At 41.3% G+C, this 72,089-nt stretch overlaps 1 long non-coding RNA gene across 1 annotated transcript; it reads right to left on the reverse strand.

The window, feature by feature from the left end:
- Positions 1-15,273: 15,273 nt before the first annotated feature.
- Positions 15,274-43,310, reverse strand: LOC129625288 (uncharacterized). The gene is made up of 4 exons (XR_008701311.1): positions 43,172-43,310; positions 24,530-24,590; positions 20,195-20,305; positions 15,274-16,194 (listed from the first exon to the last, which is right to left on the reverse strand). It is a non-coding gene; the product is annotated as an uncharacterized LOC129625288 (long non-coding RNA).
- Between the last annotated feature and the right edge of the window lie 28,779 nt (positions 43,311-72,089).

A 72,089-nucleotide genomic window follows, 5' to 3' on the forward strand; every position in this document is an offset into this window, starting at 1 on the left:
CACTGGAGAAGGCAATGGCAAACCACTTTGGTATTCTTGCCTTGAGAACCCCATAAACAGCATGAAAAGTCAAACATATGACACTGAAAGATGAACATCTCAGGTTAGTAGGTGCACAATTTGCCACCAGAGAAGAATGGAGAAATAACACCAGAAAGAATGAAGAGATGGAGCCAAAGTGAAAACAATGCCCAGTTGTGGATGTGACTGGTGATGGAAGTACAGTCTGGTGCTGCAAAGAGCAATATTGCATAGGAACCTGGAATGTTAGATCCATGAATCACGGTAAATAGGAAGTGGTCAAATAGGAGAAGGCAAGACTGAACATTGACATTTTAGGAATCAGTGAACTAAAATGGACTGGTATTTAATTCAGATGACCATTATATCTACTACTGTGGGCAAGAACACCTTGGAAGAGATGGAGTGGCCATCATAGTCAAAAAATGAGTACGAACCACAGTATACTTGGGTGCAATCTCAAACATGACAATCATCTCTGTTTATTTCCAAGGCAAACCATTCAATACCACAGTAATCCAAGTCAATGCCCCAACCAGTTATCCTGAAGAGGATGAAGTTGAACAGTTCTATGAATAACTACAAGACCCTCTAGAACTAACACACACACACACACAAAAGATATCTTTTTCATTAAATGAGTTGTAATGCAAAAGTAGGAAGTCAAGAGACACCTGGAGTAACAGGCAAGTTTGGCCTTGGAGTACAAAACGAAGCAGGGCTAAGGCTCACAGAGTTTTGCAAGAGAATGTACTGGCCATAGCAAACACTCTCTTTCAACAACACAAGAGAAGACCCTACACATGGACACCACCAGATGGTCAATACTGAAATCAGACTTATTATACTCTTTGCAGCCAAATATGGAGAAGCTCTATACAGTCATCAGAGAAACAAGACCAGAAGCTGACTGTGGCTCAGACCATAAACTTTTTATTGACAAATTCAGATTTAAATTGAAGAAAGAAGGGAAAACCACTAGACCATTCAGGTATGACTGAAATTAAATCCCTTATGATTATACAGTGGAAGTGACAAATAGATTCAAGGGATTAGATCTGATAGAGTACCTGAAGAACTATGGATGGAGGTTTGTGACATTGTACAGGAGGCAGTGATCAAGATCATCCCTAAGAAAAATAAATGCAAAAAGGCAAAATGGTTGTCTGAGGAGGCCTTACAAATAGTTGAGGAAAGAAGAGAAGCTAAAGGCAAAGGAGAAATGGAAAAATATATGGATCTGAATGCAGAGTTCCAAAGAATAGCAAGGAAAGATAAGAAAGCCTTCCTTGGTGATCAGTGAAAATAAGTAGAGGAAAAAAATAGAATGGGAAAGATTAGAGATCTCTTCAAGAAAATTAGAGATACTAAGGGAAGATGTCATGTAAAGATAGACACAATAAAGGACAGAAATGGTAGGGACCTAACAGAAGCAGAAGAGATTAAGAAGAGGTGGCAAGAACACATAGAAGAACTATACAAAAAAGATCTTCATGACCCAGATAACCATGATGGTATGATCACCCACTACAGCGAGACACCTGGAATGCAAAGTCAAGTGGGCCTTAGGAAGCATCACTATGAACAAAGCTAGTGGAGGTGATGAATTCCAGCTGAGCTATTTCAAATCCTAAATTTGGAGAAGTCAGCCATGCCCACAGGACTGGAAAAGGTAAGTTTTCATTCCAATCTCAAAGAAAGGCAATGCCAAAGAATGTTCAAACTACTGCACAATTGCACTCATCTCATACGCTAGCAAAGTAAAGCTCAAAATTCTCCAAGAGAGACTTCAACAGTACATGAACCATGAGCTTCCAGATGTTCAAGCTGGATTTAGAAAAGGCAGAAGAACCAGAGATCAAATTGTCAACATTTGTTGGATCATCAAAAATGCAAGAGAGTTCCAGAAAAAACTTGTGCTTTATTGACTATGCGAAAGCCTTTGACTGTGTGGATCACAACAAACTGTGGGAAATTCTTCAAGAGATGGAAATACCACCTTACCTGTCTCCTGAGAAATCTGTATGCAGGTCAAGAAGCAATGGTTAGAATCAGACATGGAACAAGACCGGTTCCAAATCAGGAAAGGAGTATGTCAAGGCTGTATATTGTCACCATTCTTATTTAACTTATATGCAGAGGACATCATGAGAAATGCCAGGCTGGGTGAAGCACAAGCTGGAATCAAGATTTCCAGGAGAAATATTAATAACCTCAGATATGCAGATGACACCACCCTTATGGCAGAAAGCATAAGAGAACTAAAGAGCCTCATCTGGTCTCATCACTTCATGGCAAATAGATGGGGAACAATGGAAACAGTGACAGACTTATTTTTTCAGTCTCCAAAATCACTGCAGATGGTGATTGCAGCCAAGAAATTAAAAGACGCTTGCTCCTTGGAGAATCCCACAGAGGGAGGAGCCTGGTAGGCTACAGTCCATGGGGTCACAAAGAGTCAGACACGACCGAGTGACTTCACTTTCACTTTGCTCCTTGGAAGAAAAATGGTGACCAACCTAAATAGCATATTAAAAAGCAGAGACACTACTTTGCCAACTAAGGTCTGTCTAGTCAAAGCTATGGTTTTTCCAGTGGTCATGTATGGATGTGAGAGTTGGACCATAAAGAAATCTGAGTGCCAAAGAATTGATGCTTTTGAACTGTAGTGTTGGAGAAGACTCTTGACGGTCCCTTGGACCACAAGGAAATCAAACCAGTCTATCCTCAAGGAAATCAGTCCTTAATATTCATTGAAAGCTCTGATGCTGAAGCTGAAGCTCCAATACTTTGACCACATGATGCGAAGAACTGACTGATTGGAAAAGACTCTGATGCCGGGAAAAAGACTGAGGGCAGGAGGAGAAGGGGACGACAGAGAATGAGATAGTTGGATTGCATCACCATCAAAGGACATGGATATGAGTAAGCTCCGGGAGTTGGTGATGGACAGGGAGGCCTGGTGTGCTGCAGTCCATGGGGTCGCAAAGGGTCAGACATGACTGAGCAACTGAACTGAATGGAGCATGCACCCGCCCATCAGAGGAAGACCCAGTTTCCCCCACACAGTGAGTCTTTCCCATCAGGAACCTTCTTTCCTTATCCCTCAGAGGGCAGAGAGAATGAAAACCGCAATCTCAGAAAACTAGTCAAACTGATCACATGGACCACAGCCTTGTCTAACTCAATGAAACTATGAGCCATGCTGTGCAGGGCCACCCAAGATGGATGGGTCATGGTAGATAATTCTGACAAAATATGGCCCATTGAGAAGGGGATGGCAAACCACTGCAGTATTCTTGCCTTGAGAACCCCATGAACAGTATGAAAAGTCAAAAAGATATGACACTGAAATGTGAACTCCTCACGTTGGTAGGTGCCCAATATGTTACTGGAGGTCAGTGGAGAAATAGCTCCAGAAAGAATGAAGAGACAGAGCCATAGTGAAAACGACACGCAGTTGTGGATGTGACTGGCAATGGAAGTAAAGTCTGGTGCTGCAAAGAGCAATATTGCACAGGAACCTGGAATATTAGGTATACGAATCAAGGTAAATTGGAAGTGGTCAAACAGGAGATGGCAAGACTGAACATTGACAGTTTAAGAATCAGTGAACTAAAATGAACTGGAATGGCCAAATTAATTCAGATGACCATTATATCTACTACTGAGGGCAAGAATCCCTTAGAATAAATGGAGTAGCCCTCATAGCCAATAAAAGAGTCTGCTCTGTTCATTTCCAAGGCAAACCATTCAGTATCACAGTAATCCAAGTCTATGCCCCAACCAGTAATGCTGAAGAAGCTGAAGTTGAACGGTTCTATGAACACCTACAAGACCTTCTAGAACTAACACCCAAAAAAGATATCCTTTTCGTAACAACGGACCGGAATGCAAAAGTAGGAAGTCAGAGTTTTGGCCTTTACCAGTTTTAAGTGTCTAGACCTATCATTTATATTTGTAAGTGCTATCATAATATTTCAAGTGAGGGTAATAAAATTGCCCTTAAAACCAGAAATGAATCACCACAAAATAATGAAAAAGCAAAAAGATATGTGTTGATAGAATATAGAGCTGAGCAGGACAAGAGGAAATGACACACTGTCCTATGTGACTGGCAGTGGGATTTTCAGACAAGGGGTCACACTGATGACAGTGAAAAAACCTTGTACTGAAAACTCTCATGAGTCTCCAAGAGACAACAGAGCACACAGATAGTCATTAGGCATCTGCCTCCACCTTTTAAGGCAGAAAATTGCCCATGTGCTTATGGTGTTTTAGGCAATGACATTTTTCTATTTTTTGTTTAACACTTCTCAAGTTACAATGCCATACTGAAAGCAAATACAGAGTCTAAAATTAAGATTTCAGCCTTTTTCAGCATAAGAACCACACAGCTCTATATAAAAAAAAATATATGGAAGCAACATTTAGACATGAAGATTAAAACACACTATAAGTAAATTTACATTTTAAAAATAAAATACACTATAGTATCATCCAAAGTGGTAACAAATGTGAATGAGGGGAAGACAGGATCAAACAGCAATATCACACTGCAGGTACCTTTACCTGAATATAACAGGGAGTGTCCAGGGTTTGTCCTATACATCCCATCAATGGACTTGTGACCATTTTAGATATAATTTAAGTGAACACAAAAATGACTAATCTGGTGAACATATCAGATTTCTTTTTGATAAGTGTTTCTGTAGATGAACATCAGGAAGACTGACTCTGGAAAATACTGGACATCCCGGTGGGGGGATGTACTGTTCATTGCTGACACCTGCTGTCAACTTGCCATCATATGCATTTCAACACTTCTACAATTGAACACATACACAATTCAACACTTTTAGGTCAGACTGTGCTGCTGGTACAAATGCAGTGTCACCAATGATGGCTGGAGAGGAAGTTCTCAACTAAATGCCACTGAAAATTCAGGTGAGCACTGACTTTTGATGCCAATATCTATCAGGAGTGCTGAATGACAGGTAGCACCATTGTTATTTTTATGACACGTTGCCTTCCAATTAGATTTTTGTGAGTTATCTGAAACAACACAAATGATGATATCCAAAACTATTATCATTATTTGAAGATGTTCATAGGCAGCTCTAAGATGAGGAGTTCTTAAGGTTCTATCGGTTGAAATATACACCCAATATGTCTTTATCCATGAAGCATGAATAAAGGATGAGAAGGCAATGCCTTGTGCACGCACACAGCTGCTCTGTTCCTTGGGAAAGGTTTATTTGGATGACCTATTACATAAAATGGGGTTCCCCTGATAGTTCAGTTAGTAAAGAAGCTGTCTGCAATGCAGGACACCCTGGTTCGATTCCTGGGTCAGGAAGATCCCCTGGAGAAGGGAAAGACTACCCACTCCAGTATTCTGCCAGGAGAATTTGATGGACTGTGTATAGTCCATGGGGTCGCAAAAATTTGGATACGACTTGCGACTCTCACTCTCACTTCACTTTTACTACTTAAAAAAGCAGAATAAAGCAGGGCAAAGGTTAATAGACTTCTGCCAAGAGAATGCAATGGTCATAGCAAACACCCTCTTCCAACAATACAAAAGAAGACTCTACACATGGACATCATCAGATGGTCAACACCGAAATCAGATTGATTATATTCTTTGCAGCCGAAGATGGAGAAGCTCTATATAGTCAGCAAAAACAAGACCGGGAGCTGACAGTGACTCAGATTATAAACTCCTTATTGCCAAATTCAGCTTGAAATTGAAGAAAGTGGAGAAAACCACTAGACCATTCAGGTATTACCTAATCAAATCCCTTATGACTATACAGTGGAAGTGATAAATAGATGTAAGGGACTAGATCTGATAGAAAGAGTGCCTGATGAACTATGGATGGAGGTTCATGACATTGTACAGGAGGCAGTGATCAAGACCATCCCCAAGAAAAAGAAATGCAAAAAAAGCAAAATGGCTGTCTGAGGCGGCCTTACAAATATCTGTGAAAAGAAAGGAAGTGAAAAGCAAAGGAGAAAAGGAAAGATATGCCCATTTGAATGTAGAGTTCCAAAGAATAGCAAGGAGAGACAAGAAAGCTTTCCTCAGCAATCAATGCAAAGAAATGGAGGAAAACAATAGAATGGGAAAGACTAGAGATCTCTTCAAGAAAATTAGAGATACCAAGGGAACATTTTATGCAAAGATGGGCTCAATAAAGGACAGAAATGGTAGGGATCTAAAAGAAGCAGAAGATATTAAGAAGAGATGGCAAGAATACACAGAAGAACTGTACAAAAAAGATCTTCATGACCCAAATAATCACGATGGTGTGATCACTCACCTAGAGCCAGACATCCTGGAATGTGAAGTCAAGTGGGCCTTAGGAAGCATCACTACGAACAAAGCTAGTGGAGGTGATGGAATTCCAGTTGAGCTATTTCAAATCCTGAAAGATGATGCTGTGAAAGTGCTGCACTCAATATGCCAGAAAATTTGGAAAACTCAGCAGTGGCCACAGGACTGGAAAAGGTCAGTTTGCATTCCAATCTCAAAGAAAGGCAATGCCAAAGAATGCTCAAACTACTGCACAATTGCACTCATCTCACATGCTAGTAAAGTAATGCTCAAAATTCTCCAAGCCAGGCTTCAGCAATATGTGAACCGTGAACTTCCAGATGTTCAAGCTGGCTTTAGAAAAGGCAGAGAAACCGGAGATCAATTGCCAACATCCGCTGGATCATTGAAAAAGCAAGAGAGTTCCAGGAAAACATCTATTTCTGCTTTATTGACTATGCCAAAGCCTTTGACTGTGTGGATCGCAATAAACTGTGGAAAATTCTTCAAGAGATGGGAAAACCAGACCACCTGACCTGACTCTTGAGAAATCTGTACGCAGATTTCTGGAAGCAACAGTTAGAAGTGGACATGGAACAACAGACTGATTCCAAATAGGAAAAGGAGTACGTCAAGGCTGTATATTGTCACCCTGCTTATTTAACGTATATGAAGAGTACATCGTGAGAAATGCTGGGGTGGAGGAAGCACAAGCTAGAATCAAGATTGCCAGGAGAAATATCAATAACCTCAGATATGCAGATGACACCACCCTTATGGCAGAAAGTGAAGAAGAACTAAAGGGCCTCAATGAAAGTGTAAGAATAGAGTGGAAAAGTTGGCTTAAAGCTCAACATTCAGAAAACAAAGATCATGGCATCTGGTCCCATCACTTCATGGCAAATAGATGGGGAAACAGTAGCTGATTTTATTTTTCTGGGCTCCAAAATCACTGCTGATGGTGATAGCAGCCATGAAATTAAAAGACGCTTACTCCTTGGAAGTAAAGTTATGACCAACCTAGACAGCATATTAAAAAGCAGAGACATTACTTTGTCAAGAAAGGTCCATCTAGTCAAGGCTATGGTTTTTCCAGTAGTCATGTATGGATGTGAGAGCTGGACTATAAAGAAAGCTGAGCGCAGTAGAATTGATGCTTTTGAACTGTGGTGTTGGAGAAGACTCTTGAGAGTCCCTTGGATTGCAAGGAGATCCAACCAGTCCATCCTAAAGGAGATCAGTCCTGGATGTTCATTGGAAGGACTGATGTTGAAGCTGAAACTTCAATACTTTGGCCACCTGATGTGAAGAGCTGACTCACTGGAAAAGACCCTGATGCTAGGAAAGATTGAGGGCAGGAGGAGAAGGGGACGACAGAGGATGAAATGGTTGGATGGCATCACTGACTCAATGCACACGGGTTTCGGTGGACCTGGGAGTTGGTGATGGACAGGGAGGCCTGGCATGCTGCAGTTCATGGGGTCACAAAGAGTCAGACGTAATTGAGGGACTGAACTGAACTGAAGCCAGCTGAGGTGGAGCTTCACAGGACCAAAATTTAATGGATGTGGATGAAAAGAGAGGTGCCTGAGGAGAGGTTGGAGGTGATGAAGTCCTTGACAAGATGAAAAGACTGGATTCTAGGGTCCACAGAAACCAGGTTCTCCCATCTCTTGTTTCTTCCTCAGTCGATGGAGCTAGGCTTGGCTGACCCAGCTGGAAAGATACTGTAAGAAGGAGAAAAACGAAAGCAACTCCTTTGAATATGTCCAATGCACTTGACTCCACGTTGATAGTCAGAGATCAGTTGGATAGGGTAAAAAATTTCTAACTCTGTTAGCTAAACACTCCTCAGAAGTAACTTGGATCCCCAATCTTGCACCTTGCACAACTCATTGGCGTCTTTTCCCTGAGTTGAATTAGCTCAGTCTGGTTTACAGAAAATCATGTGGCATATGAAATGTTTCTTAGAATGTCGGAAAAAGGGGGAAAAAATGGCTTTTCTGAAATTTTGCACACACTGCTGAAGAGATGAGCACCAAGAATTTCTTTAAATGAGATTGCTGAATATCTTATACTACCAAGGATGTCTGGAAAAAATTTTCTTTTGCTCCCAAATAAATGTTTATCAAAATTTGATATTTAAAATGATTAGGTAAGAATTTAAAATAATCCTATTTTGAAACAAAATGTTTTATTTCATTTTCAAATTTGCAGACAAGTTTGTTTGAAGTGTATTTTGATATGCTAAGGTGAATTGTTACAAAGTTGCTGCCATTTGCCACAACTTATTTGTTTAAATTGAAAATTTAAAAAAGAATACTCCACGTGCAAAAAAATGTTAGAAAATGAGAAAAATCACATGATAAGTTTTCTATCATGCTCCAAATGCCACCAGTAAGCCCTGATTTTGTATCTGTGTTCAGGCAACATCCTTAATAATCTTCCTATTGAATTTATAATAAGTAAATCTAATAAATTGAAAATTGCAAATAAATACGTTTTTAAAAAATTACTGCTTTTATCTATCTATATGAGACTTTGTTAGGGTCTTGCTATAAAGAGAATTTGAAAACCACAGCGCTGAGGCAGGAAGAATTTGATAGGAAGATGAGGTCACAAAGCATGGAGTTGGGGTCCAGGTGAGGCTGGGCAGGGCTGAGGGGTGATGTGGAAGAAAAGAATCCCAGAGAGAAGTAAGGATCAAGAGAGTACTGCAGAGGAGCACAAAGAAGATGGCAACTTAGTTGTCCTGCCAACTTCTGCCACACAGGATCTCTGCCCAGGAGACACAGACTGCTAGCATATTTAAATTTCAGAACAAGTGCCAACTGGGGGGTTGTCAATGTAAGATTTTTTTTTTTTTCATTCAGGGATCATACATGATTGGAGACCTTTCCCCCCGCCTTTGGCTGTACTAGGCCTTAGTTGTGGCATGCATGATCTTTTAGCTATGACATGTTGGATCCAGTTCCTGACCAGGAATCAAACCCAGGCCCCTTGCACTGGAAGCACAGAACCTCAGTCACTGGATGACCAGGGAAGTTCCCTGACTGGAGACTTTTCCATGGCTACAATTATCCATGAAACTTACATCCTAGTCTATATCACTCTGAGCCAAAGAGAAAACAATGCCCAGTTATGGATGTGACTGGTGATGGAAGTAAAGTCCAATGCTGTAAAGAACAATATTGCATAAGAACCTGGAATGTTAGGTCCATGATACAAGGCAAATTGGAAGTGGTCAAACAGGAGATGGCAAGACTGAACATCAACAGTTTAGGAATCAGTGAACTAAAATAGACTAGAATGGCCAAATTTAATTCAGATGACCATTATATGTCTACTACCGCAGGCAAGAATCCCTTAGAAGAGATGGAGTGGCCGTATCATAGTTAACAAAACAGTCCAAAATGCAGTACTTGTGTGCAATCTCAAAAATGGCAGAATGACCTCTGTTTGTTTCCAAGGCAAACCATTCAGTATTACAGTAATCCAAGTCTATGCCCCAGCCACTAATGCCGAAGAAGCTGAAGTTGAAGGGGTCTATGAAGACCTACAAGACCTTCTAGAACTAATACCAAAAGAAGATGTTCTTTTCATCAGAAGGGACTGAAATGCAAAAGTAGAAAATCAAGAGACCTGGAGTAACAGGCAAGTTTGGCATTGGAGTACAGAAAGAAGCAGGGCAAAGGCGCATAGAGTTTTGCCAAGAGAACACCCTGGTCATAGCAAACACCCTCTTTCAACAACACAAGAGAAGACTCTACACATGGACATCACCAGTGGTCAATGCCGAAATCAGATTGATTATATTCTTTGCAGGCAAAGATGGAGAAGCTCTCTATAATCAGCAGAAAAACAAGACCAGAAGTTTACTGTGGCTCAGATCATGAACACCTTATTGCCAAATTCATACTTAAATTGAAGAAAGTAGGGAAACTACTAGTCCATTCAGGTATGACCTAAATCAAATCCCTTATGATCATACAGTGGAAGTGACAAACAGATTCAAGGGACTGGATCTGATAAAGAGAGTGCCTGAAGAACTATGGACTGAAGTTTGTAACACTGTACAGGAGGTGGTGATCAAAACCATCTCCAAGAAGAAGAAATGTAAAAAGGCAAAATAGTTGTCTGAGGAGGCCTTACAAATAGCTGAGAATGGAAGAGAAGGAAAGGCAAAGGAGAAAAAGAAAGATATATCCATCTAAATACAGAGATATGGAAAATAGCAAGGAGAGATAAGAAAGTCTTCTTCAGTAATCAATGCAAAGAAATAGAGGAAAACAATAGAATGGGAAAGACTAGAGATCTCTTCAAGAAAAGTGGAGATACCAAGGGAATATTTCATTAAGAGATGGACACAATAAAGGACAGGAATATTATGGACCTAACAGAAGCAGAAAATATTAAGACGTGGCAAGAATATATAGAAGAACTAAACAAAAAAGATTTTCATGACCCAGATAACCACAACAGTGTGATCACTCACCTAGAGCCAGACATCCTGGAATGTGAAGTCAAGTGGTCCTTAGGAAGCATCACTATGAACAAAGCTAGTGGAGGTGATGGAATTCCAGCTGAGCCATTTCTGATCCTAAATGTGATGCTGTGAAAGTGCTGCACTCAATGCCACCAAATTTGGAAAACTCAGCAGTGGCTACAGGACTGGAAAAGGTCAGTTTTCATTCCAACCCCAAAGAAAGGCAATTCCAAAGTGTTCAAACTATCGCACAATTGCACTCATCTCAGATGCTAGCACAGTTATGCTCAAAATTATCCAACGGTACGTGAAATGAGAACTTACAGATGTTCACATTGGATTTAGAAAAGTCAAAGGAACAAGAGACCAAATTGCCAACATCCACTGGATCAAAGAAAAAGCAAGAGAATTCCAGAAAAAATAACCACTTTTGCTTCATAGACCGTGCTAAAGACTTTGACTGTATGGATCACAACAAACTGGGAAATTCTTCAAGAGGTAGACATACCAGACCACTTACCTGCCTCCTGAGAAATCTGTATACAGGTCAGGAAGCAATAGTTAGAATCAGAAATGGAACAGTGGACTGGTTCCAAAATGGGAAAGAAGTACTTCAAGGTTGTATATTGTCACCCTACTTATTTAACTTCTATGCAGAGTACATCATGCAAAGTGTGGGCTAGATGAAGCACAAGCTGGAAACAAGATTGCCTGGAGAAATATCAATAACCTCAGACATGCAGATGGCCCCACCCTTATGGCAGAAAGTAAAGAGGAATTCAAGAGCCTCTTGATGAAAGTGAAAACGGAGAGTGAAAAAGCCAGCTTAAAAGTCAACATTCAAAAATCGAAGATCATATCATCTGGTCCCATCACTTCACAGCAAATAGATGAGGAAAGTGGAAACAGAGACAGACTATTTTTCTTGGGCTCCAAAATCACTGCAGGTGACAATTGCAGCAATGAAATTAAAAGACGCTTGTTCCTTGGAAGAAAAGCTATGACCAACTTAGACAGCGTATTAAAAAGCAGAGACATTACTTTGCCAACAAAGGTCCATCTAGTCAAAGCTATGGTTTTTCCAGTAGTCATGTATGGATGTGAGAGTTGGACTATAAAGAAAGCTGAGCACAGATGAATTGATGCTTTTGAACTGTGGTGTTGGAGAAGACTCTTGAGAGTCCCTTAGTCTGCAAGGCGATCCAACTTGTCAATCCTAAAGGAAATCAGTCCTGAATATGCTTTGGAAGGACATGCTGAAGCTGAAACTCCCATACTTTGGCCACCTGATGCGAAGAACTGACTCATTGGAAAAGATCCTGATGCTAGGAAAGATTGAAGGCAGGAGGAGAAGGGGACAACAGAAGATGAAATGGTTGGATGGCATCACTGACTCAATGGATATGAGTTTGAGCAAGCTCCAGTAGTCAGTGATAAACAGGGAAGCCTGATGTGCTGCAGTCCATGGGCTTGCAATCACTCAGACATGACTGAGCGATTGAACTGAACTACATCACTCCATAGAGTGGAGAAAATCTGACTCCTGGGAAGCACATGCATAAATTTTCCAAACAGGAGAGGAAATTAAAATGGGTAATAATTTTCACGCACTAAAAACTTCTTTAACAAAACCTCAGTGTCTTTCTCTCAGTACAGTTTTTTAAAGATTTTTTAAAAGATGGAAAGTTCCAATTGAGGAGGATTCAAATTAAAATGAGAAGAATGTACAGTACCCAGTAAGAAGACATAAAAACTAGTTGTAACTTCATTAGCAACTCAGTGAAAGTAGAAAATGAACTTCGGGCTCAGTCATTCAGGTGGAAACCCAGACACATTGGGTTTTGAACACAACTTGTGGTCTCAGGAAAATACAGCAATTTATTATCTAGGCCAGATCTGAAGAGGTGGCCTGAGGGGTCAAAGAGCTTGCTTCAGCATTACCAACTCATGGGGCATTTAGTTCATAAATGTCTGTCATGATTCCAGTGCTAGGAGGAGCACTTCAGATGATTCAACTGTAAAACAATGTACAGTGATTAAATAAAATTAGTTGCAAGCCAGGATCATTAAGCGAAATTGTTTTCTGGCCTGGAGGAATAGGTCGACACCTTGTTGATTGCTGTTTGACAATGAGGCAGTGACATATATATGAAGAATCATAGGTTGATATGACTTTGCTTAGCTTCTGAGTAAAATCATACTTTTAGTCTCAGCCTACCAGAGTAAAAATGATTTATGCCCCAGTGGGTGTTGGGATGTATAAGTCTTCAAATTTAGATGATAGTTTCGAACTTTGATTGACCATGAACCACCACTGAAGGGGATAAAGAGTGCATGTATTAGTTTGCCACTGCTTAATAACTACCCCCAAAACTTAGCAGCTGGACACAACCATATGTATATATTATCTTACATGGCTTCTATGAATCAAGGATTCAAAAGTGATTTAGGGCCGCGGTCCTTGGAAGGCTTGACGGGGCGGAGGTTCCATCTCTCAGGAGCCAGGTGTTGGTGAGAGGACTTGTTTACTCTCCTTGTCTTTGAGGGCCTCTCCAGTGGCCCGTTTGAGCATCCTCACAACATTGTAGCTGGCTTCCCTCAGAATGACGGATCCAAGAAAGCAAGGCTGAACACAGTATTTTTTCTGACTTATTCTCCAAAGCCAGATACTACCACTCCTGCACCATCTCCCTGGGCGTCTCTGCTCATGTGGGAGGGAATTACCAAGGGCCTAATTAATAGAGAGTCGAAGGCATCAGGGGTCATCTTGCAAGCTGGTTACCACATTCCTCCAAAATAAATTTTTGTGGAAAATGTAATCCTCTCCTACTCTTCTTCTATTTTGAGACTAAAAACTCCCTAACACCCTCATGTTTAGACTGCTAACCAGATAGGGCCCATGAGCCACTCCTAGTAGAAAAACCAAAGAGACTGCTGATGGGTAACAGAATTTTAGGCTTGTACTAGCTTTAGATTCAAGAAGTGCTGAAACCAAAGGGATGCCCAAGAGAATCTGTCAGGAAACCCATCAGTACCTAGGTTGACCACAAAGAGACAAGGAAGAAACCTGGTAAGGGAGGGCCCCATTTCAGAGTAAATTTAGTAAAGAGCACAGACCAGCATAACAAGGAAAAACACCATGGAGACAGAACTTAGATATCATTGTGGCCACAAGAGAAAGATTTTCTATTAAAAATTTAAAAACTACTGTTTTGAGTGTTTTCAGATGTGCTTGGGGATTTCAATTTGGTTTCCTTTGCCTTTGATTAAAGAGTCTTGATTCTTTGTATCATGCTAAAGGGTGTGAGATATCTGGCTTAGAACCAGTGTTGTGCTGGTTAATACTTAACACCTGGATCTCAGGGGAAAAAATCTGCAGAATTTGCCAATTTCCATAGTTAAAATATTTCCATCATGGGTGACTTCAAGCAACCAACATGATATCACATGCAGAGCTGGAAAGAGACAAGCACAACTGGCTCCCCCAAACCACAGCTTCTAACACTTACTTAATACATAAGAGATGTGAGATAGATTTGTTTCCTTCTAGCTTTTGTCCACTGGAGAAGGCAATGGCACCCCACTCCAGTACTCTTGCCTGGAAAATCCCATGGACAGGGGAGCCTGGTGGGCTGCAGTCCATGGGGTTGCTAAGAGTCAGACACGACTGAGTGACTCCACTTTCACTTTTCACTTTCATGCATTGGAGAAGGAAATGTCAACCCACTCCAGTGATCTTGCCTGGAGAATCCCAGGGACAGGGGAGCCTGGTGGGCTGCCGTCTCTGGGGTCACACAGAGTCAGACACAACTAAAGTGACTTAGCAGCAGCAGCAGCAGCTTTTGTCCATGGAGAAGGCATGGCAACCCACTCCAGTACTCTTGCCTGGCAAATCTCATGGACAGGGGAGCCTGGTAGGCTGTAGTCCATGGGGTCCCTAAGAGTCGGACACGACTAAGCGACTTCACTTTCACTTTCATGCATTGGAGAAGGAAATGGCAACCCACTCCGGTATTCTTGCCTGGAGAATCCCAGGGACGGGGGAGCCTGGTAGGCTGCCGTCTATGGGGTTGCACAGAGTCGACACGACTGAAGCAACATAGCAGCAGCAGCAGCAGCAACAGCTTTTGTCCAACTCACCTTGGCTAATGTCTTAGGTGGATATCCACAAACTTTTACCTAAAAAGCTAAGTTCCTAAAAGTTCCTTTAGTTCCTTAAAAAGTTAAGTATTTTAGGCTTTGTGAATTACACGATCTCTGTTGCAACTATTTAGGTCTGCTGCTGCTGCTGCTGCTAAGTCACTTCAGTCGTGTCCAACTCTGTGTGACCCCAGAGATGGCAGCCCACCAGGCTCCCCCGTCCCTGGGATTCTCCAGCCAAGAACACTGGAGTGGGTTGCCATTTCCCCAATGCATGAAAGTGAAAGTGAAGTCTCTCAGTCGTGTCCGACTCTTAGCGACCCCATGGACTGCAGCCTATCAGGCTCCTCCATCTTGCCTGGGATTTTCCAGGCAAGAGTACTGGAGTGGGTTGCCATTGCCTTCTCCAATTTAGGTCTGCTGTGATGATGCAAAAGCAGCCATAGGCAATATACAAATAGCAGGCACAGCTCTTTTCCAATAAAATTTTATTTGCACAAACTGGTGGCTGGCCCACAGGTCATGGTCTCCTGACCTATGATTGTAGGTGAGCAGATTGCCTGGAAAGTAGAGCCTGAGACAAGGATTCAGTGCTGGGTGGTATTGAGGGAGGATTCTGTATAAGGAGTAAGAGAGCAGAGGGAAAGGCAAGGAGACGACCAGGGACTCGGCATCAGGTGAAGTCTGACCTCGGCCTGAGTCCACGGAAGAGCCCTGCTGCAGAACTGCCAGGTCTTGAGATAACGAGCTGGACTTTTACAGCCCACCTCAGTCGCTGGTTGGCCTGGCTCCGGGGGAGGTTGTGGTGTCACCCCTGACACGTTTCCATGTCTGGGCAAGGGCTTTCAACCAAGGACAATTGTTTAGTGAAGGCTGTAACTATGGGCTGTTAGCTGCCCACCCCACACTCACGAGTGACAGCACCAGCTGGTAAAGGAATCTGGTCCAGAACCAGCAGTGTTTATTTACACAGCACAGGTTCTCCCACTTTAACATGTGGGAGGATATCCTGGAGGGCTTGTTAAAGCATCAGTTCCTGGGCTTCCACTGCCGACATCTGCTTCAGCGTCTGGGGTGAGACCCAAGGATTCACACGTCTACATCCCCATGTTATGCTAGTGCTGTGAGCCGGGACCACACTGTGAGCACCACTGTATTCCAATATTAACCCCTTGAATGCAGAAAGCTCAGATGATCCAACTGTGTCATTATGGCTTCCAATGATGATCTGAAGGAGGGGAGGAAAATTGTAGGGGAAGGAAAGAGTTTTTCAAGTGGTTTATGTTCTCTCTGGCTCTGATTCATCCTTTATTCAATAAATCTTTTTTTCTGGGATAGATTTGTAGTATACTACATGGATTTAGTGAAACGATTTATAACATTATTTAAAGAAAAGTTAAGAATTCTTTCTGAGTTATTATTATCTTCCCTCTGACTGCTGACACCTTCTATATTCTATAACACCCTTAAGATGATAAATTATCCAGAAGTACAACTTTTAAGCAGAAGCTGATCTTTATCATCCAACTTGCATGATGCCGGGGCCAAGGCAGATGATAAGATTATCCCCAGGGCTTGCTGGGACAGCTGCCTGAGCCGTCAGCGCCACTGACAGTGGAAACTGAGAACACAGCTGCTCTAGCCACACCTTGTGCAGGTGGAAACAGAGCTGCCTGTGGTGGCGAGCACCCCCCGGGGCAAAACCACAAACCACGGGAGGAACACCGGGCGCACATCTGTGTACGTCAGTCCTGTTGCCTTGAATCTGCTTTCCTCCCGTGAGCCCACTGTTGGCAGCTTCCCAAGATTATCAGCTCCTCAGTAAAAAAGAGGTAAACGATGTCAGGGGCTTCCCGAGTAGCTCAGATGGTAAAGCATTTGCCTGCAATGCAGGAGACCTGGGTTCAATCCCTCGGTCAGGAAGAGCCACTGGAGAAGGAATGGCAACCCACTCCAGTATTCTGGCCTGGAATATCCCATGGACAGAAGAGTCTGGTGGGTTACAGTCCATGGGGTCCCATGGAGTTGGACACGACTGAGCAACTAACACACACACACACTCACAATGGGAGTACTCCTGACATTTTCCAAATTATAAACCTGTTGTGTGTTCAACCTCAAAATCTTTATTCCTCCATTTTCATCTTAGAGAAACTCCACAGCTGAGTTTCCATCAGAAAAGAACTGAAGAATTTCAGGATTGGAAGGATTATTAGAAATATCTGGGGCACTTGTGATATCTTAACATACCAGAATGATCTCTCAGTTTAAAGTGTTACCAAATAATTTGTTCCTAATAACAAACAGCAACATTTGCAAGTAATTAACTTTTTTAATGACTTGGTGAGGACTTGAGTTACTTTTATAATGTCATTGTCATGCACATGCAGTCTAAAATTTTCTTCAGCGAGTGAGAAAATCTTGATAATAAAGCTAATGTTTCTGGAATTGTGCATCTCCCTGCCTATGTCTATCAGGGTGTTTCAGCTGGAAATATCAAAGGCCATGTGAGTGAAGAACTGTTGCTACAATCCAATCGAAATTTCATGTGGGCCATAACCTAAGACACACATGGAATTTTAAAGTTCCTAGAAGAATAAACTGGTGAAATTGACTTTAATATATTTTATTTCACCCAGGATAAGAAAAATATTATCATTTAAATACATAATTAACATAAAAAAATCTAGACACTTTACATTACTTTTTTCATACTAATGCTCTGAAGCCCAGTGTGGATTTTACATGTAGGGCAATCTCAATTTGGCCACATTTCAAGAGCTTGTTGGTCATATAAGACTAGAGGCTTACCTTGTGTTAAGTCAGAAAACAGATCAGCAAGCGAGTAAATGGACTTTGGATATAATAAATGCTGGGGTTTAGTCCATAGTCTAATAAATATTTAATCACTGGAGAAAAAAAAAAAAAGACTAGAGGCTATCTATAGGACAGCTTGGGTCTAGCCTAATCTTTTTAATTCAAGGCAAAAAGCAGAATCCCGAGGCCCAAAGTGACCTTCCCAAGCTCTTGAAGGTGATCATAGAATAAAAGGGAATTTAATCTATGCCTCGTCTCTCCCACACCAGCAAACCACAGCAACTGAATCATCCAGAAGTTGATGTTTCCCTCCTCAGTTCAGTTCAGTTCAGTGACTCAGTCATGTCTGACTCTTTGCAACCCCATGTACTGCAGCACACCAGGCCTCTCTGTCCATCACCAAATCCCGGAGTTTATTCAAACTCATGTCCATCGAGTCAGTGATGCCATCCAACCATCTCATCCACTGTTGTCACCTTCTCCCACCTTCAACCTTTACCAGTATCAGGATCTTTTCCAGTGAGTCAGTTTGTTGCATCAGATGGCCAAAATATTGGAGTTTCAGCTTCAACATCAGTCTTTCCAATGAATATTCAGGACTGATTTCCGTAAGAATGGACTGGTTGGATCTCCTTGCAGTCCAAGGGACTCTCACGAGTTTTCTCCAATACCACGGTTCAAAACCATCAGTTCTTCAGCGCTCAGCTTTCTTTATAGCTCAACTCTCACATCCATACATGACTACTGGAAAAATCATAGCCTTGACTAGACCAACCTTTCTTGACAAAGTAATGTCTCTGCTTTTTAATATGTTATCTTGGTTGGTCATAACTTTCCTTCCAAGTAGTAAACGTCTTTTAATTTCATGGCTGCAGTCACCATCTGCAGTGATTTTGGAGCCCAAGAAAATAGTCAGCCACTGTTTCCATTGTTTCCCCATCTATTTGCCATGAAGTGATGGGACCAGACCCCATGATCTTAGTTTTCTGAATGTTGAGCTTTAAGCCAAATTTTTCACTCTCCACTTTCACTTTCATCAAGAGGCTCTTTAGTTCCTCTTCACTTTCTGCCATAAGGGTGGTGTCGTCTGCATATCTGAGGTTATTGATATTTCTCCTGGCAATCTTGATTTCAGCTTGTGCTTCATCCAGCCCAGCATTTCTATGATGTACTCTGCATATAAGTTAAATAAACAGGGTGACAATATACAGCCTTGACGTACTCCTTTTCCTATCTGGAGCCAGTCTGTTGTTCCATGTCCACTATTAACTGTTGCTTCCTGACCTCCATACAGATTTCTCAAGAGTCAGATCAGGTGGTCGGGTATTCCCATCTCTTGAAGAATTTTCCACAGTTTATTGTGATCCACACAGTCAAAGGCTTTGGCATAGTCAATAAAGCAGAACTAGATGTTTTTCTGGAACTCTCTTGCTTTTTCAATGATTCAGTGGATATTAACAATTTGATCTCTGGTTCCTCTGCCTTTTCCAAATCCAGCTTCAACATCTGGAAGTTCACAGTTCACGTATTGCTGAAGCCTGGCTTGGAGAATTTTGAGGATTACTTTACTAGCGTGTGAGACGAGTGCAATTGTGTGGTAGTTTGAGCATTCTTTGGCATTGCCTTTCTTTGGGATTGGCATGAAAACTGACCTTTTCCAGTCCTGTGGCCATGCTGAGTTTTCCAAATTTGCTGGCATATTGAGTGGAGCATTTTCACCACATCATCTTTTAGGATTTGAAATAGCTCAGCTGGAATTCCATCATCTCCACTAGCTTTGTTCCTAGTGATGCTTCCTAAGGCCCACTGGACTTCACATTCCAGAATGTCGGGCTCTAGGTGATCACACCATCATTATTATCTGGGCTGTGAAGATCTTTTAATAGTTCCTTATGAGTGAAGTTGCTCAGTCGTGTCCGACTCTTTGCAATCCCATGGACTGTAACCTACCAGGATCCTCCATCCAGGAATTTTCCAGGAAAGAGTATTGGAGTAGGTTGCCATTTCCTTCTCCAGGGGATCTTCCCAACCCAGGGATCAAACCCAGGTCTCCCGTATTGCAGGCAGGCGCTTTACCGTCTGAACAACCAGGGAAGCCTTAGAACTATACAAAAGTTCTATTAAAAATTCTGTAAAAGAGACCATAGTCCCTCCATGAAGAAGCATAATAAGAACTTGACCTCAGGGCAATGCAGGGTGGTGGTTAAGAAGACAGGCTCTGGGAGACAGAGCACTAGGGTCCCGCTGTGGGTCTTCCTTGCATTGTAACTTTGGTGGGTTACTTATTTTGTCAGTGCCTTAGTTCCCTAATCCATAAAATGCAAATGTTTCTAACAGTTCCTGCTTTCCACGGGGGCATAGGATTAAATGTATTAATGTGTAGGTGGCTCAGTGGTAAAGAATCTACCTACCAATATGGGAGATTGCGGGTTCAACCCCTGGGTTGGGAAGATTCCCCTTGAAGAAGGAAATGGCAATCCACTCCAGCATTCTTGCCTTGGAAATGCAGTGGACAGAGGAGCCTGGTGAGCGTGCAAAAGAATTGGACATAACTTAGCAACTAAACAACAAATACTCACATATACACACACAGAGAGATACTCATACAAAAATAAGAAAAGTAACTGGGACACAGAAAGGACTAAGAAAGTGTGAGGTGTGTATTACCAAAATCTTTCAAAATTTTCTGAGGCATAATTTTACTCAAGTATAAATATTATTATAAATTTTACTCGAGTATAAATATTACTAAAGTATATATATGAGTAATATTTATACTTGAGTAAAATTTTTACACACACGAAAAATGCCATTTGCAGCAACACGATGGACCTAGAGATTGTCAGACTGAGTGAAGTAAGTCAGAGAGAGAGAGAAATATCACATGCTGCTGCTGCTGCTGCTAAGTCGATTCAGTCGTGTCCAACTCTGTGCGACCCCATAGATGGCAATCCACCAGGCTCCGCCACCCCTGGGATTCTCCAGGCAAGAGCACTGGAGTGGGTTGCCATTTCCTTCTCCAATGCATGAAAGTGAAAAGTGAAAGTGAAGCTGCTCAGTCATATCCGACTCTTAGCGACCCCAGGGACTGCAGCCTACCAGGCTTCTCCGTCCATGGGATTCTCCAGGCAAGAGCAATGGAGTGGGTTGCCATTTCCTTCTCCAATGCATGAAAGTGAAAAGTGAAAGTGAAGCCGCTCAGTCGTATCCGACTCTTAGCGACCCCAGGGACTGCAGCCTACCAGGCTTCTCCGTCCATGGGATTTTCCAGGCAAGAGTACTGGAGTGGGGTGCCATTGCCTTCTCCAAATATCACATGATATCACTTATATGTGAAATCTTAAAAAAAAGACGGAGGGGGGTACAAATGAACTTATTTGAAAAATAGGAATAGAGTTGCAGTTGTGGAAAACAAACTTTTGGTTACCAGGGAGTTAATGGGAGAGGGATAAATTGGGATATTGGGACTGACATATACACACGACATGAAATAGATAACTAACAAAAACCTACTGTGGTGCACAGGGAACTATACATAATACTCTGTAATACCCTATGAGAAAAGAATCTTTAAAAGACTGGGTATGTGTATATGTATAAGTAGAACTGAATCACTGCACTGTACACCTGAAACTAACACCACACGGTAAATCAACTCTATTCCAATAAAACTTTTAAAGTATAAATTAAGTCCAAACCCATTTGCTTTTACCTGCCATCCTGCACTATATTAAAAGGAAAGTCTAGTACAAACAAAGCTAGTGGAGGTGATGGAATTCCAGTTGACCTATTTCAAATCCTGAAAGATGATGCTGTGAAAGTGCTGCACTCAATATGCCAGAAAATTTGGAAAACTCAGCAGTCGCCACAGGACTGGAAAAGGTCAGTTTGCATTCCAATCCCAAAGAAAGGCAATGCCAAAGAATGCTCAAACTACTGCACAATTTCACTCATCTCACAAGTTAGTAAAGTAATGCTCAAAATTCTCCAAGCCAGGCTTCAGCAATACGTGAACTGTGGACTTCCTGATGTTCAAGCTGGTTTTAGAAAAGGCAGAGGAACCAGAGACCAAATTGCCAATATCTGCTGGATCATAGAAAAAGCAAGAGAGTTCCAGAAAAACATCTATTTCTGCTTTATTGACTATGCCAAAGCCTTTGACTGTGTGGATCACAATAAACTGTGGAAAATTCTGAAAGAGATGGGAATACCAGACCACCTGATCTGCCTCTTTAGAAATTTGTATGCAGGTCAGGAAGCAACAGTTAGAACTGGACATGGAACAGACTGGTTCCAAATAGGAAAAGGAGTACGTCAAGGCTGTATATTGTCACCCTGCTTATTTAATTTCTATGCAGAGTACATCATGAGAAACGCTGGGCTGGAAGAAGCACAAGCTGGAATCAAGATTGCCAGGAGAAATATCAATAACCTCAGATATGCAGATGACACCACCCTTATTGCAGAAAGTGAAGAGGAACTAAAAAGCCTCTTGATGAAAGTGAAAGTGGAGAGTGGAAAAGTTGGCTTAAAGCTCAACATTCAGAAAACGAAGATCATGGCATCTGGTCCCATCACTTTATGGGAAATAGATGGGGAAACAGTGGAAACAGTGTCAGACTTTACTTTTTGGGGCTCCAAAATCACTGCAGATGGTGACTGCACCCATGAAATTAAAAGACGTTTACTCCTTGGAAGGAAAGTTATGACCAACCTAGATAGCATATTGAAAAGCAGAGACATTACTTTGCCAACAAAGGTTCGTCTAGTCAAGGCTATGGTTTTTCCTGTGGTCATGTATGGATGTGAGAGTTGGACTGTGAAGGAGGCTGAGCACCAAAGAATTGATGCCTTTGAACTGTGGTATTGGAGAAGACTCTTGAGAGTCCCTTGGACTGCAAGGAGATCCAACCAGTCCATTCTGAAGGAGACCAACCCTGGGATTTCTTTGGAAGGAATGATGCTAAAGCTGAAACTCCAGTACTTTGGCCACCTCATGCGAAGAGTTGACTCATTGGAAAAGACTTTGATGCTGGGAGGGATTGAGGGCAGGAGGAGAAGGGGACGACAGAGGATGAGATGGCTGGATGGCATCACTGACTCGATGGACGTGAGTCTGGGTGAACTCCGGGAGTTGGTGATGGACAGGGAGGCCTGGCATGCTGCGATTCATGGGGTTGCAAAGAGTCGGGCACGACTGAGCGACTGAACTGAACTGAACTGAATGTGTCATCACAATATTTTTATGGCATTTTTTAATTTAAAAATGTTTGGAGGAAAAAAAAAGGATTTCCTGATTGACTTTGTTTAGTCTCAAATCTAAATATAAATCTCTCCAATAATTGAGTTAATTAAGGTCTTACTCTACTGTTTTTTAGTTTTCTTCCTGATCTCTAAGAAGAATGAGATGCATTTAGCTATCCTTTGCTTAAAAAGAGGCATACATAATCATCTGAAATCTCACTGAATGCAAAAAAATGGTGACTGTCCAGATTAAACATGGATCAAAACAATACATTCACTGCCAAGTCAACCCAAAGAAGAACCACAGCCAAAAGTTCTCTCCAAGTCTGGTTTATAGCTAGAAATAGTAGGGTTGTGTGTTTTTTAAACAAACTTAGGTGTACAAAGGTCAAAATAATTTTCTTTATTGCAAAAACACAGAAAATTGTTCTGTAAAACATATCCTAAAAATAATAGCATCTGGTTACTAAAGAAGGTCACTTTATCTGTCTCTCTAAGGAGTTTTAGTAGCTGTTGCTATTTGGGTGAATTTACAAGGTAAATTTATTGTGGGTAGGTTGTGAAATGGGGTCATAGCCCCACAGTTTATTCTAAAAATGTTCCTACACTGCACCGAGCCACAGAAATATGTAATTTCACCTCAGATGGTGACATTTGTTCTTGAAATCTAGAAAGTTTTTATGTGCTAGAAGTTATTTCTGAGACTATATTGAGATTTATATATAGTGCCTATTCCCTCAATAGACTAAAGATCTTTTTACATTAGTAATGCTCTCCTCTGAGGTCAAAGATAACCCCTTGACTGGTGGTACTGTCAAGAATGGGGATATTTGGGGTAATTTATGGAGACCCAAAAGTCTTTTTTTCCACAGCACATAACTGTCAAACCATGCCTTTGGGTTATAATTGGACCTGCTGGTCTGATTCCCATTGCTCACTGGGACTATTTCTTTGTCATAAGTAGTCCATGGTTCCCCATACGAAAATAATAATAATAAAATGGACTTTGACTGGTTGCTGCAAGCCAGATTTTTCTTCCTCTGGCTGGAATTTAAATACATTTCATTATAATGCTGTATTGTTTTTCTTTGACCACCTGATGCAAAGAACCGACCCACTGGAAAAGACCCTGATGCTGGGAAAGACTGAAGGCAAAATAAAAAGTGGGCAGCAGAGGATGAGAGGGTTAGACAGCATCACTAACTCAATGGACATGAATCTGAGCAAGCTCCAGGAAATAGTGAAGGACAGCGAAGCCTGGTATGCTGCAGTCCATGGGGTTGCAGAGTCAGAAACGACTCAGTGACTGAACAACAACAAAAATTATTTTTCTTTGCCCCCAGAATGCAGCTCTTTTTTCCTTCTTGCTTCCAGTTCATTCAATTTGTCTTGACACAGACGTAGTGACCTTTTAACATTCTTTCTCCAAACTCACAGGAGCATCACTGTAATGTTTGCTGCTGTCGACATTTTAGAGCCCAGCTGGAAATCTCAGTACTTACTTTTCATCAATAACTTGCAGAAGATTTGGAAAATCAATAGCTTATTTTCTCTGCAACTCATCTGAAGCAAAAGACCACAAATAAGAAATAATTTCACTATGCCAGCAATTTGAGGATTGGTACATTAAGTACATTTTCAGGCTCACATGTGAAGTTAGTGCCAAATCATGATCAGTGGTTTTTTTCTCTCACAAACATTGTAGAAGGGTCTAGAATTAAAGGATATGGATACAGTGTCTGCTCTACTAGTTGGCTGTGTGATTTTGGTAAATCCCAGGATACCATCCTAATGCAGAAAGCAAAGAGGAGCTAAAGAGTCTCTTGATGAAGGGGAAAGAAGAGAGTGAAAAAGCTGGCTTAAAACTCAACATTCAAAAAACGAAGATCATGGCATCTGGTCCCATCAATTCAGGGAAAATAGAAGAGAAAAAAGTGGAAGCAGTGACAGATTTTATTTTCTTGGGCTCCAAAATCACTGTGGACAGTGACTTCAGCCATGAACACTTACTTCTTGAAAGGAAAGCTATGACAAACCTAGACAGCATATTAAAAAAGCAAAGACATCACTTTGCCAACAAAAGTCCATATAGTCAAGGCTATGGTCTTTCCAATAGTCACGTATGGATGTGAGATTTGGACCATAAAGAAGGCAGAGCACTGAAGAATTGATGCCTTTTAACTCTGGTGTTAGGGTTAGTCCCTTGGACTTGAGAGTCCCTTGGACAGCAAAGAGATCAAGCTAGTCCATCCTAAAGGAAATCAACCCTGGATATTCTTTGGAAGGACTGATGCTGAAGTTGAAGCTCCAACACTTTGGCTACCTGATGGAAAGAACCGATTCATTAGAAAAGACCCTGATGCTGGGAAAGATTGAAAGCAGGGGGAAAAGGGAATGACAGAGGATGAGATGGTTGGTTGGCATCACTGACTCAATGGATGTGAGTTTGAATAAATGCTGAGAGATGGTGAAGGACAGGGAAGCCTGGTGTGCTTCAGTCCATGGGGTCACAAAAAGTTGGACAGCACTAAGCCACTGAACAACAACAACAACAGTATCTTTCTGAGTCTCCATTACCTCATACATGGAACAGGGCTTAGAACTCCAGGGGAAGGTCAGGCAACCCCAGCTGCCCCTTCCTTAGGGACACTGTCCTGTTCCTACCTCCACATCGTCCTCATGGGGCACAACCCTGACCACAGCGGGGCCAACTGACACCCTTCAGTCCAATCACAGGCTCGACCCCAAGCTTGAATCTTGAATGGAGATTGACAGGATGGAAAGTGAAGGAACTGAGTCATTCTAGAGACTTCCATGAATTCTAGATATTTTACTGAGGCCTCACTAAATGCCACTCTTCATGTGTCTTACACAAATTACCTCATGTAGTTCACAAAACCATGTGACTTACAGTAGCTCCCTATGAAATGGGGTGCCAATTGTCTTTATTGTCTTTAATTGGATCTTCCAGAAGCAGAACCTATGACAGAATTGGGGACCAGGCCATGGTGGCTCAGAGGGTAAAGAATCTGCCTGCAAGGCAGGAGACCTGGGTTTGATCCCTGGAGAAGGAAACAGCAACCCACTCCAGTATTCTTGTCTGGAGAATCCCATGGTCAGAGAAGCCTGGCGGACTAAAGCCTGTGGGGTTGCAAAGACTCGGACATGACTGAGCAGCTTTCACACACACACAGTTTCTTTAGGAGCTGGCCCAGGAGGCATGCGGTATCTGCAGTGAGATAGGAAGGCAAAGAAACCAATAAAGGTTGTTAATGACCCACAGGTTCCTAACAGACAGTGTGAACTGTAACCTCTCCAAGGATCCCAAATCACGAGTAAAACAATACACATGATCTGCTACAGTACATTTTTGCATAGCTTTCTTTTTTATTGTAGTATCTTCTGGAAATCAAGAGGAGATGACTTTTACTTTGGGGGTCAGCATGGCAAGAGGTGTAAACACTATAGATAAAAACAGAAGCTCAGAAACAAAAGACATGGTAAGCTTTTAAGGACTAACAGAAATCATGGGGTGAACTTTGAGATTTCACAGGATGTGCAATGGCTGAGAATATAGAATTAAGAGCTGCCCTGTTTTGTTTTGTTTTTTTGCTCTCTACATTTTAAAGATCTGGCACACTCCAGATATTTAACAAGTAAAATAAGCAAAGTCATATCTGTCCGATTTTCATGATAACTATTTATTCAAATTTGGGGTTATACTAAAGTTTAACTTCTGAATTTCGATTAATCCTCAATAAAATATGCTCCATCCTCAAGAGCAACACTGGAAATAAATTTATCCTTGAGAGTACAACCATAAAGAAGGTTGAGTCCCAAAGAACTGGTGTTTTCGAATTGTGGCATTGGAGAAGACTCTTGCGGAGAAGGCAATGGCAACCCACTGCAGCACTCTTGTCTGGAAAATCCCATGGACAGAGAAGCCTGGTAGGCTGCAGTCCATGGGGTCGCTAAGAGTCAGATACGACTGAGTATCTTCACTTTCACTTTTCACTTTCATGCATTGGAGAAGGAAATGGCAACCCACTCCAGTGTTCTTGCCTGGAGAATTCCAGGGACGGGGGAGCCTGGTGGGCTGCTGTCTATGGGGTCACATAGAGTCAGACATGACTGAAGCGACTTAGCAGCAGCAGCAGCAGCAGAAGACTTGAGATTCCTTTGAACTACAAGAAGATGAAACCAGTCAATCCGAAAGGAAATCAACCCTGAATATTCATTGGAAGGACTGATGCTGAAGTTCCAATACTTTGGCCACCTTATGCAAAGAGCTGACTCACTGGAAAAGACCCTCACTGAAAGCAAAATGAGAAGGAAGCAGCAGAGGGTGAGATGGTTGGATAGTATCACTAACTCAATGGATATGAATCTAGTCAAACTCCAGGAGATAGCCGAGGACAGAGGAGCCTGGCATGCTGTGGTCCATGGGGTCCATGGGGTCACATATTTGTCACAACAACAAATGTTAAACAGTAGCTGTACCTCTATAATGTGTATTTTGTTCCCTATAATGTGGCCCAGTAATGCACATTTTTGCCAAGGATTTGAGGTCCTTCAAGTATGAAATCTGAAATTCAAATTCTATCTTATTTTTCTATTTCCCAGGAAGGAGAAAAACTGACCTCATTTTCCTTCCACACAGAAAAAAAAAAAAGAAAAGGTTTTACTCAGCAAACAGGCTGAATACGTCCTGACTACATCATAACTTTTTCTAACAGCATCTTAAATCCAAGTTATTACTCTAAGTTGTTTATCTAGTACTTTGTGTTGCTTAACACTTGCTGCTGACAGATTTAGGACACAGTATAAGTTTTGCTTTGTGCTTGAATCCTTGAATAACCTGAAGATGGATAACAGTAAAGATAGAGTTGGTCCTGAGGTGGTTGTAAGAAACACAGCCCCAGTGATATGAGATAAGGCATATATTTCAAGGGTGTGATCAGGTTCTCTCACCATCCATAGAAAGTGAGCATCATTCTCATTGTTGTCAGAGAAGTCACATGCTGCTGCTGCTAAGTCGCTTCAGTCGTGTCCGACTCTGTGTGACCCCATAGATGGCAGCCCACCAGGCTCCTCTGTCCCTGGGATTCTCCAGGCAAGAACACTGGAGTGGGTTGCCCTTTCCTTCTCCAATGCATGAAAGTGAAAAGTGAAAGTGAAGTCGCTTAGTCGTGCCTAACTCTTAGCAACCCCATGGACTGCAGCCTACCAGGCTCCTCCGTCCATGAGATTTCCCAGGCAAGAGTACTGGAGTGGTTGAGAATTTACATGTCTAGACCTAAAATTGCATATCCTTTTCAGAAATGAAGACCAAGACTTGGTCAAGGCAAGTCAACAAGCAATATTGAACTTTTGCTCTGTGTTACCAGAATTGGCATGAGAATTATGGAGCCAGATGTCACCTGGGGTGTCCCTGACTCTTTAGAGTTTGGTAAGTTTGCTCACATTCTCAATTTATCCTTGATGGGATATCACTGTCTTCTCCCAAGACACGTGAAAAGACCAGGGAGGCTCGATGTCTTAATACAGCCCCTTTGAGCTCCCACATCTGCCAAGGAAGACTGGTTTATCATTCTGTATAGGAGTAGACATTCAAGAAATAATCACAAAAACAAAAAGCACCACAATGCATGTCTGTGTGTGGTGGATTTCATTCAGGATTTAGAAGGATCCATTTGAGGGTATATTGTAGCCAAGGAGACAACCCATATGGGATATTTGGTATTACTGTTCATGAAATTCTTTTACATTCCACATGTCAGGTAATTGTCCACTGGCCACTCCCTTTCACACAGGCCCCTCCCCACACATTATTCCTGGTGCTTCTCTTGCTTTTCTCATTGATACTCAGACCCCTATTCAGCCAAGGAATTCAAAGGCTTTCTACTTCCCTTGGGTGTATAGTGGCTCTTACACTTTGGGGTACATAGCAAACATTAAAATGATAAATCGTAGGGACAACCAAAGACTGATAATCAGATGTAGGGTGAAGCCCTGGAATCAGCACTTTTGACAAATATATTAGATGGCCGATCTGCAACTGCTGCATGGAACACAATGTGACCATTTGTGTATTTTTTTTTTTTTTACTATCATCCTTTCAGGGGTTTCTAGCCATGTCTTAACATGGCTTTTGTAAAGATCATATAGCTGGAGCAGTGGTTCTCAAAGGGCATGTTAAAGCCCCTACCGCCACAGAAGCTGATGGTCTAGGTTGGATTCAAGAATCTGTATTTCCAACAATTTCCCAGGTGATGCTAGAATCACAGGGACCACTCAGATGTTTACCTTTCTTCTCACATCTGACAATTTCTGTCTGAAACATGTAATCAATTTTTATCCACTAAAATCGATTATACGTACACCAATGTCTACTATTATATTTAGGTTTATTTATTTCCATTGTTATGTGTGTGTTTAGTGCAGGCCACTTTTTCTATGCTATTTCATCTTTCCTTTCTGACTTTGTTTAGGTTGATTTTTTCCCCCTTTGTTTCCACTAGCTTCAAAGCTATACCTTCTGCCTCACTCCTTTGGTTGGTCTCCCTAAAAACTGAAAATGAGAATTCACTTATCAAACTCAAAGTTTACCAGCATCTTTGCTACACATAAAACAAACTGAAAATCTATGAAATGGTTCAATGGATAACGTATTGATCAGTATACAAGGACCAATAATACTTACTGAATTCAAACTATTTACTATTGTAAAAATTTAATGAAAGCACTATGAGATCTAAATACAATCTTTGACAACTGCAACAAAATAAGTGGTATATTAAAAAAATAATGCTGGTGAGCAATAAAAAATAAATTTAAAAAATCTCAAGTACAAGGACATTAAATGTGATAAATCCAAAATCCCTGCTCCTCTTTTCCTTAAAAAGACTGTTTTTGCTAACTACTCCTCATTGCCTCATAAAATTTCTATCTGGAATTATTTTCCTTCTGTTTGAAATACATTGTCTAGAATTTCCTTTAGGGATACTCTATTGGTTATAAACTATGTTTTTATACTTTTAAAAAAGTTGTTTTCATTATGAAAAAAATAGCTGACCTTTGATTTGTTTGGATGCTAAATTCTAGGTCAGGTATTATTTTCTCCCAAATTATTGAAAATACGCTTTTATTATCTCCTGGTTTCCATTACTTTTACTGTTAAGTTGGCAACTGTCTTTAGGAGGTGGAAGGGGGTAATTTTTCTTATTCACTAAATAACTTTGAATATCTTCTCAATGGCATGGATTTGCTTTATGTTATTCTGTTTCAAATTTGTTGGACATCCTGACCCTGAAACTTTTAATTTTTAGTTCTAGAGAATTCTCTAGCAACGTTTCTTCAAATATTTTCTCTACTCCATTGTCTTTTTATGTCATTCTAAATACATTCTTTAAATCCACATTAGAGTGAAAAATAATAATTTCCCTTTTGGCTGAATTTAATGTTATTGAACCCATCCATTAATTTATAAAACTTTATAAAGTCTATATTTATAATGTCTAAAAGTTCTTTTCCACTTTGCTAGACCTTATCAGATAGTCATATAAATTTTTTTCTCCTTGCTCTCATTTTTGGTCTCATAAATTATTAAAATGCATGGAGCATCCATTTTATATTCTGAGTTGGATAATTCTAATATCTGAAATCTTGGCTGGTCTAATTATCTCTCTTGTTCCTGCTGGATTTTGCTTCCTTTTGTCTTGTAAATTCATATATTGTGATTCCACATCCTTGAGATGTTTTCTGTGGCCCTTCTTTGAGACCTGAGTTGAAGGCTGGCTTTTTAGCTTAGTCAGTGTGATCCATGGACCAGCAGTATCTGCTTCACCTTAGAGACTGTGAACTTGCAGAATCTTAAGCCCCAGACCTACTGAATGAGAATCTGCATTTTAACCATAACCCTAGGCACAGCAGAATTCAATAAAGGCTGGTCTAAGGAGGGTTTGGACTGGTGGGCTTTGTCTCCTGTCAGGAACCTGGAGGCATCACCATACTTCATATGAATTCACAGTTGGAAGCTTTTTTGGAGCACATAAACCAAATTAATTCAAGATTTGAACTCATGTGTGCGCTGGCTATGAATGCTCAAAGACAACTTTTTTCCCTTCCACCCAGAGCCAAGGTTCAGGAGAGAACGCTTCCTTGCATAAGGAAGCAGGAGGTAGGACAGATTTACTCCCAGTGTTCCCTACAGCTAGGGACAGTCCTTGGTGGTTGAGTGGCAGGGGGGCTCCTGAAACACTGCCAGGTGGTGGGGTGCGGGCTGAAGACTGTATCACCTAACTCCTGCACACCCAGGAAGCTGTGAAATCTCGAGCTCCATATCACAGTGGGTCTATGGATGCTTTCTGGAAATCACCCCCTCCCTTCCTTTGACCTCCTGGATTCCTGCCTTTATCAAGTCTTAGCTCCCAAAGGCTATTTGCTTTTTTGTCAGCTCAGTAATAAATGTGAACAGGTTCTGCTTTTAAATACACTTGGGTATTTCTTTTTGCTCTGATAATATAGTCAGTTAGAGCAGACTGACATACCCCAGGAAATAGAAATGCAAGCCTTAAGACTTTTATTTCATTGTAAAGAAGAACACAGAGCTAGGACATAGATGGAAAAATGCTTTGTTTTTTGATCAAGAGGAAAATAAAGGAAAAGAAAAAATGATAGATTTCTATCATTTATTACAAGTTTCTATCAGGCCATCATCTGGAATCAAGTAAGCACTTTTCCTACACTATCTCATTTAAATCTCACATCACCACACTTTAGGTACAGTTATCATTATCCCCCTTTACAGATGAGGAAACAGAAGCTCAAGATGGATACAATATTCTCAAGGTCATCCATCTACAAAGGAGTAGGATTTGAATCCCTGTTCACTTGAGGGCTTCCCTTGTAGCTCAGCTGGTAAAGAATCCGCCTACAATGTGGGAGACCTGGGTTCGATCCCTGGGTTGGGAAGATCCTCTGGAGAAGGGAAAGGCTACCCATTCCAGTATTCTGGCCTAGAAAATTCCATGGACTGTATAGTCCATGGGGTCTCAAAGAGTCAGACATGACTGGGCGACTTTCACTTTCACCTGAGTCCAAAGTACACCTTCAAATCACAGTACTCTTCTCGGATCACTTTCCCTCCATCCCTCCCTCCCACTGAGTCCTTGAGCTGACGTCCTGCTTATGACTCAGCAGAAAATAGTTCTTTAGTGTCCCTACCTCCTGCTCAAGAATGTGTAGGGGCTCCCTTGATATTTCAGAGTGGTTCCAAACCCAATTCACCTAATAACACTAACTCCATGTCTAACTCTTCTTTGAAACCCCACCCAGTTCCTCCATTCCATAAGGATTTCTACTTTTTACCGACTGTATTGTGGACCCAAGGCCTATTCATTTTTGCATATTTGCTTGATTTCAAGACTAAATTGAAAGCTATTTTAAGGCAAACACAATGGGTTGTTATTTTGTTGGCTTTCACTGTTCCCATGGAAGTATGTGTGACACTTAGTAGGCATTAAATACTCATGCATTGATTGACTGCAGGGCAAACCATTATTTTTATTCTGTTCAACTTTTTATTTTGCAAAGTGTGATAAGCAAAGAATCAAAGTGATTAAAATCTTAAGATTCCAATTAATGTAAATAAAAAGAGAAAAGATGGCCAGATTATGAACTACTTTTTGTCTCTAGATGTTTATTCCAAGCATTGCTTTGGTCGATGCAGTTTAGGCAACAGGGAATTCTTAGAGATGATTAATTCCAGGTGGATCAAACCTTAATATCCTTTTGAGGATGATTCACTTCAATTTGCTGCATCATTACTTTCAGGAGGCAGTAAATGATAGCAAGCACTATACACACTTCCCCATCCTCTGCAATTTTCCTCCCAAGTTGAAAACCATTTAAAAATAATTCGAGATAAAGTTCAGTCAGTTAGCTAGTTACAGCATTCTCTTAGGGTAGCATTAGCATTAATTAATGTTTGTGGACTGCTTTGAAAATCACAAGTGCTATGGAAGTGCTGACTATTAATTTAGTAAAAGCACAAGCCATGAAAGCTGAAATTTAAAGGCAGTTGTGCACTGCTGAAATGTTTTAATATTTAAATGAGCCAGCCTGAAGAAAGTCTCTGACATCCCATGTTTATAAATCAGGAAGAAAAGAAGTCCCAAGTGGAGAGATTGTAAATGATTTAAAAGAGAAGACGGAGGTAGGAGTGGATAGGGATGACTGTTAACTATTAGAGGAAGGTAGAAGATGATGGGCGGGTACATGTCCATCAATTTGGAGATTAGTCCTTGTGCTGGAGATTGGCAGTGACATGGGAGGTGAGAAGGAAGAGATAGAAGAGGAGGAGAAAGAAGGAAAACTAAGAGGAAGAAAAAAGAGGAAAACAGAAAGGAAGAAAAAGGAGGAAAAGGAGATCTCTTGACTGAGATTAAAAATAATGACAAAAAGTGATGAAACTGATGTTTCTCCCTTGCATATCTGTTCAAGGGGCAGTTATAGTATAATAATGACTAGAAACCACCTTCTGATTCCTTCTTGACAGTCATCTCCAAACACCCACTCCATCATTACTGGCGGACGTGCGAACCTGAGTCAGCAGATTCTGTCTCCCCACCTCCCCCACCCCAGGCCACCTGCGTCCTTTCCCTTTTAGCACATTGCTTCCCGAGATAAGGTGAGCATCCTTGCCCCTCTCACCCTCCTCCTCCACTTCCACCAAGACAACTTCTTCTTCAAGACTGTCCTTGATATTCAGCTTTTCCAGTAAAGTCACATTAGGCCCCTGTGCCCATATATCTGCTGTTCTCATGACTGAAACCTGTATGCTCTTCCCAATGACAATTTCCAGGAGAGCAGAATTCCATAACTGTGAAGGCTGTTGAAGCACTGAACGTGGAACTTTCTGGGTAACTGCTGTGGTACTATTAGAAGTTAGGCCCATGAGTTAAATGACCAAGCGCACAACCTGTGATGGTAGAGGAAGTGTCTCTACAGAAAAGATAAGAAACGATCTTTCTTCCCTTCCTCCTTCATTCTTTCCTCCTTTCTGTTATCTTTCTAAAGCACAACATATATTTACACTGCAGGATGTTTGGAAAATAGAGAAAGGCAAAAATGCAGTAACTGTACTCCATCTGCTCAGATAGAGCCAAACCTTATATTTAATCATAGTCCCTGTTTTAAGTTTATTCACGTTCACATAAGATATTGCATCAAATAATGTTACATATAATTTTATAAGTATTTATATATTATGTAAATATAATATGATAAATATATGTAGCATAATATATTTAAGCATTTTATAACATAAAATACAATATACTTTGTGTTATATATTTGTTATATTTTTATTATAAAACATTTTCCACTAATTTCTTTATAACAGATGTTTAATATTCTGTCATATGGATACACCACAATCATTCTTTAAATTTAGAATTGTATTTTTATTGGTCTCACAATATTTGTATTTATAAAGAATGTTTTTAATAGATATGTTTGGGCATACTTTTTTTCAGAATTTTTATTAAGTGAGACAAGGCCTATTTTCAAAAAAAAATTCAAATTTCATGTTTTCCAATTTTCTTACCATGACTTTTCCTATAAGTTGTTATATATGCAATTTTAAAAAGGTTTCTACTAATCCAGTAGTCAGATAATCTCTGGGAGTATTGTAATCATCACATTTTAACAGAATTTTGATTCCGATCGGAGATTTAAGGAACAAAACAAAATGAATTACATTGTTTCTAGATTCTTTTTTTTTCAAATCCACATGTTGTGCAGTGTAATCTTTTTTAAATTAATTAATTTATTTTAACTGGAGGCTAATTACTTTACAATATTGTAGTGGTTTTTGCCATACATTGACATGAATCAGTATGATTCTTGGTAAATGCCCAGAAGTGTTCAGTGCTGAGCACACCAAGACGGCGCTAGAGAAGCCACGTGAGTCGAGCAGGGCGCCTGCCTGTGGAGCCTCCGAGCCGTTCATTTGACCTGTGCAAAGATGGGTACAATTCTCCCCTTCCCTGTATTCACAGCACCAGCAGTGTGATGTCAAAGCATTTTGTATCTGTTCCCTACAGCCTTGGGCCTGCTGTGATTTTGCCAATAGAATGCACTAAGTGACCACATGCTGGTTCCAATCTGGAACACAGGGATCTCACATACCAGGCCTGTTCCCCTGGAACCCAACTTCTGAACCCTACTCCTGACATTTGAACAAGCCCAAGCAAGCCTGCTAGAGGATGAGAGACTGCACAGGGCCTAAACAAAGAGGTCTACAGAGGTGACCGTGAACAGCTAGCCCCCAGCCAAGCCACCAACTGACCACAAACATGCCAACTAAGGCCAGAGGAACTGCCCAAATAAGCCAAGAATCCTCTGCTAAATGAATATGCTTTGGTACGGAGTATAACACAGGAGATGCTGTTTGATACTGCCTGTAAATCAAACCCAGCAATGTGCTTAGTATCGTAACAGAGGAAGAAGCAAGGAGTTGTAAGGAGTTAGCTTCTTTCTTCCTCAACTGCTTTTGATCTTAACACTACAGTCTAAAGTAATGAGTGCTGTGTCCTTAAAGAGGTACCTTTCTACAAAGGAGTGAAAACATTCTGACAAAGGAAAAAGATCAGTGTGCGTGTGTGTGTGTGTTTCTTAAACAATATTAATTCCCTATATGTACCTTCCCTAGGCTGGGTTGCAAAGCTACCCAAGTAATAGACGTGACTACTGTTGGATTGAGCAACAAGTCCTGTTGTTTCTGGATCTGGTGATGGGTGGTCACTGATGCCGCCAGGAAAGTAACCGTATAGGCATTCTGACCCTGAGAGGTAATATTCTGTGAATTGCCTGATGTGCCCAAGTTAACTGTGTTATCCAAAGAGCTATTTTCTGCTCCAGGCATTAGCTTCAGATTTGCAGCTCTGGTTTAGTGAAGCCAGCCTCCTTTTGTCCTCTGAGCCTCCTCTCTTTGTTAAGTCTATAAATAAAAGTCAGTTTTTCCTGCCCACATTTCTCTGTGTTGCCATCAAAATCTAGTAGCCAACTGAACCTTTCTCCTAGACTCTTGCTTTTTGCTGTAACAGTGCATCTCAGACTTGAATGTACCTAGGAATCACCTAGGGATCTTGCTAATCTGCAGATTCTGACTCAGTAGGACTGGGATGGGGACCAAGAATTTGCATTTCTAACAAGTCCCCAGGTGATGATGCTGCTCACAGCAAAACATTTTGAATATTAAGTGGCTACAGGACAAATCAACTCAATGCTACTAACCAATGGCTGGCTGATAGATAACCAGAGTTAGAGAGTGCCTGATCTCAGAATCTTCCTATTCTCATTGTCAGGTGAGCAAACGTCTGCCCTCCAGGAGCCAAAGAATCAGACTCACCCTGATAGTTCTGTGTGATGTTGTTTAGCCAATAAGTTGTGTCTGACTCTTTGCAACCCCATTGACTGCAGCACACCAGGCTCCCCTGTCCTTGGCTATCTCTCCGAGTTTGCTCAAATAAATGTTCATTGAATCAGTGATGATATTTAACCATCTCATTCTCTGCTGTTCTCCTTTTGCTTTCAATCTTTTCCAGCACCAGGCCCTTCTCTAATAAGTCAGCTGTTTGCATCAGGAGACCAAAGTATTGGAGCTTCAGCAACAGTCCTTCCAATGAATATTCAGGGTTGATTTCCTTTAGGATTGAGTGGTTGGGTCTCCTTTGAAGGACAAAGGACTCCCAAGAGTCTTCTCCAGCACCATAATTTAAAAGCATCAATTCTTCAGCATTCAGTCTTCTTTATGGTCAGATTTTCCTATCCACGCATGACTATGTACATGATTACTGGAAAAACTATAGCTTTGACTATGTGGACCTTTGTCAGTAATGTTTTTAATACATTGTCTAGCTTAGTCATAGCTTCTCTTCCAAGGAGCAAGGGTCTTTTAATCTCATGGCTGAAGTCACCATCCACAGTGATTTTCTAGCCCAAGAAGATAAAATCTGTCACTGCTTCCACTTTTTCCCCATCTATTTGTCATGAAGTGATAGGACTGGATACCATGTTGTTAGTTTCTTTTTTTTTTTTTTTTTAATTTGAGTTTTAAGCCAGCTTTTTCAATCTCCTCTCTCACTTTCATCAAGAGGCTCTTTAGTTCCCCTTCACTTTCTGCCATCAGACTGGTATTATCTGCATATCAAGTTGGTATTTCTACCGGCAATCTTGATTCCAGCTTGTGATTTATCCAGCCCAGCATTTTGCATGATGTACTCTGCATATAAGTGAAATAAACAGGATGACAATATACAGCCTTGCTATATTCCTTATCCAATTTTGAACCTGTCCATTGTTCCACGTCTGGTTCTAATTGTTGCTTCTTGACCTGCATACAGATTTCTCAGGAGGCAGGTAAGGTGGTCTGGTATCCCATCTCTTGAAGAATTTTCCAGTTTGTTGTGATCCACACAGTCAAAGGCTTTTGCATAGTCAATGAAGCAGAAGTAGATGTTTTTCTGGAACTCCCTTTCTTTCTCCATGATCCAATAGATGTATGTAATTGGATTTCTGGTTCTTCTGCCTTTTCTAATCCCAGCTTGTACATATGGAAATTCTCAGTTCATGTACTGCTGAAGCCTAGCTTGGAGGATTTTGAGCATTACCTTGCTAGCATGTGAAATGAGACCAATTGTGCAGTAATTTGAACATTCTTTGGCGTTGTCCTTCTTTGGGACTAGAATGAAAACTGACCTTTTCCAGTCCTGTGGCCACTGCTGAGTTTTCCAAATTTGCTGACATACTGAGTGCAGCACTTTAACAGCATCATCTTTTAGGATTTTAAATGGCTCAGCTGAAATTCTGCCACCTGCACTAGTTTTGTTCATAGTAATGCTTCTTAAGGTCCATTTGACTTCACAGTCCAGGATGTCCTGCTCTAGGTGAGTGACCACACCATTGTGATCATTAAGACCTTTCTTATATAGTTCTTCTGTGTATTCTTGCCACCTCTTATTAACTGCTTCCGCTTCTGTTAGGTCCTTATTGTTTCTGTCTTTTATTGTGCCCATCCTTACATGAAATGTTCTCTTGATACCTCCAATTTTCTTGAAGAGATCTGTTTGTTTGCACTGGGCATTTAAGAAGGCCTTCTTTAATCTCCTTGCTATTCTCTGCTTTCAGTTTGGTTTATCTTTCCCTTTCTCCTTTGCCTTTCACTTCTCTTCTTTCCTCAGCTATTCTTAAAGCCTCCTCAGACAACCACTTTGCCTTCTTGCATTTCTTTTTCTTTGGGATGGTTTTGTCACTGTCTCCTGTACAATATTATGGTCTTCATCCATAGTTCTTCAGGCATTCTCTCTACCAGATCTAATCCCTTGAATGTATCCTTCACCCTCCACTGTATAATCATAAGGGATACAATTTAGGTCACACCTGAATGGCCTCACAGCTTTCCCTACTTTCTTCAATTTAAGCCTGAATTTTGCCAAAGGACTCATGATGTGAGCCACAATCTGCTCCAGGTCTTGCTTTTGCTGATTGTATACAGCTTGTCCATCTTTGGCTGCAAAGAACATAATCTGATTTCAGTACTGACCATTTGGTAATGTCCAAGTATAGAGTTAAGGCTATGGTTTTTTCCTGTGGTCATGTATGGATGTAAGAGTTGGACTGTGAAGAAGGCTGAGCACCGAAGAATTGATTGCTTTTGAACTGTGGTGTTGGAGAAGACTCCTGCTAGTCCCTTGGACTGCAAAGAGATCCAACCAGTCCATTCTGAAGGAGATCAGCCCTGGGATTTCTTTGGAAGGAATGATGCTAAAGCTGAAAGTCCAGTACTTTGGCTACCTCATGTGAAGAGTTGACTCATTGGAAAAGACTCTGATGCTGGGAGGGACTGGGGTCAAGAGGAGAAGAGGACGACAGAGGATGAGATGGCTGGATGGCATCACTGACTCGATGGACGTGAGTCTGAGTGAACTCCGGGAGTTGGTGCTGGACAGGGAGGCCTGGCGTGCTGCAATTCATGGGGTCGCAAAGAGTTGGACACGACTGAGCAACTGATCTGATCTGAAGTATAGAGTCATCTCTTAGGTTGTCGGGAAAAGGTGCTTGCTATTGGGACTGGAATGAAAACTGACCTTTTCCAGTCCTATGGCCACTGCTGAGTTTTCCAAATTTGCTGACATATTGAGTGCAGCACTTTCACAGCATCATCTTTTAGGATTTTAAATGGCTCAGCTGAAATTCTGCCACCTGCACTAGCTTTGTTCATAGTAATGCTTCTTAAGGTCCATTTGACTTCACACTCCAGGATGTCCTGCTCCAGATGAGGGACCACACCATTGTGGTCATCTGGGTCATCGTGGTTATGACCAGCATGTTCTCTTGAAAAAACTCTGTCAGCCTTTTCCCTGCTTCATTTTGTACTTTAATGCCAAACCTGCCTGCCATTCCAGGTCTCTCCTGACTTCCTACTTTTGCATTCCAAACCCCTATGATGAGAAGGTGTATTCTCAGGTAAGCATTTTAATTTCTTTAAGTACTCATTTGCCACAGTCACTCCTTACAGGGTGTGAAGTTGGTTCCCCATGAACTGCACAGCTTCCACTTGTCTCTTCTTTATGTCATCTCTGATGTCCTATTCTGACCATCTCTTATTCCTTTGTCTTTACTCTGCATAGTCCCACAAAACTAAAATACCATTGGAAAAGTTTCCCGCTCTCCCAGCTCCTGATTAATTCTGTGAATTTTAGGAGCCCCTACACCTATAGCACTGGGTTGTTGGCGCCCTGTAGGACATGGTTAATGCACGACACCTCTTCTCAAAGCTGTTACCCCATTTCAAAGTGTTAGTCGCTCAATTGTGTCCAATTCTTTGCAACCCCATGGTCTATAGCCCATCTGGCTCCTCTGTCCATGGAATTATCCATGCAAGAATACTGGAGTGGGTAGCCATTTCCTTCTCCAGGAGTTCTTCCCAACTCAAGGACTGAACCCAGGTCTCTTGCATTGCAGGCATATTCTTTACATGTAAGCCACCAGGGAAGCCCCCAAAGAAACAGGAGCATACTATGTTGGCTGGAAATTGGTCCCGGTCTCCCCTGTGGGAGGCAAGAATTCTACCACTGAACCAGCCATTTCAAAGTGCAGGTATTAACTCTCCACCTGACTGTGAATTCAATCAATGCAGGTGGGACCTATGGATTAGTAGTATCATCTGGAAGCTTGTTAGAAATGCAAAACCTCCAGCTCCATTCCAAAATACTGAATTGGAATCAGCATTTTATCAAGATTCCCAGGTGACTTTTATCAAAATCTGACCCATACTAGTGTGGCAATTAAAACATCTAGTTATTCCTGCAGTCTGCATTTCACAGCAATTCTTACACAGAGATAGATAAAAGACTGGACCCCAGTCCTCCAATCATATTCCAATATGATTTTTTATATCTGAGAGTAGATAATGGGTAGATACTTTAAGGTTTGTTACAATAGGATATACAAAAACATTTTACTCAGTATCCAGCACACTGGTGGTATGGAATAAATCATTTTTGTTTAATGAAAGACAGATATGAAAAAATTGAAAGATGCTGATTTGATATTAATGCATTAAGAATAAAATTGTGAGAATAAAGTTGGACACTGATAAGTAGTACTTTATAAACATAGCATTAGATGCATAATTCTCATTTACTTATTAGCTTGGAATGAAATGTTTTACTACTGAAAAGTATTTATGCACATATATTTTGAAAGTGAAGACTACTGAATCTTGAATAGCTCTAGAAATGTGAAATCATAGATGTTTTTGCTTTACCATTGTCCAAAAATTTAGAAGGCTACTTTGCTCAAAAATATAGCATAGTGTTCCAATGCAGAATATAGGTGTTTAAAGATCCAAATAACTGCTGACAATGGCAAGATTTTGAGTTGAAGTTACTTCGTAAACATTCAAATTCAGTGGAAAGTTATATTAGATAAAGTCACTTGGAGTCTGATGCTTCCTTGTAACTCCATTTATATGGGTACAGAAAGGTCAGTCTCCTTTCAAACTGGGATGGCATCTGAGCAGTATTAACTGTCCATGGAACCAGAGTCTGTGCATCTTGCAATCAACAATAAACTGAAAAGTTCAGCACAACTGCCCACCTTACTGCACAAACTATCAACACAAAGATTTACCCAATCTTTGTATATCCTCAAATCAATACAAAGATTTATAAACAAATATTTTTATACCTTGAAATCAACACTATAGGGAAAAGTTCCTCAGTGATCATCCACTTTAATGTCTCTCTCTCAAATGTCATTTTGAATGCCGAGGAAAGGAATCACGTTGCTTTTAAAGGACACACCTAGAGCTCATTAAATCACTTCAGTGACGATCCCTAGACGTCCTTCTCCATACTAACAGGATACAACAGCTAAATCTGTTTTTTGTTTCTTCTTTTTTATAAGCAAATCCATTTCAACACCTTTTAAAAAGTATCCAAGTTGCTCTTTTTAGAATCATTTTAGACTCAAACCTTAAATAATAGTCTAAAAACACATGTCATATTATCTTTTAGGGTGGACCACACGAAACTGCCAATATTTGACCATCTTGACCCATAATAATGGCAATTTCATACAGTTCAACATACTAGAATACTCACCCAGCTTTAAAGGAACATTTTCTATTGACTGCGATATCAGTTAGGAAAATATATTTCTTAAATGACCAAAAACCTAAGTTGTTTTCTGGCAATTCCTGGGGTCACATAAATTGGAAGTTCCTAATTTGCATATATAAACCACTGTGAGTAAACCAGTACTGTTCTGATTAATACTTGGTAACTGTATCAACAGCCATGAGGTTGGACATCAGAGGAGAAAAGAAACTAGGAAGATTTTTCTAAAAGTTTCCTTTGGAAAACTTTATGAGTAAAATGGATTAAAAAATGTTCCCTTCAGGTAAATGGTTTAACCAAAAAGTCTTATACATGGATCAATAATAACAGAAAAGCTTGAATAACCACCCATGCCCTCAACTATAGTTTTAATGGTTGAATAATGAACAAAGTTATGAGACTTTTGCTCAATAAATGGCTACAGTGTGCCACAGAATAAAAGACAGTCTGTCTGTGCATCCATTCTTTTATGTTTGCTGCCCAGCCCTGTGAAAAGTGTTGTTTTTAATGATTACACAGAGGAATGTGAAAATCTCAACTGCCTTCAAAGCCATTAAGGAGATTTAGTCATGTTCAGTGGAGCATCAGACGTTTCTGTGTTTCATTGCTTCTCAATTTCCTGAAAACTTGTAAATTGCTGATTCTCACAGAATGATGGGATACAGAATGAACTTTGATGTGAGCTAAGCAGAAGTCTACACATGCTACCGTTCTGAATAATAAAAATGCTTTTGAAAAGAGGCTTGTAATAGCCTACATTTTCAGATGATAAATTAAATCCTTAGCCTTCAGAGCACGTGTCTGTTATCTAATGTCTCACAAATTAGGATGCACGACCAGAAATCCAGTGACTCACTTGCCAGATCCACCGGGAGCTTGTGAAGTTTGTCAGTCTGATTAAGGAGTGGGTCTTTGCCCACTATGCAGTGGGAGGGAGTTTTTTCATGCAGCAGAGACCACTGTTACCACCTAACAGAAGCCTTTCCACTAAGTGTCCCGGATAGAGGTTCAATTTCCCAGGAACACACAACCAGGCAAGGCCCAACCAGCTAGAGGAAACTGGCGCCAAGCTGGTTTCTTATCAAAACACAGCATTACAGGTTTTGGAGGAAGAAATGGAATTATCAAAGGTCCATCTGCCCCAACTCCAACCTATTCAAACTCGGAACAGAAAGGCAAGCAATGTACCTGTTAGCCCTTGTTACTCTTTTTTTAGGGAGCAGTAAATCTTATCACTGAATCATTAAGTATTCTTGGAAGACTATCTAAAGATGTCAGAAGGGTAAGTGACTCTGATTGGAAAAAGGGCTTTAAAAATTTATGGACATTTCAAATCTCCATAATGAAGAGGAGAGGTATATTATAAAACAATTACTAAGCAACAGCCAGCTGGAGAAAGAGCAAACTGATGTGAAGTTGGCTCAAAACTTGCAAGAAGGAAATACTTCGGCACATTACCTGGTTCAGCTGTTTTCTAAGCGGGATTCATACAGCAGCTCTTTTTTTCTTTTTCAAACAAGGCGCAGCTGGGTGTGTTCCTGGATGTGGGTCCTGATGAACGCGCAGGGAGAGGATGCGCTGGCAGGTGCTGTGCATCAGCAGAAGCGTGGAGCATGGCAGAGCCAGGCCCGGGCACTGCAGCCCTGACCACCCTTCCCAGGAGAAGCCCCACTCCGCATTTCTGCGGGGGCTGAAGGAGAGGCCTGGGATGGGAACCACCTGGGTAACCGAGGCGGCGGAGGCCCTCCTCCCAGGCCCTTCATTTGGAGCCTAGTTCACACCACGCATCCGGTAAACCCTGACGCTCAGGGACTCTTGAGCCCTCTGTGGCTCCCTCACCCTTCAGTGTCACAGGACAATGGAGCCTCGCCCAGTAGCCGGGCAGGGTCAGATGAAGGTCTCTGCTTGAAAGGCCGGAGAGGAGGGACCTCCGCAGGCCATATCGCAGGAATGAACGGCGCATGCTCCAAGCATCCAGCGGGGATGCTTGGCCCAGTGATGCGGGGCAGGGGGTTGGGGGAGGCAGCCATCCAGGCGTCCCGCGCGTGAAACTCTGGAGCCTTTATCCCAGCTACGTCTCAGGGCTAAGCAGAGAGATAAATACAGACTTCGAAAAGAAAGACAGACTTTTATAGCAGCTGCATATAAAAAACGAAATCATTTCATACATGTTGAGCATAAACGAGGTAGCCTACAGAGGTCTGGTGTTAAGATATTTGGATTGGAGCTTTATGTCTTTTAAAACGTTTTTAGTGGGACTTCCCTGGCGGCTCCGTGGTTAAGACTCCACCTTCTAATGCCGGGGGTGTGCATTCCATCCCTGGTTGGGGAATTCTGATCCCACACGCGGAGGGCGCCAGCCAAAAGAGTAATTAATTAATTAAAATTTTATTTAGTAACTCATTTATATTGTATTTTACAAAAACATAGTGGTCCACAATGGATTAGAAATTTAAAAAATAAACCGCAAACGAAAACAAGAACAAAAAAAACAGCATGTCCTTATGGACGTTCTAGTCAATCTCTAGATTCCAAATAATTGGGGGATTTTTTAAATTTGATTTTTGAGCATCACACTTTGTTGTGTTGCTGTTTTCTTGATTTGAGCTCTCAAATCTTTCAAATATACCAATAATTTTCTTCTACTGAATTCTTTTGCGTTACACTAAAATATAGAAATTGAAAGTCAAATGAAGGGGGAAAGGAGATCTGTACGTTGTTCTCTCATTTTCATTTACTATGTATGTTACTTACCAGACAAGTTCTTTATAAAGCCAGCCATTGCTGGATGCGTTCATCTGAAAAAAGAAAATACCAGGAATACCAGGGAAAAATCATTTTATAACCTCCTTTCCAGTTCATCTGGATGTTTGGTGCCCTCACTAATAGGAGACCCAGGTTGTAAGTCACTTAAGTCTGGGGCTGCACTGTTGTGCCCCTGATTGATGTGGGAAATAACTGTCACCTTCTTTCTGGTCCATTCTCCAATTCTGAGAACAATTTTGCCTCTAAGCTCTCTGCCCGTCTTCCTGCCTACCCCACTGACCTCTTTATACAAGGGAAAAGATAAGGACCCAGAGAAAAGTGGAGTTGATTGTTACCTAAACTAAATATTAACCTAGTTTAGAATAACCAGTCACCAGGACATTTATTTTTCTTTGTTTTTTCTAACTACCATGAGGATGGAATTAGACTTGCTTTATCTAAAGCTCACAAGGGGTTCCCAAACATTTGGATAAGAGGTGCTCTTCTAAACAGGTCAAACCCGGGGTATGGCCCCTGCATTTGAGATAGAGAGTGTGTCTTGAAATTTGGCTTATTGTGATTGCTTTGTCCTTTGGTCTAGACATTAAGGGTTCTCATGGCTTTACCACCAGTGGAATCTTTTAAGTTAGCAGCAGCTCTAATTATGCACCAATTAACCTTAATTAAGACAGTTCTTGTATAACAGCACACCCAGAGAGTTCACTAAACAAACGGCTTGACAAACACTGTCATTTAAAGTCCTTTCCAAACATGTCACTTTCTTAATTAGGAAGTGAGGTTGTGAAGACGCTATATTCACAGACATTATTTGGGGAATTAGAGTAGAGAAGATGGGAGCCAGGTCCTCTCCACGCTCCTTAAATGCATTGGTTACACAGAACACGTGGCCTTGGATGGACCCATAGGACAGCACCATGAAGATGACCCTCTTCTGGACACATTTGCTCCAGGTGGGCAATAAAATGATGTGAAATTACTTAAGTCTCATTTTTCAAGGAAAGATTAGAAAATAAAAGGCACTTCATGGAAATAATGAAAGGTTTCAAGACTGATCTTTTTCTATTTGTATTAAGATGGAAGACACATAGACACCATATATTTAATAGAAAATGCTGATAAATTTGGTATTTTGCACTATAACTTCGACATCTTTGTAATACTGGATCCTAGTTTTTTTAAAGACATATTTCTATTCAAGTCAAGATTTACGCTATGCAAGAGATTTTTTTTTGTATTAAACTTGCATATTTCTTACTATGTATTTCATACTTTTGTCACTTTTGTAAATGAAAGCTTTCAACATATTTAATTTTATCTTGAAACATGTTAATGTGAAATCTACCATACAAAAAAGTACAGATTATGTATACATAGTGTTTTAAGAAAACTCACAATAGTTACCAGTTTAGGGAATAAAACATTAATAGTAACTTTAAATCCATATGTTCCCCTCCCTAATTACACTCTCTTTCTCCCCCCACTCCAGAAATATCTTCTTCTAAATTTGTGCTCGGAGAAGGCAATGGCACCCCACTCCAGTACTCTTGCCTGGAAAATCCCATGGATGGAGGAGCCTGGTGGGCTGCAGTCCATGGGCTCGCTGAGAGTCGGACACGACTGAGTGACTTCACTTTCACTTCTCACTTTCATGCATTGGAGAAGGAAATGGCAACCCACTCCAGTGTTCTTGCCTGGAGAATCCCAGGGACAGGGAAGCCTGGTGGGCTGCCGTCTATGGGGTCACACAGAGTCGGACACGACTGAAATGACTTAGCAGCAAATTTGTGCTGCTGCTGCTAAGTCGTGTCCAACTCTGTGCGACCCCATAGACAGCAGCCCACCAGGCTCTGCCGTCCCTGGGATTCTCCAGGCAAGAACACTGGAGTGGGTTGCCATTTCCTTCTCCAATGCATGAAAGTGAAAAGTGAAAGTGAAGTCACTCAGTCGTGTCTGACTCTCAGGGACCCCATGGACCAAAGCCGACCAGGCTCCTCTGCCCATGGAATTTTCTAGGCAAGAGTACTGGAGTGGGTTGCCATTGCCTTCTCGGAAATTTGTGCTAACAGTTTCGTATTTAGAGTTCTACCACCTATGTGTAACATAGATGGAAATGGTGTATAATTTTCTGCATTTTTTAGCAGTTGTATAAGTAGCCTCATACTATGACATTCTCTAATTTTCTCTATATGTTTGACATTTATTCAAATATAAGTGTGTAATTCAACTTCATTTGTTTTCACTGTTACAAGTTATTCTGTCATATGACCCTATTTAAAAAAAGAACTGTGATGTTTTTGTGAAAAGGTTTTTTTTTTTTTTTTTTAATCTAATTTTGTCATGAATGGTTCAGTTCAGTTCAGTTCAGTCACTCAGTTGTGTCCTACTCTTTGCGACCCCATGAATCGCAGCACGCCAGGCCTCCCTGTCCATCGCCAACTCCTGGAGTTCACCCAGACTCATGTCCTTCGAGTCAGTGATGCCATCCAGCCATCTCATCCTCTGTCGTCCCCTTCTTCTCTTGCCCCCAATCCCTCCCAGCATCAGAGTCTTTTCCAATGAGTCAACTCTTCGCATGAGGTAGCCAAAGTACTGGAGTTTCAGCTTTAGCATCATTCCTTCCAAAGAAATCCCAGGGCTGACCTCCTTCAGAATGGACTGGCTCGATCTCCTTGCAGTCCAAGGGACTCTCAAGAGTCTTCTCCAACACCACAGTTCAAAAGCATCAATTCTTCGATGTTCAGCTTTCTTCACAGTCCAACTCTCACATCCATACGTGACCACAGGAAAAACCATAGCCTTGACTAGACGGACCTTTGTTGGCAACGTAATGTCTCTGCTTTTGAATATGCTATCTAGGTTGGTCATAACAATGTTAAATATTATAAAATTTTTCTTCATCTATTGCAACTATAAAGTTGTTATACTTTTGTTTTCAATGTGCTAATATGGAGAATTATGTGATATAATAATCTTAAATATGATGAACAAATCCAACTTGGTCATGATGTATTATATATTGTCTTGTTTTACAGTGTTGAATGGGTTTGTTTATTGATTTTGGAGGGGGCTTTGAAGAAATCAAAGCCATGTCCATGACGGATGGGGTCACACTTGCTGTTTATCCTGCTGCCCTACAGTGATTTTAGTATGAAGACTTTATTAGCTTTAGGACATACATTTACTTCATTTATTTGGCTGTGCTGGGTCCTAGTTGTGGTACAGAGGCTGTTTAGTTGCAGCATGTGGAATCTTAGTTGTGGCATGTGGGACCTAGTTCCCTGGCCAGGGATTGAACCTGGGCCCCCTGCCTTGGGAGGCCAGAGTCCCAACCACTGGACCAAAAGGGACGTCGCAGGACATACATTCCAAAGTACCCTCCTTCAAGTCTCTGAATGAATTTTCTTAAATTTGGAAGCATCTATTCTTTGAATATTTAGTATAATTTTTCTTTAAATGCAAGTAGGATGAGAGTAAGACAACTCAAATTTTCTATTTTCTGGATTTATTCATATTTCTAGGAGTTTTCCTCAATTTCACTAAGTTTTCCAATATAGTGGTGCACATTTCTCTGTAGTTCTCTCTATTATCATTTTATTATCTACTTCTTTCTTGTCGAGTCCTTTATTCTTCATATATCCTGTTAGAGGATTAGAAGTTGTTAGAGGATTATAACAGAGAAGGCAATGGCACCCCATTCCAGTACTCTTGCCTGGAAGATCCCATGGACCAAGGAGCCTGGTAGGCTGCAGTCCATGGGATAGCTAAAAGTCAGGCACAAATGAGCAACTTCACTTTCACTTTTCATTTCCTGCATTGGAGAAGGAAACGGCAACCCACTTCAGTGTTCTTGCCTGGAGAATCCCAGGGACAGAGGAGCCTAGCGGGCTGCCGTCTATGGGGTCACATAAAGTCAGACACGACTGAAGCGACTTAGCAGCAGCAGCAGCAGAGGATTATAAGGTGTGGTCTATGGTATATTTGCTTTCTTTTTAAGAATTCTTGTGTCATTACCTCCTTTTATTTTTTTATGCTTATAATGGTTTATCTTAGTTTAATTAGTTTTGTTTTTGTTCTTGCTGCTTTCCTAGGCCTTTGAATATTGTTTATTCTTTAAGAACTATAGCCTGTGTCACACAAATTTAATGACTAGTAGTTTTATTATTATTTCATACTAGTAATAAATTGTTAAATAAAAATAAACTCTTTCACTTCTTCTTTCAGTCCTTGTAAACATATGAACTCACAAAATGGGGATTCTGATGTTTGGTGTTTTTTTTTTAATTCTGTGCTTTGCCTCTGTTTCAAGACTTTGCCTTCCCTATGCGACTCATGATGGGGCCCAAGGCTCCCAGTTCACTAAAGGTAACTCTGGTTTGCCTTTTAGCCCCACAAGCAATGATTTGTTTCGTATGCCCTTCTAGCTGAGTGATCACTTGAACTTGAGTAGATATGCTTCATAGCTGCCAATTATTGAACTAAGGAAGTGGTGATCTTACCCTAGCCATTCTACGTCAGCTTATTCTACTATCAGTATATTTTGATCTGAAAGTCTTTGGATTCTGTCTCCACACAATAAGAAACATATTTTATTCCTGAACTTTTGATTAAAATAATGTCTCCTGGACCAAGTAGAAATGACCATTGCTTTGGGAAACAACACCCCCACCCCCACACCACCCACTGCTTTGCTCTGTCTGCCTGACAGGGATTTAACAAGCTTTATGAACATCAAAGGCAATACAGAGTTGAAGGAAAGTCTCCTAATACCTTTTAAATCCTTTATCTTTCTTTTTCAAACCTGCAGTGTGTAAGTATTCATTATATGCAACTAGCATTCAAATTTCTGCTGTTCAAGCAGAAAAATGTCTTTTATCAATTTTAAATTCTTTAAATATTTCCTAATCCTCTACATGTAGGTTAGATGGAACAGCCATTCAGAAGACTGAAATAATTCCTCCTGATACCTGGACTTAGGCAAACTATTTTGACTGCAAGTAAAAACACAATTGTACAAACACAAATATAAAAGGAGAATTTAATAAGAGACAGGGGTTTTGTGGACTCTGTGATCTGTTAGGTCTGAAAAGTATCTAGAACCAAAAGTTGGAAACCGTGTATAGGCTGTTAAGGCCCAAATAACACTCCAAATCCCAGTTATAAATTCTCAAGAGAGATAAAATTCTCTTGAGCCTGGATTGGACAGATGCCCATTCATTGCCTAGTCCATCATAGTGACAGGATAAGAACAGAGGATGAAAAGGAACTTGAAGATCAATTGCTGTATGTGGGGCCAACAATTCTTGGCTGGAAAAGGGTAGCTATCCATAAAGAGAATTAATCCTGCATTAAACACTTGGAAATTTCTTCCGGGATTTGAAAGAGAAGGACTCAAAGCTAAAAACAATTGGAGAGAACATAGTGTAATTTTATAGCAGCAAATGGAGAGTGAAGATGTGAATGATCCGTGTTTCTTTAAAAAGAAAAAAACAGCAAATTGTTGTTATTAAGTCAAATTCATCAAAGTGAAAAAATATGCTGAGACAAAGATATGATTCTAATACACAGTGAAAATATTAAATGCAAAGAAACAATATATGGATATTAGAAACACTCAACAGAAACAGTACAGAGACAAAAAAAAAAATGATATGGAGGCAAGAAAACTTGGCTGACTTTTGATTTCTTTTATGAAATTTAGGTGCCAGAACCATTCTAAAAGTTTTGAGTAGAAAACCTGAGACTCCCATAATTTAAAACAAACCAAGTTTTCTTCCATTTTTATAAACCAAAGAAAGATATTCTCCTCCCTTCCTATTGGGGAAAAGGTGTTCTGCCAACTCCTTGGCCTATGAAGGGCACACCTGTCCTTATTTGGAAACTCCTTTTTATTTCATCATCTTTTAGAATCAGCTCAATGACCATTCCTTCCCTGGGTTCTCATATCAAAACCAGCTGAGATGCTATTCTCTCTTTCACAGAACAAAATCATTTTTCTCTTATAACACATTTCAGAACACATTTATATGTTCAATTGTGTTCATTATTAAATATCAATCTTCCACATCAGGTTAAAAGATTCATGAGGGAAGGCCCCATTTCCATTTTTTTTTCACCACTGTATATGTAGTATATAGCTCTGTCAGATAGAACACACTCAACAAATGTGGAGGCACGGGCAGGGAAGGGAGAAAACACCTTATTTGAACTGGGGGGTGAACTGGGTGAACTGGGGAAGCAACAGAGGCAACAGGAAAAGAGGAAAAAAGTAAGAAAATGTCTTAGCTCAGGCTTCTCTAACTACATACCCAGGAACTAGGAGGCTTATAAATAATAGAAATTGATTTATCATGGTTCTGGAGGCTGGCAGTCAGAGGTGAGGATGCCAGCAGCGTTTGGTTCTGGTGAGAACCTTCTCTTCCAGGTTGCAGACAGAGAGTTCTCAATGGTATCCTCACATGGCAGAGAACAGAGCAGTAGAAGCAAGCTCTCCAGTGACTCTTGCTGCTGCTGCTGCTGCTGCTGCTGCTGCTGCTGCTGCTGCTAAGTCGCTTTAGTCGTGTCCGACTCTGTGCGACTCCATGGATGGCAGCCCACCAGGCTTCCCTGTCCCTGGGATTCTCCAGGCAAGAACACTGGAGTGGGTTGCCATTTCCTTCTCCAATGCATGAAAGTGAAGAGTGAAAGTGAAGTCACTCAGTCGTGTCCGACTCTTAGCAACCCCATGGACTGCAGCCTACCAGGCTTCTCCGTCCATGGGATTTTCCAGGCAAGAGTACTGGAGTGGGGTGCCATTGCCTTCTCCCTCCAGTGACTCTTACAAAGGCACTAATCCCATTCATGAGGGCCCCACTCCAATGACCTCATGTGCACCTGTGTGCTAAGATGCTTCAGTTGTGTCCAGCTCTTTGCGGCCTCATGGATTGTAGCCTCCTAGGCTCCTTTGTCCATGAGATTTCCCAGGGAAGAATACTGGAGTGGGTTGTCGCGCCCCCTCCAGTGGATATTCCTGACCCAGGGCTCAAACCCGCATCTCTCATGTCTCCTGCATTGGCAGATGGGTTCTTTATCACTAGCACCAACTGGGAACCCCCCACCCTGTGACCTCATCTAATCTAACCCTAATTACCTGCCAAAGGCCCTGCCTCCTAATACCATCACATTGTGGGTAGAGTTTCAACATATGAGTTTTGCAGGGACATAAACATTCAGTGCTAGCCAATAGACTGCTGGGCACAGAATCTGAGGAGGGCTGTAAAAAAACTGCTGGAGTAAATGTCATTCACATATGAGTATGTGAAGTCAGTACTTACTTATGACTGTGCCAAGTGGAGGGGCAGACAATGAAGGTGTTTATGAAAACACTGAGCGAGAATGGATGAAAGAGGAGACAAAAATATCTTTTCCTAATTTCCAGTGAAAATCCCTCTCTGTTAGATTAACTTTTATTAAAAAGTAGAAATCAGTTGTGCATCTCAAAGAGACAGGGTTCAGTTGACAACCTCTCTCTAGGGTATTCCCTTCAACAAGTTGACAAAAAGAAATTCTTTTTTTCTCTGAAAAAAGAATATGTCATATTGTCTGTTCCATTTAACTTCAGCCTTAGAGGGAAAACTATCCAGCAAAGAACAGCATGCTGAAAGTAGGAAATTCTCTTCAGCATCTTTTGTCATGGAGGAGTTTCCACCACCCCATTTAGCAGTTCTGGGCTGTGCCCTTCCAGCTATTACAATTCCTCCTGGTCATTAAAGATTCCATTAATTGTTGAGGTCAGAGGATAGTGTATCTGTGCTTTTAAGTGTCACAGAATATTGGCATAGGGAATTGTCCCAGGCAGTTAAAATTGGGTTAAGCAAAGTTCCAAAGCGCAAGTGGCATCCTGTAACTACTATGTCCATGGGTGCGGTGCTGACAATCACTGATGCAAGCTGCAATAACCACAGTGTGAGTCGAACAGCCATGATAGCCCTTTTACCCAGGAGACACAGAGCCTTAACACAAGATGGTGGCTTGAGTTAGTTAGCTCTCACGGCTGGACACTAACCAGGCACAGCTCTGTCCCAGGGCTGATTCCAAGTCCTTCCTGGGGTTCCCTTGCATCAGTACTCTACACCACACCTCCCACGCCAGGCAGTGTTCCTCTAGCTTGACTTTTCCCAAAATTTTGTTCCTTCAGATCTTAAAAATCACCTCGCCCTTGCAGATTCCAGCATATCATGATCATAAAGTCAGTGTTTATCATTCTTATTAAGGTTTTTAATATTTCAGTACATGTTTATTTTTTAACCATAAACATTATGTGTAGAAAGTGAAACAAAAATAAAGGATAACGGGCATGTCAGGTGTCACATTACTAATCAGTGAGTAAACAATTCTATATAATAGATCAATAAATTCTGTGGTTTAAATGCTTCATATGCATTCTTATTTTTGTCATCTTACTTTATCTATTTTTGTAAGGGCTTTGTTAAAATCTCTGCTGTAACTGTGTTTGTTCATTTTTATTAAGCTTTAAGTTTATGTTGTTGTCTGCCTACAAATTTATAATCAGTATAGATTTCTATTGGCTTTTTATAATGATTATATGGTATCTTATTTTTTTTATCCTAATAATGTCATAAATGTTATTTTACCAGGTATTACTTGTTTTATACTTTTCTTTTAAACTAAGAATTTACTTTGTTTTTTATGCCTTTATTTTGAATCTTTCTACGTGGAATCGTTTTAGGTATTTTGTCTTATGCAAGCAGCCTATTTCAAATTCAGTTTTACAAACTGTGATTTTTAATAGTAAAGCCTAATCTATTTACATTTTATGTGAGTATAGTGGGGTTTCTTTCTGTCACTTTATTTTTGGTTTGAGATAAACTTTTTTTCTTTATCGCGGTTATTGTCTTTCTCTGCGTTCTGTTGGTTCAGCATAATGTCCTATTTTCCCTTTTTTATTTTCTTTGCAGTGAATTGTTTTGCTTGTCTTTGTTTGGGAGCCCACCTAGGCCCTAATATAAAGGCAGCTTCTATTACCAGCAGTCATGTTTGGGATGTGGCAGATCCAGGCCCAGTTGTCACAGTTCCTGGTTATGCAGATGTGATGATGTCTCCACATTTCTCAGTCTGCACACTAAGGAACCTATTAATAGGAACCCTATTCCTAAGAGAAGACCTTCCTAAGTAGAGGTGTCTATCCTAGCATTGCCATCTTCCATGGAACCCTTTCAATTCCTCTTAACACAGAAGTAACAAAAACCCCTTGTGATGACTGCTTATTTCACATGCAAAGTGCAACAAAGTCTTACCTCTGCTCTCTTCACCATTTTGCTTTTCTATTGCTCCTTGATTAGGGAAATGCTTTTCTTTTATTTGAGTCTAGCTATGTCTTTTTAACTACGTGGTTTTTGTTTTTTTCTCTTGCTGTATGACTCAAGCAAAGATGCCATCTTGACCTGAAGACTTGTTAAGTCTCTTTCTAAATCTGTGACTGTGGCCAAAGCATCACCCTATCTCTCTCAAGACATCCCTTTTTATTCTCAAAAGACTGTTTTGGAAGTCAGAAAGAACATTGACTGTTTCTTCTTTTCATTTTCTCTCTAATGATCTACTTATCCTCAAGGCAATGTTGATGCCTCTTACTGAGAAAAGGAAAGGTCATGATAAAAAGGAAATGATAAAAAGTGAAAGCTCAAAAATGACTATTTTGAGAAATTACATGTATATATATATACATGTATATGTGTGTGTCCTTAATAAGGTATGTGTTTCAAAGCCTAGCTTACACCATTCCCGTGTGCATGAAATTAAATATAGACCATTCTAGAAATAACTACTGAGATTGAACTAATGTACCTTATTGATTCCCTCCAGCATTTTCTATTCCTGCTGGTGTGTCTGCTATAGAAACCTGAGAAAAATGAGTAGAATGTAGCATTCTGTAAGCTCTGGTGACTGAGGATTAGGAAGGAAGAAGAGATGCTAGAAGTCGATTTATCCCATGGGGACTTTGAACATAGGACCAATTCTTGGCTCTCATGGGTATGAATAAAGAGATGACACCTGAGTAGCAAAATACGAAATCCTCAAATAGATGAGGGAAGTAAGAGAGGGTGAGAAAAACAGTCCTGACATTTTAAATATACCCTACTGAGATGGTCACTGTGCTTTCCATTCTCTTCTGGCTGACCTTTTGTGACCCTGTGCTCTTCCAGGGCTCAGGTGAACTAGGTTCCGTATGGACTTCAATGCCTGTGAAAGGAGATGCACAAGGTGGTTCCCATAGCTGATCTGAAAATACATCAACAACAGTCAGTGACTGTGGACTCAACTTAAAATTCTATCTCAATATATATATTTTAATGTCAGTACACTGCAGATAGTGTACCGAAAAAAACTGAACAGAATTTTACTTTTAAAAATCACCTTTGGTGGATAGTGTGATGATCAGCTTTATGTCAGCTTGACTAGGCTACACTCCCCAGTCATTCAAACAATAAACGTGTTGCCATGATGATATATTAGAGATGTATTAACCTCTACAACAGTAGATTTTAAGTAAAGGAGATTACCTTCAATCATCCGAGTGGGCCACCCCAATAGACCAAAAGACCTTAAAGGCAGATCTGATGTTTCCCTAAGGAAGACAAAATTCTGCCTGTGGACTGTAGCTTCAGCTTGTGCATAAGAATTCCTGGACTTATCTTTCTGATGGGCTAGTCTATAGATTTTAGAGTTGCCTCACCAGCCTTCATGACAACAAAGGCTAATTTCTTATGATAAATCTCTTGATATATGGAAGTATGTGTGTTTCTGTGTGTGTGGATGTGTACGTACATATAAATTTTTTTGTGTGTAGATATATCCTGGGCGGCCCAGGTGGTGGTAGTAGTAAAGAACATGCAGGAGGTAAGAGACACAGGTTCAACCCCTGGTCAGGAAGAGGGCAACCCACTCCGGTATTCTTGCCTAGAGAATCCTATGGACAGGGGGGCCTGGTGGGCTACAGTCCATAAAGTTGAACAAAGTCGGACATGACTAAAGTAACTGAGCGCGCAGATATATTCTTCTGGGTCTAATTCTCTTTTGGAACCCTAACTGATGTGGATTTTTATACTAGAACTGTTTCATGAGAGACAGAATCTTAAGAATGAGGTTCTTAAATTGACTCTGTTTTTTGGAATAAGTTCTCTAGTTTTGTTGCTGGTGAATTTGAGGGTTTTGCTTCATTATGAGAGAGCTCGAGATGACGTTATAGGTAAAAAGTGGATTTAGTTTGTAAGAAACACATTCCCCAGACAGAGTAGGGGTCAACTCAGAAGGCGAGAGACAGAAACTTGAAATACAGCGTGGTTAGTTTTCATGGGCTGGGTAATTTCATGAGCTAATGAGTGAGAGGATTATTCCAATTATTTAGGGGGAAGAGGCAGGGATTTCCAGGAATTTGGCCACCGCTCACTGCTTGATCTTTGATGGTTGGCCTTGAAACTGTCATGGAGGTGGTGGGTGTGTCATTTAGTATGCTAATATATTACAATGAGTGTGTAGTGAGGCTTGAGGTACACTGGAAGTCAAATCTTCCACCATCTTGGACTTAGTTGGTTCTGACCAGTCTTTGTCATGTCCCATGGCCATCTCATCCTTTTAAAGGTTGTGCCCTGCCCCCTTCCCTCCTATTTCAGTTTGGTTAGATTTAAAGACACTAATGAATATTTCCACTGATAATCCATAGTATGATGCAATTGTGTGTGTGTGTGTGTGCACGTGCACACGTTTAATGGCTTAGTCATGTCCAACTCTTTGTGACCCTTTGGACTGTAGCCTACCAGATTCCTCTGTCCATGAGATTTTTCAGGCAAGAATACTGGAGTGGGCTGCCATTTCCTTCTCCACAATGCAGCAGTAGAGATGGGCAAAATATCACCATTTGGATGTGTATAAACAATATGGTTCTGGGTAGCCTTGTGTTTGATATTGTATAACATTTTGGTCAAATCAACCTAAAGAATATAATGGATTTGGCTGGTTACTCCTAATTGCACTGGAGAAAATAGGGAAAGGCAAATGATTTGGAAGTTTCTATGGCTTCCCCACTCCAGTACTCTTGCCTGGAAAATCCCATGGAATGGGGAGCTTGGTGGGCTGACGTCTGTGGGGTCTCACAGAGTCGGACATAACTGAAGCGACTTAGCAGCAGCAGCATGCCTTCCCTTAAAGAAACCTTTAACTCCTCTCTGCCTGTAGCACTGAGATTACTAAAAACCAAATCCACAGTCTTATCCTGCATTATCATGCAGATTGAATTCCCAGGATTATGGATGTCCTCTGCCAAGGTGAGGTCATTGATTAAGAAGTACGGAGATCCTGAAAACTGTCATTGGGACATACAGATGATCCTAGTGAACCTGGGTCCTTGAACTCCTAACTTCTGTGGAGTCCTCTTTGGCAGTGGAAGAGGCCATTCTACTTCTGTTTGAGGAGGTTACACTTGCTTTGCCTGAAGAAATGGTCATGTCCCCTCCTGAGGTAGTTCCCTTGAAAGACACTCTTGATTCCTCTCAGGAGCGATCCCCACCATTCATCTTTGCTTCTAGACTTGTAATTAGACTCCGTTTCCACCTGGCTCCAGAGAATGAGATGCAAAGTGTGACTTGCAATAAAAAGTACACTACAAACCCCCAAAATAGCATGATTTTCCAATTGATACAGTTATTTGGGTAACATGTATCAGAAGCAAGGGACTTCCCTGGTCATGCAGTGGTTAAGAATCTATGTGCCAGTGCAAAGGACAAGGGTTCCATCGCTGGTCTGGGAAGATTCCGCATGCTGCAGGGCAACTGAGGCTTTTGCCACAACCACTGAGCCCACACCCCAGAGCCCGTGCCCTGCAACAAGAGAAGCTACCACAGTGAGAAGCCTGTGCAGCACAGACAGTAGCCACTGCTCGCTGCAACTAGAGAAAGCCTGCATGCAGCAACAAAAACCAGAACAGCCAAAGAAAGAATAAACAAATAGGTAAAATGATAGTTTTTCTTAAAGAATGGATATTTAGGAACATATTTATTGATACAGGCCCACTAAGCAGAGTTTCTGCATTTAATGTTGCAGCTAAGAGGTTAGGAAAACTCTACCAGTTTATTGGCTGGTTTGCTAAAATAAAGACCAAAAGGTAGTATATTAAACGAAGTTGAAATGCCAGGACTGCCTTTGTACGCCATAGAGGATGGTATACAAAGTCCCAGGGAAATACAAATGTTAGAATGGATTCATCATTTAGACCTGCTCATCCACTTTGGGACAGTCCTTTCACCAGGTGTGAGAAATAAATTTGTGAGGGCAACCCCAGCCTTCTTGGAGAGCTCTGTGATTGCTCTTCTCTGAAGGTCAGAAATTACCTTGGGAGCTGCTGCCGGCCACCAAACTCTGATTCCTCAGTGAAATTGGGATTAGATCCCAGGGTGGCAGGGTGCAAGTGGCACAACTCAATTGCCAATCCAAATGGGCGCAGTTACCATGGTGGACAGTGGAATTAGAGCAGTGATCAGAATAATCTGACCACCTGCTGCCTCTGATGTTGGCTAATTGATTATGGTGTCCCTGGAAAAGAAATAGTAGGCAGTCTATCAAATTCTTACTTGACTTGTATAAGTGGAAGGGTTTTAGGTTAAGTGAATAGCAGTCTAACTTAAATCACCAAAGCAGAGATTCATGTCTCCTCAATCAATTCTGAGATGCGAGTCCATTTCAAGACTCAGAACTGCTTGAGTGGAGAGGAGGACATGTCTCCTTGAAGAATGACTTCACCTCACTGCCAAAAATGTGTACATTTTACTGCAATAGACACTTATGCCAGATAAGGATTTGCTTTTCCTGCACACAACACTTCTGCCAAAACTGTGGACGTGCAGAATGCCTTATTCACCGTCACTGTATTGCAGTGTTTCTTCCAGTCAGTCAAGAGCTCACTTCATAGCAGATGAAGTGCAGCCCTGGGCCCAGGGTCATGAAACCCTGTAATTGGAAGTGAAAAGGAGACTATGTGGAATACAGGAGGTCCCTTAAGTTGCCTCTTGGAGCTACTATGCCCTGTGATTCAAGTCAGTGGAAAATTACAACAGTCCAGCGAAAGCGTGACTTCCAGTGGTCCAGCAGGAATGCAGGAATGATGGTTTGAGTCACCCAACCAGGCAAAGAATCATGACTGACTGAGGTGCATGAGGGCTTCCCTGGTAGCTCAGCAGTAAGAAGAATATGCCTGAAGTGGAGGAGCTTCAGGAGATGCAGACTTGATCCCTGGAGGAAGGCATGGCTACCCACTCCAGTATTCTTGCCCAGAGAATTCCACGGACAGAGAAACCTGGCAGGCTACTGTCCATAGGGTCACAAAGAGCTGGGCACGACTGAAGTGATTGAGCATGCACACACAAGGTGCGTGCTGAGGGCAGAGGGAATATGGAACGGGTAGTGGAAGAAGGTACTTTAGTTTTGTGCCTAAAACCATGTGGCCAATTGTGGAAATTAAGATTGTAACAGCTATGTCTTTTTATTTTGTTATGCACATGTTTATGTGTGTGTGAAAACAGGTTTATTCTTCTCTTATCTCAGCTTATAAAATAAAATGTTAACTTTTCACCAGTCTATTTAACTTACAGGACATCAAGGAGAAGACTGAACACCACCCAGGACTTTGGATTGTCTTCTGGGGAAAGATTAGAGCACTTTCAGTTGTACACAGGGTAGTTGTATCAGTTTAGATGGAAGTATGTCTCTGTTAATGCTTCCCAGGTGGCTCAGTGGTAAAGAATCCACCTGCCAATGCAGGAGACACAGGTAGACGTGAGTTCAATCCCTGGGTCGGGAAGATCCGCTGGAGTAGAAAATGGCAACCCGCTCCAATATTCTTACCTGGAAAGTTCCACAGACAGAGGAGCCTGGCTGGCTACAGTCCATGGGGCCACAAAGAGTCGGACATGACTGAGCCACTAGGCGCACAGGTCTCTGTTATTGTCTTTGGTTGTTAAATATGGTTTAAGGAGAAGTATGTGGGCACCAAGTTCATATGGGGTAGACTGTTGTACTCATTTTTTTTATGTCAAAACTTTACTAGGCTCCAGTCTCTAGTTTCTCAACCAAACAGTTATCTGTGTGTATCTGACTGTTACAGACAGGCAGACAAAAAAAATACCTCCCCCAACTTTTCATGTTCCCTTTAAAAAAATGTTCATTTTCAAAGTAAGGATTACATACACTACTGATTAGTAATAGATGCTTTATGTATAGTGTCACATTTAACCCTCACCATAACTATGAGAATGAATAATTGGAATACAGGTCAATTAACTAGCTTGAAATCTTTCAACTAGTGAATTCAAGATCAGGATTTAAATTCAAATTGTCTGACTCCAAACCTAACACTTTCCACTGAGACCCACAAACACCACTGTAACTACACATTTTATAAACACTTAGAAATAGCGTATGCTTCTATGCAAACTGCTTGACCTTGAACCCCAGCCTCTCTTTCATGAACCCTTATCTTACGAACAGAAAATGAGAATTTTTTTCTGAACCAAGGGATAACTTTTAACAGCCTTAAAACTTAAAAAAAAAAGGAAAAAAAGTCTGTTTTGTATTTGAATGCAGCTGAAAGTAGATTACCTAATTTAAAACAAACAAATAGGAAATCAAAGCCACAGCCCAGACCCCTTTCCATTCCTTGGTTGTGCTTTCGGGCAAATCACTTAAATCAATTTGGACTCATTTTTATTCCTCCATTATTAAGAAATAATAATAATGAAAAGGTAATAATCCTTATCTAAACTTTTCACAAACTTTTCCTTAGGATTCTTTGAGATACCATAAGCAAAGCTACTGTATACGTTTAAGAATTGAATTCAATATTTGTCTTTTCTACTGACTTAGACTATAAACTGCTTCACAATAGTTCTTTATCTTGCTCACTTTTTACAACAAGTGGCACACGACCTTATATAAAATAGTTGCACAATACATACGGGTTGCATTAGGTGAATAGTACACACTGAATAAACAACAGGTGATAAAATCCATAAAGGCACTGGTTACATGTGTTGTTTTCATTACTGTATCTCCAGTATCCAATATTAGCCTGGCATAGAATAAAAATAAATGAATGACAATTAAAATGGCATATTGGTCAATAGATCAATTTCTAGAATCTTTCATAATGGACATAGGAAAAACTTTCCAAGCCTATTTACAATTTCCCATTTCCTCAGTGTCCCTTTCAAGCTTCCATTATTTATGTTTATTCTTAAATTAACAAAATTCTTCCATGTAAATCCTGAACCACAACCAACCTTTTCTTTCTACTCCTTCTTCTCTGTTGCCTCCTCCTGAAAATGTGTCCCCAAAAGTCAGCAGTGGTCACTGGCAGATGGACTATAAAAATGTGAGATCCCATTTGACTCTTTTTTTTTGGCTCTACTTTCCTGCCTCGAATCACTCAGATATTTAGATCAATCAGTTTCCTTTTTCTTGGGGACGTGCTGATGACTTGCTAAGAAAGGAATCAACATTGAGAATTACTGTTGTGACAATCAAGTAACAAAAACCTATTAAATATTTGCAAAATGAGAGCATGAAAGCTTTTAATTGTTTAAGTTGCATTTATCTTCCCTACCACATTAAGCTTTAGTGAGACATATTCAAAAAGGTCTAAAACACAGCAAATTTAAATTGCACAGTCAGTTCACTTTCAGAATTCTTATAAGAAAGAGGGACTTAGATATTTTTCCTCTAGTATTTTACAGCTTCTGCATTCACTTTGCTCTTTTTCAGTGTCTTCCACCCCACGGGTTGGTCTCTTGGTCAGTAGGTGGGTTGAGATAATGATACTTGGTGCATGGAAACCATGTCATCTTCCCAGAGCTCATTGCTGCCAACACATCTGCTCTGGCCAAGACAGAGTTAGAATTCTAATGAACCCTGCAGTATGAAGGTAGAAAGAAAGAAAGGAGGTAGAAAAGAAGGAAGGAAGAGGGGGGAGGGAAGGAGAGAGAAGGAGGGAGGGGTAGGAGTTAGGATGTAAGAAGGAGGGAGGGAGGGAAGACGGAAGGTGAAATATTTAATTTCCATGAAGATGTCCATCCAATGTTTAGTAGCAGAAGAGATTCTCACAAAATTTTAAAATACTAAGGAATAAAATACTCATCCAAATATTTAATAGTTATGTTTCCATGTTGAACTAATAATTTTCAGAGTGAAGAAGCAGGAAGTAATGGAGACGTATCAGGTTAATAAGCTGCTTTTCTTTCCTTTTCCTCTTGTTCCCATAGCCCATGACTCCAGGGATAGTCCAGTAAGACCCCTTCCCCACCAGTTATTCCCTCATGAGCCCCAGAGCTCTCTCCGCCAAGAAGTCTTGGAAAACATGGAGGGTTGAGGAGCAGCGGCCAGGGCCTGGCACTCCTGAGACAAGAGTTCAGATGGCGGAGGTATCCATGGGGCTGGAGAGAACCAAGGTGAGCCTGAGCTGGTTAGCCTTCACTTTGGAGAATATGCAGACATTCCAGGAGAATTCTCACCAAGCAGGGGGATCTCCTCTCCTGTGCTGGATCCCATGTGAAACTGCCGCTGTGGAAACAAAAGAGATCTCCAAACCTACTCTTTTCATAATCAATACCCCTGATGGCTGGAGGGGCCAATGCTAGAAGCCATGTGTTCTGGCTTAGGCTGCAGGCTCTTGTCGTTGGAAGTCACAATGCCTGGCTCCTGTCACTCAAACACGAGAAAGAGGCTGAAGTCCTCCAAAGTTTTCTTATCTATAAGAAGGTGAGTGGGAACAGATGAATTGTAAGAGCATTATTTATATGAAGGCTCTACTTTTGACCAAAGACAAGTCTGCTGAGTTATTATTTTCCAGAACATTTACTTGACCTGGGAGGAGAGGGGTTCGGATGGAGTGCAGGACTCCATGGATATTCCTTTGTGTGACTCCAGGGGGCAGCAGCTTCTTGGGTAAAGAGAGGACAGTGAGGAATAAGCAGCTACAGGAAATACTGTTAATTCCATCTCTTAAACCTTGAGGTAAGGAGAGACGTCCACCAAAATGAATTGTTTTTTAAGAAACAAAATATTCTGAAATTATGTGTCAGTTCTAAAGAAACTGGTTCCCAGGAGATCCTCGGAATGTGAAACTCGTTGGTGCAATGATAATATTTCTCCTGAAGGATTTTCCTTTGATTTTCTTGGATGGATTTTTGGTGAAAGCAGATTTATTTTTAACACATGGCATCCTCTTTCTTGATGACAAGGTCTTTTTATTTTTCCAAAATGTGTCTGGCAAGCCCCAAAGCCAGAGAAATGAGATTGGGAGGGCTGTTATTACACACGGCGTTGCCAGTGGTACTAGAAACTGCTCCGGTTTCCTGGTTTCTCCTGATCCAAAAATGGATGCAATTTTAGCACTCAGGAGTTTCCCACTTGGTGGAAAACCTGCATCTTTACTCTATTTTTCCGTTTTCATTAGTGGGAAGGAAGGAAGGTAATGCAACAGCTGCAGACTCAGAGAATTCTAACAGAATCGCCAGGTTTTGGTTCCCCCGCCACCGTGGCTTTAAGCCCAGTGCGTGCATCAGAAGCCTTTGAAATCTTTACAGCTAGGAAGCTGAGGATTCTGAAGGAATGAACATGCATGGCGCACGTAATCTACAATTTATTAGCCTGCTTTGCTGGTCATTACTGAGATTTGATTGTAATGCTTAGTGGCACTAACATCCTCTCCACATCTAACTAACAACATTTACGGTCAGTAATAATATTAGCTCAGTCCTTGAGCCGTGTTCTGCTGAATGAATCTGCTGGGGCTCACTACGCCTCACGCGGCTCCCGGTGTCGGGTCACCCTCCAGTCACACACCGGATAGAATGACATCTTTTAAAGATTTTCTCTGACAGATTTCACTTGAGATGTTAGCCTCTCCATTAGTGCGACACACCAAGTGACGGAGTATGGAGGAAGGGTTGAGTCTTGGACGAGCAAGGATGTCCCAACATTACCGAGGGTCTTGGGAAGACGTCCGTGAATATGCCCAGGAAAGGCCCTCTGGAAATGTTCTCACAGCCCAGGTGGGCACTGTGGGAGTCCCTTCCAGCCGCTCTCCTGTGAAGCTTACCAGCACTGTGCACCATTGCCCAGCTCTGCATGCTTTGCTGATCTTGGTCGCTTCCCAGCCACTGTGGGCATCAAGGCTGCCCAGACCCTGCTTCACAAAGAAGCCCAAGCTGATGGCTGACGGGTGCAGAAGCACGAAAACCCAACCTCTTTGCCGTGAGGGGCCATTCCTGCTCCAGAGCCTGTCTCTGGAATCCGGCTGCCGCTGGGGTTTCACTAGCAATCACACCCCTGCTTGGCTTCCTCTCCCCTTTCCTGCTTCCCAGCCCTTCCAGGCCTCTCCAGGGAGCCTTTCCTTCATAAATCACTTTCACAGGAATGTTTGGCTCAGGATCTGCTTCTGGGAGAACCTGATCTCAGAGGCATTAGGCAGGCTCCTGCCTTTCCAGCTGTGCACAAGCCTCATGGCCATTCTGTGCCTGAAGTTGGCCCTCTACCGCAAGAAAAATCTCCTAGCAGCCTAGACTGTGCGTCCTCCCAAACCTCTCCACCTCCACTCAAGGTTCAGGGCCTTCCAGCAGCTTGGGCCCTCTGTCCAGAATAGCCGAAAAGAATCTGAATTTTTGGCTTGTTTACCGCACTCATTTATGGACATACTTCCATTCTGTCTTTGCACCAATCATTTCAACTGTGTATTACCAAAACCATTTTATAGTTTCAGGAAACCAAAGTTCAGAAAGGTTATGAAAACTGAACAAATTCCCACACCCATAAAATGCGAGGCCTTTAACCCCATCTTTTAATTCCAAGCCCAGTGAATTTTTCACATTCTTCCTACAGTGGCCCCACTACAGCCAAGACACCATGTTCCCAGCAGAGCATCAGTAACGCTGAGATGACCACATCACGACCATGGTAGTCCATGTCTCCTCTGTTGACTAACATGGGTGACTGTCACTCTTTACCAATGACAACCCTAGCCTCACTTTGATCCTCTTGCTTCTGGACAAAATGTATCCTAATTTCTTGGCAATATTTAATCTAGAACCAACCTCCACATCCCAAATTTCTCCTTAGATTTATCCTAAGTCCAATCCTATCAAAAGCCCTCTCCCCAAATCCCCCTTCCTATAATGTTCCCAGGCTTTCTCTTTTCTTTGCTGCACTGCCTAACAACCAAACCTAACTTTGTTTATTTTAGGTATGTTCCTTATGGTATCATCATCAAGATTTCATCACCCATCAAGTTATTTTCAAAAATAATTTCTCATGAATAATTATGCTGTTGTCTAGCACCAGGTTTCATGAAAGGTTAGGTGTTATTAATTATAAAGTGCACATGTACCAATAAAAAGAAGAAAACAGGCTGCCAATTAAATTATGACATCAAACCTTTATGATAGTCTTGTGATAAATCAGTCCCAACAGCTTCTTTTGGCTTTCTTTATTTTATTTTTTCACGTGTTCCTGGGTATGTGATCATTTCTCTGACTTCAGTTGCATTGGTTGTCATGGGATAAGTCATGCTTTTCCTTATACCTCAAAGACAAATCTTCATTACTTCTGAATATCTTCCTTTCTTTACTCACATAAAGTAGATGGTGTGGCTTTGCAAGAAAATAGGAAATTGCATTTCTAACATCAAATATTTGCATTAATATATAATTTATGACACAACCCTAATGGCAGAAAGTGAAGAGGAACTAAAAAGCCTCTTGATGAAAGTGAAAGAGGAGAGTGAAAAAGTTGGCTTAAAGCTCAACATTCAGAAAACGAAGATCATGGCATTCGGTCCCATCACTTCATGGGAAATAGATGGGGAAACAGTGGAAACAGTGTCAGACTTTATTTTTCTGGGCTCCAAAATCACTGCAGATGGTGATTGCAGCCATGAAATTAAAAGACGCTTACTCCTTGGAAGGAAAGTTATGAGCAACCTAGATAGCATATTCAAAAGCAGACACCTTACTTTGCCAACAAAGGTCCATCTAGTCAGGGCTATGGTTTTCCCAGTGGTCATTCATGTATGGATGTTAGAGTTAGACTGTGAAGAAAGCTGAGCGCTGAAGAGTTGATGCTTTTGAACTGTGGTGTTGGAGAAGACTCTTGAGAGTCCCTTGGACTGCAAGGAGATCCAACCAGTCCATTCTGAAGATCAGCCCTGGGTGTTCTTTGGGAGGAATGATAGTAAAGCTGAAACTCCAATATTTTGGCCACCTCATGCGAAGAGTAAAAGACTCTGATGCTGGGAGGGATTGGGGGCAGGAGGAGAAGGGGATGACAAAGGATGAGATGGCTGGATGGCATCACCGACTCAATGGACATGAGTTTGAGTGAACTCCAGGAGATGGTAACGGACAGGGAGGCCTGGCGTGCTGCAATTCATGGGGTCACAAAGAGTCGGACATGACTGAGCGACTGAACTGAACTGATACCCCAAAGCTCTATTATGTGTTTCTGCCTTCAGAATATTTCATTTCAAGGTTAAGTTATTGAAGACAATTAAACAGAACACAGACAGCACCAACATGACTGATAAAATAAATGAAGAGATGACCAAGTTTTTGCAGGCACGTGCAATGCTGCCAAGTTGCAGCTTTGACCCCAGGGATTATAAGAATCAAGATGCATCACGATTTTGGCAATATCAGAATGTGGAAAATCATGCAACCTAAGTATCGATGAAATACACGAAGGTACCTGCAGTTAAATTTTATTTTGAATAGAATTATCCATCTTACTAATTTACAATCACATATAAAATAGAAAAAATACTGCTTTTAAAAGGAGCAGATGCAAATAATGCTGTAAACCTTTCTCTCAACTAAAGGAAACATGTGAAGGCACACAGATTTCTTACTTTTAGAAAAAGAGAACAAGTATTCCTAGGACCTACACCTAAGTAGTAATGTTAGTAATACTGACTAAATAACCACATAGTTAATTGTGGTTTTGAAAAAAAAATATTATCAACTCCCAGTAAATGATGTAATGAATGTATTAATTCACATAAACAGATGAGAAAGGGAGATGCCTGGATTAGATGGAAGTGGATTTGCTTTGACTCCAGCCCTTGCCACAAGTCAACTGCGTATATGATATCCCAGACCCAGTGACCCACTCCATTGTTCCCAGTACAAGGTGACCTACTCTTCCCTCCTAAGTGGTTTGGTTCAAAATTGGGAAAGGAATATGTCAAGGCTGTGTATTTTCACTCTGCCTATTTAACTTCTATGAGAAATGCCAGGCTGGATGAAGCACAAGCTGGAATCAAGATTGCCTGGAGAAATATCAATAACCGCAGACATGCAGATGACACCACCCTTATGGCAGAAAGTGAAGAAGAGCTAAAGAGCCTCTTGAAGAAAATGAAAGAAGAGAGTGGAAAAAGCTGGCTTAAAGCTCAACATTCAGAAAACTAAGATCGTGGTATCTGGTCCCATCACTTCATGGCAAATAGATGGGGAAACAATGCAAACAGTGACAGATTATAATTTCTTGGGCTCCAAAATCAGTGCAAATGGTGACTGCAGCCATGAAATTAAGAGACACTTGCTCCTTGGAAGAGAAGTTATGACCAACCTAGACAGCATATTAAAAAAGCAGAGACTTTACTTTGCCAACAAAGATCTGTATAGTTAAAGCTATGGTTTTTCCAATAGTCATGTATGTATGTGAGAGTTGGACTATAAAGAAAGCTGAGTGCTGAAGAATTGATGCTTTTGAACTGTGGTGTTGGAGAAAACTCTTGAGAGTCCCTTGGACTGCAAGGAGATCCAACCAGTCCATCCTAAAGGAAATCAGTCCTGAATATTCACTGGAAGGACTGATGCTGAAGCTGAAACTCCAATACTTTGGCCACCTGATGCAAAGAACTGACTCATCGGAAAATACTCTGATGTTGGAAAAGATTGAAGGCAGAAGGAGAAGGGAATAACAGAGGATGAGATGGTTGAATGGTATCACTGACTCGATGGACATGAGTTTGCACAAGCTCCTGGAGTTGGTGATGGACACGGAAGCCTGATGTGCTGCAGTCCACAGGGTCACAAAGAGTCGGACATGACTGAGTGACTGAACTGAACTGCTCTTCCCTCCTAAGTGGTCAATTCTTAACATATATGGTAGGGTGTTGTTGATGCCTCATCTAAACCTCCTTTTATGTTCTGTTTTCCCCAGCTCCCAGCTTTTGTGAGTACTGGCTGCTAATGGCTCAGAGCAGCCTTCTACTTGAGTTGACTTTCAACAACTGAAATCACTTCACCTGTATTTAGATAGATAAAGAGGTAAGCAGGGAGGCTGGTCATTCTCCCATCCCTGGGAATAGCCAGCAGCCAATGTTTTCAGCCAAGAACAGCAGGAAAGGAAAGAAAAGTGAAGGCGCTCAGTCATGTCCAACTCTTTGCGATCCCATGGACTGCAGCCTACCGGGCTCCTCTGTCCATGGGGTTTTCCAGGCAATAGTACTGGAGTGGATTGCTATTTCCTTCTCCAGTGGGTCTTCCCAACCCAGGGATCAAACTCAGGGCTCCCACGCTGTAGACAGACACTTTACTGTCTGAGCCACCAGGGAAGCCCAAGAACAGCAGGAGGCAAGTACAAATTGACTTCTGTATGCATGCTCCAGAACTCTCCAGGAGATGAGGCTTAAAGGTAGATTCATATTCTTAATCGACTCTCTCCCCTGTCTTAAGTTGCTGCCTTCAATTCTCTTGTCCACATCTCCCTTGAGAGAGCCCCCCTCAACAAACTGCCTCCACAAGAATCCCCATCTTTAGCTCCAGGCCCAAGGGAACCTGAGAGTAAACCCCATCCCAAAGGCCTTTGCATTTTCATATTAAGTCTAGTCCCCCCGCCACCTCTGTGTATGTGTGTGTGTCTCCATGTGAACTCAGTTCTGCTCACAGAACCTAAATCAGTAAGAAAACCTTGGCTTCACCTTAGTTATGTTAACTCTGCATCTGCTCTCACCCTGTCTCATGAAGAGGAAGAGAATCTTAAAGCTACATCCTCCACCCACCCACCCTGGAATAAGGAAATGAAATGGAGACTTCTCAGGCACCTCCTGGAGATCATTTCAGAACTTTAGAGAAAGTCTTATGGAAAAGTCACTTTTGAAACACGAGGCTTTACTGACATTCGTCCATCTCTTTAGTAAGCTTCATCTCACGTGGTTTTAGAAGGAGGCTCTGTTGAGCCCAGTCCTCTTTCTAACCACTGCCCCTTCCCTTAGGCCAGTTGTGCTATTACTGGCAGACAATGATACAGGTTGTCGGTACAACCTCGGCTCTCTCTCTGCCTCTTCCTTCCTCATTGTGTTCATTTCCCCTGAGTCCTTTCTTTTTCCACAGTCAGTGATGATTGTAGGTTGCTTTTTCTATGGACAGTTCGGAAAACAAAGCCCCAAAGAATCTGAATCAAAATGTCACTGTTTTGGAAAAAAAAAAATTGTTTTTGAATCAGAGACCTAGAGATTTCTTGGAGGTAATGTGTAAGCTTATTTATACTCCTTTTAAAAAAAACACACAAACAAACAACTTTGTTTTTGCTGTTGATTTATTTATCATATCTTGCAGTCACTTAACAGACAGAGGTTCAGCTTACCTTACTCTATATTTAATTCCTCAAGATTTGTCAGCTTTTTAAATTCCATTCTGTTCCTTGCACATCATTTGTGCTGGCATGTTTATCTTTTTCTTATATTCAGTACCTGATTTGTTAGTGCTCAAGCTCTCTTAGGAGATTTATACAAATATAGATTTTATATTTAAAAAAAGATTAGAAGAAATAAACTCTCTGGAAACCACTGCATTGGGAGTTCTTTTTGATTCAGCTAGTTTCTCTTCTTTTTGATTTTATAAAGGGTAGCGATGTGGGTAATATCTTAAACTCCTAAATAAGCAAAAAAGAGAACAATTGCTCAGTCAATGATGAAAACAGTGATCTTGGATCCAGATCAGCTCAAATAGGGGCGCTCAGCCTCCAACCAGCTGCTCCATCATGTCTCAAGTCCACCTGAATCATTTTGCCTTCTCCCATATCCCCAAAATATCAAACAGACACTAATCAGTTCAGTTCAGTCACTCAGTCGTGTCCAACTCTTTGCAACCCCATGAATTGCAGCATGCCAGGCCTCCCTGTCCATCACCATCTCCTGGAGTTCACTCAAACTCATGTCTATCGAGTTGGTGATGCCATCCAGCCATCTCATCCTCTGTCGTCCCCTTTTCCTCCTGCCCCCAATCCCTCCCAGCATCAGAGTCTTTTCCAATGAGTCAACCCTTAGCATGAGGTGGCCAAAGTACTGGAGTTTCAGCTTTAGCATCAGTCCTTCCAAAGATCACCCAGGGCTGATCTCCTTTAGAATGGACTGGTTGGATCTCCTTGCAGTCCAAGGGACTTCTCAAGAGTCTTCTCCAACACCACAGTTCAAAAGCATCAATTTTTCAGTGCTCAGCTTTCTTCACAGTCCAACTCTCACATCCATACATGACCACAGGAAAACCATAGCCTTGACTAGACGGACCTTTGTTGGCAAAGTAATGTGTCTGCTTTTGAATATGCTATCTAGGTTGGTCTTAACTTTTCTTCCAGGGAGTAAGCGTCTTTTAATTTCATGGCTGCAATCACCATCTGCAGTGATTTTGGAGCCCAGAAAAATAAAGTCTGACACTGTTTCCACTGTTTCCCCATCTATTTCCCATGAAGTGATGGGACCAGATGCCATGATCTTCGTTTTCTGAATGTTGAGCTTTAAGCCAACTTTTTCACTCTCCTCTTTCACTTTCATCAAGAGGCTTCTTAGCTCCTCTTCACTTTCTGCCATAAGGGTGGTGTCATCTGCATATCTGAGGTTACTGATATTTCTCCCGGCAATCTTGATTCCAGCTTGTGCTTGTTCCAGCCCAGCGTTTCTCATGATGCACTCTGCATATAAGTTAAATAAGCAGGGTGAAAATATACAGCCTTGACCGAAAGACTTTCTGTAAAGGACCACTGGATAGAAAAACATGCCCCAGGGGCATCGAGGGAGGACATTTATAACTAAGAAGCTCGATCAGGGGAGGGGAAGGGAAGTAACATTGATTGGCCACTTGCTGCAAATCGCATCATTCTTTAATTCTTCTCAGGAGCCCTGTAAGGCACAAGATATTATTGTTGCTATTATCATTTTCAAGATGTGGGACTGAAGCTTAGAGTGACTGAGTAACCTGCTCAGGGATGATCAGCTGATAAGCGGCAGAGCTGAGACTCAATCCTAAACCACTCTTTTCCTGTGTCTGTTCCAGACCATCCATGGCCATTTTCCTTTTACAGTGGCTCCAATGGGGTCTAGGATCACAACCAGCCTTGAGATCCAGTTGCAAGCTATGGGCCCCAGGAAAAAAAAATCCCTATACACTTGGGTGTGCTTCCCTGGTGGGCTCAGATGGTAAAGAATCTGCCTGCAATGCAGGAGACCCAGCTTCAATCCCTGGGTCAAAAAGATCCCCTGGAGAACAAATGGTAACTCACTCCAGTATTCTTGCCTGGGAAATCCCATGGACAGAGCAGTCTGGCAGGCTACAGTCAATGGGGCAGAGTTGGACATGACTGAGTGTCTAACACTTTCATATGCAGTTTCAGGAGTATCATATTATTTTGCATGAAATGTCAGTTCAGTTCAGTCACTCAGTCATGTCCAATTCTGTGATCCCATGGACTGCAGCAAGCCAGGCTTCCTTGTCCATCACCAACTCCAGGAGCTTACTCAAACTCATGTCTGTTGAGTCAGTGATGCCATCCGACCATCTCATCATCTGTCATCCCCTTCTCCTCCACCTTCAATGTCAAGGGTTTCACAAATTCCTCCAGGTCCTATTCACCAGAGATATATTCCTTCAGGGAGAGTTTCTTTAGAGACCTCAAATTATGTCAGGAAGTACCTGTCTACTGACGCTGAGACCCATCACGTTCATTCTGGGTGGTCCTCAAGATACCAAGCCAGCCCTGCAATTGTGCTGGATGGAGAAAAGAAGGATAAGAGAGGGTAAACCTTTTCTGGAAACTTGCTTTATGATTATTTTGAATTTATTATACAGGTTGTGTGCTAGACAGTGGGCTCCAAGTCTTAGATGCATTATGTCACTGAATAGCATCACAACTCCAGGAGGGAGACTGATTACTACAGCAGGGTATGAAGGAGGATATTATGGTCCATCAAAGAGGCAAAATGACTCAAGTCATGCTAGGCATGCCCCTAGCAGAGAAAGGACTGAAACCAAGGAAGTTACTCTCTAGGGTGTGTGCCCTTAGTCACTTACACTTCCAGAAAGCTTTCCCCAGACCTGTAGGTGGAGACAGGTGGAGTTCTCTGTATCTCTGTATCATAAAAACACCTGCAACCTCTGTGGTGAATATTTACAATTTAAAGTGCTGATAGTTTTGCTGTAGACATTGTCATTATTAAAAATGTGAAAGTAAATATTTATAAACAGCTTGATAGGGAAACTAGATGTCTGGGGAGGAATTTTGAACTCAAATTGCTGCTCAG

The sequence above is a fragment of the Bubalus kerabau genome, chromosome 13, assembly GCF_029407905.1.
Source record: "Bubalus kerabau isolate K-KA32 ecotype Philippines breed swamp buffalo chromosome 13, PCC_UOA_SB_1v2, whole genome shotgun sequence".
Classification (NCBI taxonomy): Eukaryota; Metazoa; Chordata; class Mammalia; order Artiodactyla; family Bovidae; genus Bubalus; species Bubalus kerabau.